This window comes from Raphanus sativus, chromosome 4 (assembly GCF_000801105.2).
Source record: "Raphanus sativus cultivar WK10039 chromosome 4, ASM80110v3, whole genome shotgun sequence".
In the NCBI taxonomy this organism is placed as follows: domain Eukaryota; kingdom Viridiplantae; phylum Streptophyta; class Magnoliopsida; order Brassicales; family Brassicaceae; genus Raphanus; species Raphanus sativus.
The window spans coordinates 26,465,445-26,537,533 of NC_079514.1; the positions used below are offsets into that span (position 1 = coordinate 26,465,445).

The window sequence follows — 72,089 nt, forward strand, 5'->3', positions numbered from 1 at the left end:
TAAGATTCTTTCGTTTTTCTCTATTTATTTTACGCATTTATTCTCGAATTAGACTTGTCTTAACTTTGTCGTGCGTGGCCCAGCAGATAGCCGGGATCCTCGGGGAAAACTAGGTCAACTTAGTTTTCCTACGTTTTAACTTAACTAAAATCGACAGTGCGAATTTCGGTTCCCACACTTGCCGACTTTATCATTGAACTAACATCCGAAATGGAATCTCCGAAGTGGAGCCTATATGTCGACGGAGCCTCATCAAAACAGGGCTCCGGTATCGGTCTAAGGCTAACTTCTTCAGCAGGAGAAACCATTGAGCAGTCATATAGGCTCGGATTCAGCCCCTCAAACAACGAAGCTGAATATGAAGCACTAATCGCAGGGTTGAAGCTCGCCCTAAGCCTCGGCATCCGAGAGCTAAATGCTTATAGTGATTCACAGCTAGTAGCTAACCAGTTTCACGGAGAATATGAAACGAGAGACGAAAGAATGGGGGCATATCTCGAAGTCGTCCAGAACCTCACTAGGCAGTTCGACAAATTCGAGCTAACGAGAATCCCACGAGGAGAGAACTCCTCAGCAGATGCGTTGGCTGCTTTAGCTTCCACGTCAGACCCCCTCGTAAAACGGATTATACCCGTAGAAGGAATCGAGAAACCAAGCATCGACATAGTTACTAAAGCTGAGAAAGAGAGCAAACTAACAGCGCAACTCGAAGGTACCTGCCCTGAAACGGTAGCTACCCAGGTTTTCACAACATTTTGGTTTCCAAAAACCAGAATATGCAGCTCTAAAAAGCATACCTCCGGGAACACAATCCAAATCATGGAAGATATTCCTCGAAATTCAGACTCCCTAGAGCCTGATCTCAAGAATACCCCCGGGGGCACCAACTCAGACCCAATCATCTGCAGAGTTAAAACCAGAAGCCGTACAGCTCTCCAAAATTCATCTGGAGGTATTCCTCGGAATTCAGACTCCCTGGAGCCCAATCCTACCAATACCTCCGGGGGCACCACGACACTAGGTCCCGAACAGGAACCTCCCTCGTCTCTTCATAACAAAGTTGTAGGAAGAGAGGATTGGAGAATTCCAATCACGCAATACATCCTGGAGGGAAAGACTCCACCCAATAAATGGGAGGCTCGAAAGCTCAAAGCATTAAGCGCGAGATATTGCGTAACTGAATCTGTCCTCCTCAAACGAAGCATTTCCGGACCTTACCTAAAATGCGTCCATGGCCTCGTTGCTATGAGACTCATGAAGGAAATGCACGACGGTTCCTGCGGGAACCACTCTGGAGGAAGAGCTCTAGCCATCAGAATCAAAAGACAAGGATATTTCTGGCCTACCATTATTACAGACTGTGAGGCCTATTCCTCTTCATGCGACAAATGCCAGAGGCATGCACCGATTATACACCAACCTGCGGAAAAGTTGTCTAACATATCCGCCCCTTATCCATTTATGAGATGGTCCATGGATATCGTGGGACCACTAATAGCATCAGGAAGTGGAAAGAAGAAGCTACGCTTCCTTTTAGTCCTAACAGACTACTTCACGAAATGGATAGAAGCTGAAGCTTTCCAACAGGTAACCAGGGTCGAGGTCGAGCAATTCGTATGGAAAGAAATCGTGTGTAGACACGGCGTCCCATACGAAATCGTAACTGACAATGGAGGACAATTCATATCCCACGATTTCAAAATATTTTGTGACAAGTGGAATATTCGCCTGACCTTCTCATCACCTCGCCGACCTCAAGGAAACGGACTGGCGGAGGCTGCTAATAAATCAGTATTAGCAAACCTCAAGAAACGCCTCGGAACCCAGAAGGAACTCTGGTCAGAGAAGTTACTTGAAGTACTTTGGGCATGTCGAACCACCCCAAGAAAGGCTACAGAGGAAACCCCTTTCTCTTTAGCTTACGGGATGAAAACTGTCGTTCCGGCGGAAACCTCCACTGGGAGACTCTGACGGGAGCTCTGTACGTTTGATCCCGAAGCTAATGACTAGCTCTTATCAGATAGCCTCGACTTAATCGAGGAACGACGAGATCGAGTCTTGCTTCGCATTTTAAAACTATCAGCAAGCAATGGCCCGACATTACAATTCCAAAGTCAGGTCCCGACAATTCGTTGTAGGTGACCTAGTACTTAGGAAGGTTTTCAAAGGAACCAAGAAACAAGATGCTGGGAAACTAGGGACCAATTGGGAAGGTCCTTACCGGATTATCCACGTGGTACGACCTGGCGTCTATAAGCTCCTGAAGGTACGAACCGGAGTACCCGAAATCAGATCGTGGGATGCCACAAATCAGAAGAAATACTATCATTAGGTACTTAAATTCCTCGAATTACGTTAGGCTTGACCCCTTGACTGGGTACGTAGGCAATTGTGTTATGAGTGCAACCCCAATCTCATTTTAACACTATTTACACCATGGCGAAAGGGGACATATGTTTGAGAACATATAGCCCAAACATCGATTGTATGATTATTGTGATACCATGTATCCTATTATCAATAAAGCAATTATCTTCGATACCTTGACTTTTTAACAAATTCAGGTCTCAACGAACCTGAACCTAAGGTCTTAAAACCCTTCGAACAAATTCAGGTCTCAATGAACCTGAACCTAAGGTCTTAAAACCCTTCAAACAAATTCAGGTCTCCGTGAACCTGAACCTAAGGTCTTAAAACCCTTCAAACAAATTCAGGTCTCTGTGAACCTGAACCTAAGGTCTTAAAACCCTTCGAATAAATTCAGGTCTTCGTGAACCTGAACCTATGGTCTTAAAACCCTTCGAACAAATTCAGGTCTCCATCAACCTGAACCTAAGGTCTTAAAGTCCTTAGTAATCTCGAAGGTCTTAAAATCCTTCCAACAAACTCAGGTCTCCACGAACCTGGACCTAAGGTCTTAAAATCCTTAGTAACCTCGAAGGTCTTAAAATCCTTCAAGCAATATCAGGTCTCAACGAACCTGGACCCAAGGTCTTAAAATCCTTATCAAATCTCCAAAGTCTTATAATCCTTATCAAATCTCCAAGGTCTTAAAATCCTTATCAAATCTCCAAGGTCTTAAAATCCTTATCAAATCTCCAAGGTCTTAAAATCCTCATCAAATTTCAAAGGGTCTTAAAATCTTTATCAAATCTCAATAGGTCTTAAAATCCTAAGCAAGTCTCAACGGGTCTTAAAATCCCACAAACGAATTCAGGTTCCCAAGAACCCCCACCTAAGGTGTCCGAGTTGAACTCAGGTTCCTAAAAACCTTAAGCTAACCTCGATACTCCAGGAACCCCTCTTAAGGGGCCAAAAACGATCCAAGTCTCCAAGAGTTACCGCTAAATCAGGGACCTAATTCGGAGGATTCACTAAACCTCTTAATTAGTAACCAAAGCATAGTCTCTATCGAAACTCTAAACCAAATTCGAGTTCATCCAAAAATGACTAAGTCAAATCGAAAAAAACTTAAAATAAAACTGAAAACCAAGTCTTGATAGATAAAAGGTTTAAAGGCCTCCTCAGGCCGACAAAGGTTCAATAGACCTTAACAGAAACAAAGGTTTAAAAGCCTCCTCAGGCTATAAGTCTTAAAACAAAAGAAATCAAAGCCCATTGGGCGGAAATCCTAAGAAAACATGAAAGAGCCTCAGCTCCTAAACTTCCTTGTCATCCGAGCTCTTCTCAGCTCCCTTACCAGCTGGATCTTCCTCCTCAGGAACCTCCTCCTCCATCTCCTTGTCGCTACCTCCAGAGGCGGCTTCGACTGGGGCTGAGTAAGAACCCACCAAACCTAAGTTAGAACCATACTCTCCGGAAAAAGATAGATTAAACATGTTAATCTCGAAAGTACCTGAACTCTCTGAGAATTGAGGAATGGGAAGCTTGCTGGCCGAGAAGTCGGATACTTGTGCCTTTTCATACGCAATCGTAGCCATCAGATTAAGCAAAGGAAATCTTCAATAAAGATAACTGTTGCTCGAGATCTCAACAAAAAGATTGATGCTCGGCGGCTAGGTCTAGCTTCCGAGATAAGGAATCTTATCTCGAAAGCTGGGGGCAACTGTTGGGCCCAAATATGACCCCCTAGCTAGTGATAGACAATGAGAAATGATAATGGGCCGAAAAAGGCCCATCATGAATTCAATCTTCAAAACAGCTAAGTCAGATCCGGAGGCTGTGAGCTGGAGATGTTCATCAGAGAGGTCAAGGAAAAGAGGCAGCTCGTTGACAAGTAAACAGGCGCAGGACCCGGTCAAAGAGGTAGCTCGTGGACAAATAAATAGGCGCAGGACCCGGTCAAAGGGAAGCTGTTACAAATCCCTCAAATCACGGAGGGGATCTCGGGAACCTGTTGGTAGCAACTGACGGAACCTGGGGCTATTTAAAGAGAAAATCAATCAAGAAAAAGGGATTGGAACCCATTTTACATACAAGCTCTCAAGCAGTTATTTCTTTCTTTGTAAACATTATAAACATCTCTTGTAAACATTTCTTACCAAAAATCATCAATAAAATCATCATTCATTCTACAAGTTCTTACGGGATTCAGCCCACGATTATCTTTCCCTAATCCTTTTCTAAACTATAAACCTGACCTAAAATCAGGAGGTGAGTTTAATCCCTCACAGGTCATCCTCAAATCCATATAGCTCAACGGCTCTAACGGATTTCATGAGCGATTCGTCATCAGCCTTATCCTTTTCACGACGTCTTCTTGCGTCTTCCTCACGGCTTCGAGACTGAGGTACCAGTTCGATAAAGTCGTCAGCCTCGTCTTCTCCAACCAGGGTTTCATGTGTCTGACCACCCGAAAAAAACTGAGGTCCCGGTTCGACAAAGTCATCAACCTCATCTTCACCATCCGGAGTTTCATGTCTCTGACCAACCGAAACACACTTAGGTACCGGGTAAGCAGTTCGACAAGTTCGAGCTAACAAGGATCCCAAGAGGAGAAAACTCCTCAGCAGATGCGTTGGCTGCTTTTGCCTCCACATCAGACCCCCTCGTAAAACGGATCATACCCGTAGAAGGAATCGAAAAGCTGAGTATCGACATAGCTACTAAAGCTGAGATAGACAGCAAGCCAAAAGAGCAAACCGAAGGTAACTACCCTGAAACGATAGTTACCCAAGTTCTCACAACATTCTGGTTCCCAAAAGCCAAAATACGTAGCTTTAAAAAGCATACCTTCGGGAACACAATCCAAAACACGGAGAACAACGATAAAAATGAAAGTATTCCCCGAAATTCAGACTCCCAGGAGCTAAATCCTACGAATACCTCCGGGGGGACCATCCAGACTTCGGACCCAATCGTCTGCAGAGTCAAAACTAGAAGTCGCTCAGCTCTCAAAAATTCATATGGGGGCACCGTCCAGACCCCGGAGAATAACGAGGAAAATTGAGATATTCTTCAGAATTCAGACTCCTTAGAGCCTAATCCTACGAATATCTCTGGGGGCACCACGACACTAGGTCCCGAACAGGAACCTCCCTCGTCTCTTCATAACAAAGTTGTAGGGAGAGAGGACTGGAGAACACCAATCATGCAATACATCCTGGAAGGAAAGACTCCTCCCAATAAATGGTAGGCTCGAAAACTCAAAGCATTGACCGCAAGATACTGTATAATCAATTCTGCCCTCCACAAACGAAGTGTTCCCGGACCTTACCTAAAATGCGTTCATGGCCTCGTTGCTATGAAACTCATGAAGGAAATGCACGACGGCTCCTGTGGAAACCACTCCGGTGGCAGAGCTCTAGCTATCCGAATCAAAAGACAAGGCTATTTCTGGCCTACCATTATTGCAGACTGTGAGGTCTACTCTTCCTCATGCGACAAATGCCAGAGGCATGCACCGATTATACACCAACCTGCGGAAACGCTATCCAACATATCCGCTCCTTACCCATTTATGAGGTGGTCCATGGACATCGTAGGACCACTAGTAACGTTAGGAAGTGGAAAGAAGAAGCTACGCTTCCTCTTAGTCCTAACAGACTACTTCACGAAATGAATTGAGGCTGAAGCTTTCCAACAGGTAACCAGATTCGAGGTCGAACGATTTGTGTGGAAAGACATCGTGTGTAGACACGGCATCCCATACGAAATCGTGACTGACAATGGAGGGCAATTCATATCTCACGACTTCAAAATATTTTGTGACAAATGGAATATCCGCCTGACCTTCTCAATACCTCGACGCCCTCAAGGAAACGGACAGGCGGAGGCTGCTAATAAATCAGTATTAGCAAACCTCAAAAAACGCCTCAGAACCCAGAAGGAATTCTGGTCAGAGAAGTTACCTGAAGTACTATGGGCATGTCGAACCATCCCACGAAAAGCTACAGAGGAAACCCCTTTCTCCTTAGCCTACGGGATGGAAGTTGTCGTCCCAGCCGAAACCATTGATGGTAGCCTCCGCCGGGAACTCTGTACGTCCGATCCTGCAGCTAATGACCAGCTCCTGACGGACAGCCTCGATATAATCGAGGAAATACGGGACCGAGCTCTGCTTCACATTCAAAACTATCAGCAAGCAATGGCACGACAGTTCTTTGTAGGTGACCTAGTAGTTAGGAAAGTTTTCGAAGGAACCAAGGAACCAGATGCTGGAAAGTTAGGAACCAACTGGGAGGGTCCCTACCGGATCATCCATGTGGTACGACCTGGTGTTTACAAGCTCCAAAAGGTGCGAACCGGGGTACCTGAAATCAGATCTCGGAACGCCACGAATCTCAAAAGATACTATCATTAGGTACCTAAATTTCTCGAACTACGTTAGGCTTGATCCCTTGACTGGGTACGTAGGCAACTCCGTCATGAGTGCAGCCCCAACCTCATTTCAACACTCTGTTCATCACGACCAAAAAGGGCATATGTCTGATTAAAATCACATAGCCCAAACAGGCGATTGTATGATTATTACGATTCCATGTATTCTATTATCAATAAGGCAATTATCTTCGATACCTCGACTCTTTAAAAATCCAGGTCCCTACAAACACGAGCCTAAGGTCTTAAAACCCTTCGGATCAACTTAGGTCTCCAAGAACCTGAACTAAGGTCTTAAAAACCTTAATAATCTCGAAGGTCTTAAGATCCTTCCAACGAAATCAAATTTTGATAAACTTAAACTTAAGGTCTTAAAATCCTTAGAAACCTCCAAGGTCTTAAACCACTCTCAGGTTCCTAAAAACCTTGAGCTAATCTTGATATTTCAAGAGCTCCTCTTAAGAAACCAAATACAATTCAAGTCTTCTCGACTTCTTACAAAGTCCGAGATCTAATTCTGAGGGTTCACTAAACCTCTTAGTTAGTAACCGCAACACATTTCTTATCGAAACCCTTAACAAGTTCGAATCCATCCAAAAAAAGACTAAGTTAAATCAAAAGACTTTGAACGAAAATAAAAAAACCAAGTTTAGATAGAAAGGGGTTTAAAAGCCTCCCCAGGCTACCAAGGATTCCGAAGACCCTAAAACAAGTCAAGGTTTAAAAGCCTCCTCAGGCTATAGATCTGATACATAAACGAAATAAAAGCCCATTGGGCAGAAATCCTAAAAACAAACAAAAGAGCCTCAGCTCTTAAACTTCCTTATCACCGGAGCTCTTCTTAGCTCCTTCATCGACTGGATCATCTTCCTTGTCAGGAACCTCTTCCTCCATTTCCTTGTCGTCATCTCCCGGGGTGGCTTCAACTGGGGCTGAGTAAGAACCCACCAAGCCTAAGTTAGAACCGTACTCTCCAGAAAATGAGAGATTAAACATATTGATCTCAAAAGTACCTGAGCTCTCAGAGAGTTGAGGAAGAGGGAGCTTGCTGATCGAGAAGTCTGAGACTTGAGCCTTTTCGTACGCAGCAAACGCCTCTGGCATCATAGTCACCAAGCGGTTGTACTCCTCTTCAGCACTCTTGATCTCGTTGTTCAGCATGTCCTTCAGGAGCTCAGTATTAGTCTGAAGTTCTTGAGCATAAATCAGAAGATCGACTTCATCCTTCTTCTTGGAGAACTTTTCCTTGACGGAAACCAAGACCTTGTTGTAAGCATCAGCTACCTCCTTTTTTCCTCTCCTAACGGCTAGCTTTACCTCAGCTTCCTTGTTCCTCTGGTTGTCTTGAGACGAAGCAATCAGTTCCTTGACCTGATACTCGGCTATCTTCCGAGCAGACTCCAACTCAGCGATCTTCCTACCCTTCACCTGGATGTCCATCATTTGACTCTCGATCTTCCCTTGCTGAATGTCGGCCTTAGAGCCAAGTCTCTTGACCTCGGCTTGAAGTTCAGAGACCTGAACCCGAGCCTGATCAAGCTCCATCTTAATAGCTCTGACTAGCTCAGTAACCTGAGCTAGCTCACCAGCATTGGGGCATTGTGTACAGTTTCCTCAAACTTGAACTGAGCCCTATTGATAGCTCCAGCCAGCTATAAAAACAAAAACAATAACTTAATAAACATCTTCCAAGGAGGATCAAGTTAAAAGACTAAAATAAAAACCATACATGACCCATGCAATGGGCAATCTCAACGTACTCCTCTTTGTTCGCAAGATTGGTGATCGAAGGGAGGGCGCACCCGGTTCTCTTCATGTGCCTCATCAGCGTAGACAAACCCCACGAGTCATCCAAGACTGATCCAGGCTTCGAGTGAGTGAAGTTTCAGCCGACGGTTCCTCCTCTAGAGGAAGAAGAGGAAGACCTGGAAGGTCTGTCAACCTGGTCGGTCCTGGACCTCTTGCTCCTCGGAGGCTCAAACTCATGAGTATCCTTCACTATTTGAGTATCAGCTTCCACCTCCGGGACCTCAGGGTGAGGGACAACTTCCTGAACCTTGGGCTCGGAACGACTGGCATCTTTGGCAGGAGCAGAGCCTCCATCATCAAGGACATCCTTCACCGTGCTGAGGAAGGATCCTCCTTGATTCTTGTCGCTTCCTCGAGAGGAGCTGGCAGCTTTAGTCGATCTACCCCTCGAACGGAACGAGGGCTGGATAGGCATCTTGTGCGACTGAGTCCTTTCTGAGGTACTAGCTCCCGACGAGACTGAGAATATCGATTCACCTTCAGAGACTGAATCATAAGGAGAATCCTTAGTCCCAAAAGACAAATTCGAACATTAAAAATTTGAAATCAATAAAGGAAGGCTACCCTCTAAACCAGCAACCGTAACTGAATCAGGAAAAGAAGCCTTGTATCGTTCAGGGAACCTAGCTGATCCAACTCTCGTGGTAGTATAAGCTCCCCAGGTATTAGGGATGTGCTGCAGCTTCCTATAGAGAGCTCTGGTGAGTTTACCGGATAACTTGACAGGGTCCTCAATCTCTGCAAGAAGAATCAAAGGGGTTAGCAAATTACGATAAGCAAAAATGAATACACAAACATATCCCTAAAATCCTAACCAGAAATGTCAGACCAAGAGGTCCTGAGGGCTCGGCCTACAGGAACCGTCGAAGGGTCGATCTTGACATAGAAATACTTCTTTCGCCAGTCATCATCACTGGCCGTAAACTTAAAAATGCCTAGCCCCGGACGACAGGGGAGGTAATAGGTCCAGCTTCCGCCATCCTTGGAAGAGCTCTCCTTTATCAAAAACAGACTCATCAGCTCACTCAACCTTACGATAACTCCTTCTTCCTTAGCCCTGGTGATGAATCCATTCACCACTCGGATAACCGAGGGGAAAAGTTGGGAAAGGGCCAATTGATAGTGATCTAGGAGATCTAGGAAGAGGGTTGGGAGAGGGAACTTAAGGTGACACTTGGATATGTATTTCTCGTGAATGCAGAACCAACCCTCCGGGACAGTTTCAGGGGTTTCGTCGTCGGTACAAGTCCTGGCTAGATTACTCTTGCCGTGAGCTTGGACGACGAGGTTAACGACATCCTGACTCTTCAACAGCGAGGGAGAGTGAGGTCCAGAGGAGGCGCTCTTGCCATCTTTCTTCTTCATCCCTCTCGCTCCAATTGAGTCTTTAGCCTTCTTCTTCTTGGCATCCTTCTTCATCTTCTCACCGGCTTCTTACTTAACCTTCATAATACGAGCACCGGAAGCAGAGATTTGAATCTCACCGGAGCCCTCCTTTTGACTCATGATAAGTAAAGGGTAAAGAGAAAAAAAATGAAAGGGGAAGGATCGAGCTATGTCGAGCAAGAACGGAATCTCTAAAGAAGTTAGGGGTGAAGAACAAGTTCGATAAAGAAGCAGAGATAAAAAAAACGCAGTAAAATAAAAAGAGAGAAGGGAAGTTACCTTGGAAACCATCGAGAGGCGTGGAGAAAGTGGAGAGAGAAGCAGTTAAAACCTGCAGCTTTATATCCCAGCACGTCTCGAAAATCGGAAACTACATTTCAAACTCCCTTTAATCTGAACCGTCGATCTCGTTAAACGTAACTACAGCCGTCCGATTAAGCAAAGAGTATTTGCGATTGAGATAACTGATAATCATTATCTCAACAAGAAAATCTACGTTGGGCGGCTAGGTTTAGCTCCCAAGAAAACAAATCGTCTCTCGAAAGCTAGGGGCAACTGTTGGCCCCAAATATGGCCCGCTAGCTAATGATAAATAACAAGAGATGATAACGGGCCGCGATAGGCCCATCACAAATTCAATCCTCAAAAGCAGCTAAGCTAGAGCCGGAGGCTGTGAGATAAAGATGTTCGTTGGAGAGGTCACGGAAAGGAGACAGCTCGTGGACGTACAAGTAGGCGCATGACCCGGTCAAAGGGGAGCTGTTACAAATCCCTCAAATCACGGAGGGGATCTCGGGAACCAGTTGGTGGCGATCAAATGGAGCCTGAGGCTATTTAAAGAAGAAGTCAATCAAGAAAAAGACATTCATTCAACCCTTATTCACTCCTACGATCATTCACATAATCTCTCAAACATTTTGTTACCTTTGTAATCATCAAGCGAAACATCTCTTTTTAACCATTCTTTTACCAAGTTATCAATACAAATCAAATTCATTCTACAAGTTATTACGGGATTCAGCCCACATTATCTTTCCCTAATATTTCCCTAAACCTTAACCTGATCTAAAATCTAAGAGGTGAGTTTAATCCCTCACACCATCCACCACAAGAACCTTCCGTAGATGTTTCCACCCGTCAATGCAAGCTTTCGGCGCCATGAATGCGTACTTAAACCTTGTATTTCCCTTATCATATATTTCAGTTTTGATATCAGTAATGGACCCAGGATTTGCATACTTTATAACATAGAAATATTTCGGCAGGAGCTTGTAAGAGCTCTCTTCTGTTCCTTGTGCAGCAACAGTAGCTAACTCTTTGGCTTTCCAACATTTCCAATATGTGGCCGTAAACAAGAACTCTGTCCGGAGCATCTCTGGTAATTCAGATGCGCGCGGTCCATCTTGGAGCCTTTCATATTTTGATCTCATTAGTGCAGCTATTACTTTCGACGTCGCATGTTTCTTATACTGCGCTTTAACATCAGATGTGCAGACATGCTTCAGTTGAGCCTTCCTCACCTGATATGTCGAAGATTCCCCCAATTGCTTAGCCATAACATAAAATTTGCAGTTTTTATCAATGCATTTCGCTGCGACGTAGTTAAACGCATGTTTGTGGAACTTGAACCTGAACACCTGCTTTAAGGCATAAATGTGCAAACTGATCTTGAATTCTTGCTTGGATATGAACAGCTTCCCAACGTACATATCAGCATCTCCTAGAGTGAAGTCAATATCATCGACCGTATAATCGCTAACTACTTCGTTGTTAGACGAAGGTTCTACATCCTCAAATCCATATAGCTCAACGGCTCTAACGGATTTCATGAGCGATTCGTCATCAGCCTTATCCTTTTCACGACGTCTTCTTGCGTCTTCCTCACGGCTTCGAGACTGAGGTACCAGTTCGATAAAGTCGTCAGCCTCGTCTTCTCCAACCAGGGTTTCATGTGTCTGACCACTCGAAAAAAACTGAGGTCCCGGTTCGACAAAGTCATCAACCTCATCTTCACCATCCGGAGTTTCATGTCTCTGACCAACCGAAACACACTTAGGTACCGGTTCCTCAAAATCGTCTTCCTCGTCTTCTCCATCAGATGTATCATGTGTCTGCCTTGACGCAACACAGTGAGGGACCTGCTCAACGAAATCATCACTGTCGTCAACTTCCCGGGTATGCATGTTGGATGGCTTTGGAGGAGTCACGATAACCAAATTTTGGGAGTTGTTGTCCACACTTGGGTCCTCTTCTTGATTTTCCATCGAATTCCTAGATGAGACTATGTAATCTCTACCCTCATCTACGTAATCTTCAAAACTTGATGGTGGGTTTGCGGTACGCTGTTTGTTTGTGGATGAACCACTGCCTTTGTTTGAAGAAGGATTAGTTCGTCCACTATTCGCTTTAGTCGCCACTTCACCATGTACACCTCCATATGTTACGTTCGTTCACTTGTCACATAAAAGAAATTAAAATCTGTCATATATCATAGCATGAGTGAACTCTTAACGATGTCAAAACTATGTATAGCACATATGAACTTGTTGTGCTCTCTCTCTTTTTGTCATCCACTTGTCGTATTCTCTCTAATGACCATAGTAAATCACCTAATAAATACATACAAACCAATTAATAACGAATCACCTTAAATATTTTATAGATACCTTGAAAATGAGTTATCCAAACCTAAACCGAACACGCAAAGATCCGAACCAAATCCGAACCAAAATTTATAAATATATATCCAAATGAGAATGAAAATTTCAATCCCGAAAATCCAAAATTAGAATAACTTGAATTGAACCCGAATGAATACTCAAACGTCCATCCCCGAGTGAAATAATATGATATTCCTAGAAAATATTGATTAACCAATAAAAAATCATTATATTAAAATATCATAAAATCTTCATTTTGTTTCCATACTTTTAATTAAAAACTCCTAATACACGAAATCAAGTTATATTTTCCATTCAATAACAACTCCAAACTATTAATTATCAATACTAATTGATATAGATTTAATTTAACAATTTCCGGAAGATCTAAAATAGTGAAATATTTATTCATCAAACGATGTACTTGAATATTGAAAAAATGTCATAAATGAAAATAAATTAGTAAATTCATAAATTATTTTTATCACTTATACTTTTAGATAATATTTTAATAGTATGTGAGTTAAATACAAAATAAATACCAGATCAGTTAAGTTTACATGTATAAGAAAAAATATATATGAAGTTGTCTTATAATTAAACTCAAATCCAATAAACAAATAATAAGAATCTACATATACATGTGATGGTGAAACAATTAATTATATGACAAACATGTAAAATATAATATTATCGTGTTTTAAAAAGTCATATAACATTTAAAATATGATTAATACTAAAAAATATTTGCTATTAAAGATGTAAAAAAAATTTTAGCGTTTATAAAACTAAAGTTAAACATCCGCGCAGTTACGCGGATTAAAATTGCCCGTTTATCTAATTGTCCCATTGAACGGTCTCGAAAATGTTTTTATTGCGGTCAGTAAACGTATTGACTCGCAAAAACTTGGAAACACACCAAATACAAATTTAACACGTGCCTGCAATGGGTAATCATGATAGGAGACTAAATAGGCAAACAAACAGAAACTGAGACTATAAGACAATAACGCCCAGGATACATCACCCACTATTATCGTAAATGATATAGAACATACTAACTCCCGTGAAAATACACAGTAGTACAAATAAAACTTTTGTTTACTATAAAGAGTCATAGAGAGGTCTTTTCTCCCATATACATTATTTCTCAAACAACAAGTTACAAATAACACAAGAGTCGATGGCACTTCTCTCACCAACAAGACATGCTTTTACTTATACATGTAGTGAGAGAGAGGTCCTATAGCTTCTGGATGAAGGAAAGAACAAGATCTGTATGTACAGAGAAGAGTTGTGTATCCAAGAATAGCTGTTCCCATCACAACATCAATTAGCAAAGTCCAGACATCATCAAACTATTTGTACAAAAAAAAAAAGAATGTAAAAATGGGGGATCTTACCTTCATGAACGGGCGATGACGACTAGGAAACGAGTCGATGAAACTTTCCTTTAGGAGAAGTGAAACCTGACAAGATAGCAAAACATATTGTTGTCCCAAAACGCTTCTAGGATGGAAATTTTTTGAGAGAAAAAACAAACCTTATCATTGTTGGACTGCACATTCGTTATAGTGTGTGACTGCAGATTAGAGCAAAGAGAATCCAGGTACAACCTTAGGACATCCAGGAAGCCTTTTGCAGCTTCCACCTTTTGATTATAAAAACAGACAATTGATGACAAGTGGTTAAAAATAGTACGCCGAATATCTAGGGCAAAGAGAGAAAAAGAGAGAGAGACGTCAGAGACCTGCACATCAGTACATTCATATACAGGTCTTTTCTTTGCAAGATAGCTTTCTCCAACGAGCTTTGAGTGATAAGGACTCAGTGCATTATATAAGTCTCGATACTGAGGCAGCTGAGGAATACTTGGTGACTTAACCTGAAACATAATTAGAAACATAGATCACGAATCCTAGCTATAGGTTCATAGGCAAATGAAAATAAAAGTTGCTCTATAAACAAATCATATGTAGTAAGGGACTCGAAATATGTGGAGCTTTTTGCTACCAAAAGCGGTAACATGATGAGGGCAAAGGCAGAAACTGACCTGGTTTTTAATAACATCCACGACGATAACATTTGTTAGTTTCGACTGAACTTCGCTTGTTTTGTTCTTTACCCCAACCTAGAATGAGAATAGCTTGTTAATATGATACGGATGTTACAACCAAGGAATCATGTTCACAGACTCACTATGTAAGGAACTGGGGCATCCAAAAACTCCAGCATATCATCTGGCAAAACCTGGAACACAAGACTAGCTATTAGTTACACCGACATTATTGTAAGTGGAGATGCCAGACATAAACAGGATAATACCGGCATTAAAAGGCTCTGCCACCGAAAAGGACGGATTATAGGGACAATAGATAGAACTGATGCAGCTAAGATTCCCTATGTGTTTCCCCAGACAACACACACAAGTTAAATAGTAAAGAGGAAGATGCAATATTCGAAGGAAAAAAAAAAGTAGATATGCTTTACCAAGTTGGAGCAAATGAATACAATCTGTTTCTCAAGCAGTGCTCCTGCTAAAATCATCAAAACCTGCAAAGAAAATACAAATATCAGAATTTGAGGCACAAAATCAAAATAGAAAGAAGGCATTATCATCATTACTGATTAACACTGCAACTCGGAAACCATATGAGAATGAGATCACCAGAAAAAAAACAGGAATGTTATATACTTATATCTTTGGTATATCGACAGAAACTCACGTTGTCAAGCCGCAGTGATCCACATAGAGAAGCGACAGCCCATGTTGATAGTGCAGCTGCTTCTTCCTCAGCCATGAGCGCAGTGTGTGCCTATAGAACAAGGAATATAAGAGTTTGTAGAAAGTCATATAATGCAGCAAAAACTAGATACAATTGGGTTTTGGTACCTCTGCGAATTCTAGACTAGTGCTGCATGATCTTAGGTCAATTGCTGATCCGGGAGTATGCAACGCTGCTTCATCAGGTCTATGATATTTGACTGGATGAAGATGCTCCAAAGGATGAAATGTAATAGTTGAACCTCTTTCCGGGCATTCTGATTGGTAATACTCACTTAGTATCTGCAACGACCCATTCTTTTTGGACTGAAAGAGGTTTGTTAACTTCTTAGTGTTAGGAGCATGAAAACACACACACGAAACTTTCAAGATACCAAAGTCGACAAACCTTTGCCCACTCAAGGATATCAAGATTACTGCTTCCATCTTCTTGACCAGAAAAGGATGCTTCTTCATTTGTCTCCGTGTCATCGGCATTGGTCCTAAAATGCCTCCTCTCGCAAGGCGCAGCCTGAAAGCTGCAAAAAACAAGTTACTAGTGCTGCTGGTAAAAGGGGTTGCTTTTTATGTGACTTGACAGATGAAAGAATATATATATTGACAATGTACCTAGAGCTAGAATCAGAGACTTCATCCAAATAAGGGCATCGAAGAAGAGGCTCTGGATTTGGTATGCAGCTTTCTCCGTCTTGATTGATAATTGGCGAGGAATCATCAGTTTCGACCACACGGTTGTTAGATTCGGGAAAATACATCCCAATCCTCTCAAGTTTCTGAGTCTCATCACAGGTCTCATTATCTGAAATTACTTCAGTTTCAGGGAGTTCTGAAACTGCTTCACCAGATTGTTTTTTTGTGTCACCAGAGTTTCTTTGTTTGAGTGTTGAGTCGTTTAAGATTTCTTCTGTTGGGGGTTCTAAAGATGCACAACTAATGCCACTCATCAAATGCTCCAGTCTTTCTTCCAAGAAGATGCTACATCAAAAACAAGTATCAAATGTGAGGCACAACTTCAGAGAGCGAGATTTGCAACAAGGAAGATTTAGCCACAAGATATTTCGTCCCAGCATTTCTTGAAATAAATATGCAAGTAATAAGTTTCTTTTTTTTTATTTTTTTTTTTTAATTTTTTGAGATGGATGATTGAAAGGCAAACATTTGTTTCCGTAACACTGGATAGAGTCCAAACGCACCTATTTAATACACCGAAATGCAATTCAAAAAATGGCAGCCTGGTAAGGATGCAATAGCATCTGCGAGTTGTCATAACATAGCGACTTAGTGATGAGCAAGCAGGTTGTTTGTCCAAAACCGTGGAAAGCAATCTGGACGGTTTGTTCACTATTTCTTCCACTAGTATGCAACATCCATAGAGAGTGGAATTATCAGCAACCTGAAGCGGAAATAAATGACTTATCAAATAGAAAAGGTATTAATGTAACAAAAGGAGAGACCGTCTGGGCGTAGGCGTGATGATTCTTACCTGTAACCTAAATACAAATGAAAGGTCACTAGGTCTAAGATGTTCCTGCAAATTTAGCATCGCCGTTTCTAAAATTAGTGTATAATTTCGTGAATAAAGCTTAGCCTTGCAAACTGAAGTTAACAAAATGATAAAAAATCCACAGAAAATACCTGACTGAGAATGATCTCATTCAACTCGCTCATGGAAGGGGTTCTCTCAACAGCATGGACCTGAAACCATTGGTCCCCAGCATGAATTCATAGACACAGCAACCAAGGAAATGAGGAAACTGAATAAAATACCTCAATGCCTCCAGGGAAGCAAAACGAATGAAGATCCTTGTATTTAATTGGAGGTTCCTTGTCCGGAGGGTACACAAGTAAGACCTGAAAATAAAGATATATACTTAACAACAGCTTGCAGATGAGAAAAAGAAAAAAAAAAAAAATGATATCTCACCTGAGGTTCGAGAGAGGGTTCTACACGGGAATGATTTTGAGAGACTTGAAGTGCACTTCGCAATCTCCCGGTAGAGCCTTCGGATTTACGTGCAATGTACTGGCGTTCAAGTGCTTGAATATCACAATTAGGATGAAGTCCAACCACAACAACACTTTCAAAAAGCCTTGAGGGATCCTTTAATGGTCTATGATCCTGTTTGAGACAAAAAAAAAACTGTTTAAAGATCCATCCATCTAAGTGAAATATAATAGTCATTCAAGGGATTGGTCAAAACGTACCAAATATTGGACCTGATATTTCGCCCACTGACGCTTCTGGCTGGTCAAAACCTCGGGGTTATACACCGTACTCTTCGTTTTAGGGGTTTCATAGAAGTTTCTAACTGCTTTGGAGACCTGCCTCTGTAGTCTCTCCAGAGGGCTATCGCCGCCTTCATCTTTGGATGAAAAGACAACGGAAGGCCTTGGCGGGTTTATGGCAGAGGCAGCAGCAGCAAAAGCGGTGGCAACATCTTCTGAAGTTGGCATGAAAAAAGAAGCTCCCCAGCTCGGACTACTACTTCCTTCTTCCTTCTTGGCCATAACTAAACTTCACTGCAAGATATCAGTGACAGCAGCTGGTACCTGAGCATACAAAACCAAGTATGTTGAATCAGCTTACGCATCTTAGAGCGCTAACAGTGGAAGCTTTATAACACCAAAGAGAGACACGATTACTTTAACTCATAAAAGAAACATGCTTTTTTTTTTCTTTACATGGTAGTCCATTTTGAGTCAAACAAGATAGTTTCTGACAAGAGAAGATAACTCGAGTTTGAGGAAAGATAGTGATAGGTATCCCTTTCCCTTCCGTTGCAATTAAATCAGAAGCAATTTTAAATTTTTGATAACCTTTTCAAGAGTTTTCATTAGGACAGAAGAAAAACAAAGGACAGAAACTTAGATCCGTACATATACTCAGTTCTAAAACCCTTCTGAAATCCCTAAAATAAGAGATCGGGAGGTGAAATTAGAATAAAACCAAAGAGGGCCATGAAATATTAATTCGTGGTCAAACGGTATAAGATAAGTACAAAGGTAAAGAAAATCGCTCACCTACACACAAAGCAATTAGAAGGGAAAAAAAGAAACGGATAGCATCAAATGGAGGAAACGCTGAGAGAAAGGCGAAAAGGGATTGGGAACTAAAGAAATAACAATAATTTAGTTAATTGAGAAGAAAAGGATGATGATGAAGAAGAAGAAGAAAAAGAAGATGATCCTCGTGGTGGTGGTGGTCTCAGAGAGAGAAAAGGGGAAAAGGCTGCGTAGGACCATGAAATGAAGAAGAAGCGCCGGTCAGTTTCTTTCTTCTCTCTGACTAAAGTTACCTTGTCGTTTTGTCTCGTGCATAATAATGTCTCAGTGTGGAACTATTATCTTTTTGACAAGCCTAATATTTTTTTGTATTTTTAAAGAAACTAATATCCGTTTTAATTTGTTACAATTTTGTTTGTTATATTGAAACAAAATTAAATAAAATGACCAATCTTATTTTTTATTTTTTTATTTTCAGCAATTACATATATAATTGAAACGAAATAAAACTACCAATGTAATACAAAACATTTTTTGATATATTAACTATAAATCTAAAAACCCATTTTTTAAACGGGAAAAATAAATAATAGAGAAATAATTAAATATAGCCTTCAATCTTGACATTTCTATTAATTTTGCAGAACAAAAACAAACAAAACTGAACACAAACTAAACCAAACTAGTTTTTGTTGATTTCAGTTAAAATTTTCTTAAATTCAAACAAATAAACTAAACCGAACCCAAATTCAAACCGAAATTCACACCCCTAATTATTCGTATGAATGTGTTTCTATCAATATGCCTTAGATGCTATGAAATGTAGAGTTCATCATAAAACAAGTTACACTTCGACTATCACAAAAAAAAACATATACATATCCTTCTATCTTCAACGAATTTCTTAATCCACAACATTCTTTTCAACCTTCATTTGCGGCTATGTGTTCGGTTTCAGGGATAGATATCACAATACACTGTTGCAACTTTGACTGCTAATGTATTGTGTTTTTGACACTTAAAACTTGTTTTGGAACAAATAGTGTTTGTTTTAAAGGTATTTTGGTCTTCTAAGCGCATTTCATTGTTCTTCATGTATTTTACATTTTACATGTTAATTTGTTGGTAAATAATGCATTTAGAAAGGAATTTGGAGCAAAAAAAAGTATAAGATCCTATTGAGCTGGAAACATGAACAGATTGATTGATCCATGGCGTAATATATTGAATCTGCCAAAAAGAACAGATCGGTTGATCCAGAAATTCAATAGCTTTCAGTTTATTGGCGACCCACCAATCCTTGGTGTTGAGATCGATCGATCCATGGAAAGGATCGGCTGATCCATGTTGTAGGGATCGATCGATCTATGTCAAGGATCGACTGATCCATGTTGTAGGTCTCGAACGATTCTTATCATCCGAGACCAAATTTTTATATTTGTGAAAAGACGTGTTCTAAAGACCTAAAACCTAAAAATCTGAGTTTATTCTGTTTTATATATTCTTGTTCTTGACAGCCAGAGAGAGAGATAAAGGGTGATTTGTGAGATTTTTGTGATACACTTGGATGATTTTGTAGATTTTTGGAAGATGAATCTTCTTGTACTCATTCAGAGAAGCTCTCCTTAACAGTTATCTCATTTTTCAAAATAATAATATGATGTTTACATCTCTGATTTTGTTTTATTGTCTGATTATGGGTAAGTAGTTTCCTAGTTGGGTTAAGGATTTCTCATAGGAGATTCTCTGATTTCGTTTTGTTATTGTCTCGGTGTATTGATCAAAAAAACTGTTAGAACCCCTATTTATGATTATACGTCTTTGTCTACTAATGGTCTTAAAGCTGAGACTTGTCTGTCACCTAGCCTCTGATTTTAGGAATTTTAGCGAACCGGAAAATGTGTTTAAATTCCCGAAATATCAGTAGATGAGCAAGATTTATGTAACCAACAAAAATTGATGTTACTGCGTCTTGTGAACTGATCAAACCTGAACATAAAACTTGTTTAAAATCTGAGATACAATAGAAGCTAATATTTAGGATTCTCAGCATAAGATGTTAGCGCTACAAAAGTAGGTTAACTATAATATTTTGATTTGGATTTCAGACGTTGTTGCACTTTTTTTCATGTGTGCTTGTTGCGTAATCGTTACTGAATAGAGATCCCTAAAAATTCACATTGCCAGCGCTTGTTTTAATTGTTTACAAACTAGTTTTAATTGCCTATTATTCTTTTGTTCTTGCTTATTTGAATTAAGAACATGAAAACCAAACAAACAATATTTTTATCACTTTATTTAGTAACTTGTATGCTACTATATGTGTAGTTATCGATACTTGTTTTAATTGCTTACAAACTAGTTTTAATTGTCTATTGTTCTTTTGTTCTTGCTTATTTGAATTAAGAAAATGAAAACCAAACAAACAATCTTTTTATCACTTTAGTTAGTAACTTGTATGCTACTATATGTGGAGTTATCGATACTTGTGAATTCGATCCCGTATTATTACTGTGTACTTCACTGTGCATTTGCAGTTAGATAATCGGGTTCAAACCTAACCTACCAACTGCCATGCAACATCTCCACCCGCAAACGTTACTTTATAATTCGAAGTGGACTTCAAGGAATTAACATCTCCATCCATATCAACAGTATAACAATTCATGACTTCTTACCTCCAACAGTAAAACTGCAAACTAGACATCTCTTAGAGATGCCTCAAAATCCACTTCACCACATTTCAATGTTCTCTTCCTAATTAATTGGAGAGATACCGACTAATTGTTGTAACGTGTAAACTAAATGTGGTCTTATAGAGACTATGACATACATCAAACTACCAACTAAGAAGCATAGGGAACATGTGCCATATCTTCGGTCTATATATATGTCTTCGGAATTTATTGACTGCTCAATCTAAGGTGTGTATCAATAAGAGTTCTTAACACTTTAGATTTGTCCATGTCACTACAAGAAATATGAGTATTGGTAGCAGTTCACAGTAGCACGAATTCACTAACTGCTACCAAAAATGCCAAAATCTGATCATAACTATACAGTAGCACTAAATCCGCGCTAAGATAGAATTTTATTAAGCGGGAAAGCAAAAATAACTACTATAGGTGAACATTTGTTTTGGAGCCAATACTTAGCCAATTTTTTGGGTTTACCTTAGCTTCTTACCAGGAAAAATAACTCTTCTCTTTAAAAAAAAAAAAAAAAAAAAAGAGAGAGTTCATCTCTCGTCGTCTCTGGCCCGTTTCCCCTCTCGAGCTCCGACCACTACTCTGTGGTCTCCACTCACCGGCAATCGAACACGGTGGCGCATCTTGTCCACTCTCGAGCCTCGCCGCCGTGTCTATGCTCCTCAATCCGCCGCTCTCTGCTTCACACCGCAACAGTGTCACCGTCGTTTGTCACGTCGGAGCTCTCATCCATCGCTGAGTCGGTGACAAAACCACAACACGATAGCACCTGCTCCAAATCAAGCTTCTCTGGCGCGTTCTTGCTTCACAACCGGCATCTCCGTCTTGTTCCGTTCTCGTCGTCACCGGAATCAAAACTGTAGAAGAGCAACCATGGCATTTCGACAAAAGGTTTGGGTTCAAAGCTTGAGATGACTCGTTTTCGAAAATCGATTCATGGTTCGTGTTGTATTTGTCTCTTTTTGTGAAGCTTAGAGCAGCACTGCCTCTGTTTTGTTGATTTATCTCTCTCTCTTTCATATTGTTTGGTACTGACTTTGTTTTCCTCCATGAACTCCAGTGGTGAAGCTTTTTAATGCTGTAATTCATTTGTTTAGTCTCTGAGAGAGTGATTCATCTTATTCAAGACTTTTGTTTCAAACAGGTAAACAAGTTTCAACATGCTCAGAAGGGATTGAATGCTTCAAGGTCAAAAGACTCTCAAGGTAGAGGTTTTAGATATTGATCTTTAGCTTGAATATTTCGGTGTCCACTCTCTTGTTTTTGGCTTCTAAATCTGTTTTTTTTTTGGTTCTATTGGAACATCCATCAGTGTTAAAGAAGCTAAGAAAAGAAGCATTCTTCTCGGAGTTGAGAAAAACGAAAAGAGACTCCAAGGTTTGTCTCTTACTCTCTCTTTTAATGTTCTTTATCTTGACAGTTGTGTGTGTTATTAAACCATCACCTTTAGATGAACTTATAAGCAAGCTAGTGTTCTGTCTTGATCTTGTTTCTATTGAGATATTAAGGGAACGAATCACTTTCATTAGTGAGAGCTGTTAGCTTCAAGTGTGTTCTTGGCAATTTACTGATGAGATTTTGTGGGATGGTACAGGCTCAAAAAGCTTCAAATTCCACTGAAGACGAAGCTCCTGCTTGAGCTGCAGTATCGTTTGCTTTGAGAGATCGCAAGCTTGCAATCTTCTTTGCATAGTCTGTATCAGATGTTGTTGCAGTCTTAATTGGGGGATCTGGAACTTCATCTTTCACCACCTCCCATAGCTCTCTGTTCATCAGTGTGGTGTGCATCGTTACTGCCCAGAACTCGTGGTTTGATATCTTGTTCATCGATTCATTGATGTTTTTATGCCCAAGTTGTGTTCAACAATTATATGATAAAATTCTGAGTATGAGATTTTCTGTTATATTAGTTTGGTTTTTATAGAAAAGGAATTGTAATTGATTATATCTGAGCTCAATTCATGGACTTGGATAAAACTAATGTTAAAAGTGAATGATTCTCTTGTGTTCATAAAAATAAAATGAAGAAGTAAACGAATGTTCTTTTTTTAACAAAAGTAAACGAATTTTATTACTTTAAATCTTTAAAAAATCGATTTATAAGAATATTTTTTGTTTATTTATATTTTGTCTTTATTCTAAGCAAAACCTAAAACATATTTTAAAACTCTAAACATAAATTTAAAAACTTCAATATTTTCACAATAAAACTTTAATATTATATTTAAATTTAAAATTTAATATGTTTAAAAATCTAATCTTAAATTTTAATTCAAAACCTCAAACACTAAATTTTAAATCTACACCCTATACAATATCCTTAACCCCAAACTTAAACCCTATATACAAAATCATAAATCTAATGTTTACAACATTATAATAGAAAGATTAAATTTAAGCTCCAAATATATAAAAACTCAAATCATATATTCAATCTTTTCAATCTTAAACTTATGCTTAAAGTTTAAATCTATTATCAAATTTAAAATCTAAACCTCAAAACCAAATCTTAATTTACACCCTAAATCTAATACCCTAAACCCCAAACTTAAGCCTTGCATACAAAGTTATAAATCTTAACTTTTTCAAAGTTATAATATAAATTTTAAAATTAAACTCCATTATATTCTAAAACTCAAATTTATAATTAATTCTAAATCTAAACCCTAAACCACACACCTCATATTTACATATATCATAAAACATCAAATCTTAAGTTGTAATAAATTATAATTTCTATAAGATGAAACTCTAACATTTTAAAAAATTTAATCACAGATCTTAAATATAAAATTCTAAGTTTAATAATTTTTGAAAATTTAATCTCAAACCATATATTTGATTCCAAATTTAAAAACTATAATTTTATACCCTAAACTCTATATTTAAACTTCAAACCCCAAACTTAATCTCTACATACAAAGTCATTAATTTAATATAATATTTTAACATCAGTCTTAAATTTAAATATGCTAATTTTATTATAAATGTTTCAATTATACTTTTGAAATTATAAACTTAATTTAATGTAAAAAACAGTATAACAAAGAAGAAGAAAAAAAAAGAAAAAAAGAAAAAAAAGCCTTGACCAATAAGGGAGAATGGCGAGGATAACCAATAGATCAATCTTCACCGTTAATTTATGTCAATCTAATGGATATAACTAATCGATTTTTTTATTATTTTAACCACAAATCGACCAATAATACACAAGGACGAAGATCAGTCTTTCTTTTAACTACAACCGTTGATTATCCTAAATCTAACGGACAAGAATTCATAAGGTGTAAAGATGTGTTTGTCTCTCTCTCTCCTCTTACCCCGTAATTCTCCCCTTTCACATTTCTCTACTCTGTGTCTTCCTCTCATCTTTTTTTTTCTTATCGAATCTGGAATGATGAGTCTGCTTGCCAGATCTTGTTTCCGATCTGTTTCCTCTTTGCGTATCTGTAACTGTTTGGTTTATATTGAAGAACGATGGATTGGCTACAGAGAAGAGTAAGTAAAAGTCTCCCCATTTTTTATTATAAAAATTTGGATTGTCTCCCTGTCTGAAATTGTTGATGAAAGTTTGAATCTTTTTCTGCTTTTGTTTTGAAAACTGTATTCAAAGAAAAAACAGATGAAGAAGATGAAGAACAGCCGGATATGGAGAGAAGAGGCGGAGGCAGAGGCATAACAAACGACAGATGTGGTGGAGCCGAGCAAGAAGAAGAAGAAGAAAGGCGGAGAAGGAGAGCAGACAGAGACGCAAGGAGGAGGAGGATGGAGTAGGAAGATGACGGGCAGATCGAACGGTGGTGTTCGTGGCTGGTGGTCTCGGCGTCAACGAGGAGTGCGGCGGAGATCGAAAAAGAACGTGGTTTAGTTAGGTTTAGTTAGGGTCAGTTAGGTTTGGTTAGGGTTAGTTAATAAACCGGGTTTGTATGTAAACCGGTTTTTTGTAATAAACCAATACATTTGTAAACCAAAAATTAAATAATAAATAATTTTATTCACAAAACCAGTTATATTAGAATTTAATTTTAATTTTTAAAACGTGAATTAAAATATATTAATTTATAATTTTAATTAATAATTATGAATTTAAAAATATAAATGAGAAATAATAACATAGCATTATATCTATGTAATTATAATATATTTTACAGCGTTATAAAAACGTCATAAAAAAAACACATTATAACAGTAGACCAATGCTATAAAAAAACTAATCAAGAGCACACGTTCAATGCTACAATATGTATATTTATTATAGCACATGAAAATACGCTACAATAAGTGGAGGGTCTATTATAGCTGCGGCTGTCACGGCGTTCTTCGAAACGCTATGAAAACCTTATGATAGCGTTTTTCGGGTGCTACTAATACCGATTTTTCTTGTAGTGTGTGAAACCTTTTGAATACTTTATCAATGTATTTCTCCTAAAACAAGTGAATTAACTTCTCAATGTTCTCTTCCAAACAATTCTCATACCAAGAACCAGTGTTGTTGAGCTCAAATCTTTCATGGCAAATAACTTTCTAAGTTGCTTCTTTGTTTTTTTTTGATTTTGTGCAAGTTCCTGCTCATAATCTAACATATTTTAAACATACAACAACAAGATAGTTCAATCATTACCTAACACATGCACAAAAACAATGTGATATGAAGAAGTTTCTGCGTAATCATATTCTCTTATAACTGACTTAGACATTAAGTACCACTGTTTTGGTGTCGACTTCAATTTCTAAAAACTTTCTTAAAGCTGCAAAATAAATTTCATATGTCTTTTTCATAAAATATTCTGGTTGTATCATATAAATGTTTTTCTTCAAAATTACCATGAACGAAAATAAAGTTAAGAAATACATTATTTTTTTAAGAATATGGACTTTTCTTATAATTATTTTCTGGAAATATAAATTAAATGATGAATATGGACTTTTCTTATTATTATTTCTCGAAATATAAATTAAACTATGTATATATTTAAAATCATGTATTATTTAAAATAAATAAATTTTGGTCAACTATAAATAAAATTTCAAGACTATATTCTTAAATATCCTGTGTTTTTCTAATTCTTTTCAAATGTACAACTAGTTTGTAAAAACTAGTTTCCTTTGGAAAACATTTAAATCTAGTTTTTTTTTACAACAATAACTAAACTAAGAGTTCCCTATCGGATCAGCAAGCCAAGCCGGTGGGGAAGAGTCGACATAAACCATAGCTGAAGGAGAACTCCTCACACCCCGTGCAAGTTTTTCCGCCATAGTATTTTGTGCCCTTGGAATATGTACGATCGAGAACGTAGGGAAGAAAGTCTTACTGCGGTGAAATTCCTCCAAATGTGTAGTAAAAGTTGGCCAGTCTCAAGGTGTAGACACCATCTTCACCAATTGAGAGCAGTCTGTTGCAAAAACTACATCCGAGAACTGCAAGGTCTTCATGCACTCCATAGCCCAAATCAACGCTTCAGATTCAGCATGTAAAGGTGACAAGATTCTTCGAAGATTCATCGCACCCAGCATCTTCTCAGTTGAATCAAAAGTTCGACAGAACCATCCTTGACCCGTCCATTTATCTTTCTCTCGCCACGCACCATCAACATAACAGATTCTAGCGCGTCCGAGAATACGTAAATCCAGAGACGTTGTAATAGCCCCTGGCTGCTGGGTAATCGGTTCCTGTGACAATTGTTTTAAATCTAGTTACATCTCAAAAATCATTCAAATTCTATTAAATTTAGTATGTCCCAATAAATAAAAATTATTGATCCAGGTCTCTTTAAATCATCCCAAAGACCAAATGTTCAAAACCAAGAACCAACATACCAAATTTTTGAGATTTTTCGCTACTAGTAATAAAAATATTTAAGGGAAATTTGCCAAAATATAATGAAAAAATTCATAATATCTTTCCTTATAGTATAAAACCAAGATTGTTTTGTCCCTCATAATATATATATAATTTTCCGTCGATATTTTACAATCTATTATTTTTTAGAATATATTAATAAAATAATATTTTCAACGTTTATTTTATATTAATATAAATTATTTGATTTAAACAACTGAATTCCAAATAATTATATAAATATATATAAAATAAAAATATAATGAAAATATAATTAAGATAAAGAGCACATAAAAATATTGATATTTAATTTTTTTTTCATAAATCGTACATTGAAATTTACAAACATATATTTCCAAAATATCGAATAAAACTTTTTAGTCGATATTCAACAATTGTTGGTGTATTTTAAGTATTTTATAAATTATTTAGATATCTTAATTTTTTTTTAAATATTTTAAATGTTTAATCATATTTGATAAATAATTTTAAACTTTAAATAATTATAATAAGTAACAATTATATTAATATATGTATGATAATTATATATTTAAATCGAATTATTACTTTTAAGAAATTTGCCAAACATGACTCAAAACTTGAGTTCAAATGCAAAACTATACCCAAACTTAAATAAAATGCAAAATTAACCTAAAAGTCTTTTGAATTTACAGTCAGTTTTTTGTGACCAAACAAAAAACCAGAACTTATTTTTACGAATATAGTCTGGGTAGTCTTCTGAGTCTTCTGAGATACTGTAAGTCGTCCAGACGACCTCCAGGGAAGTCGTCTGGTGTAATTGATCTTAAAAATAATTTATAAATTTTGTAAAAAATATTTTGATAAGCAAAAAATCAAAATCATGTAATTATAAACAATTTTAAGTGATATAAATTAAGATGTAATAAAATTGAATTGTTTTCAACATAGATGAGTGAAACTAGTGAATAATGATATTCTTTGGTTTAGGGTTTGGCAACATGTTGTGGTATTGTATGTATTCTTAGGGTTAGATTTTGGAAAACTTGAATGTTTTTTTGAAAAATAATTTTTTACATATATGTATTTATTTTTGTGTATAGTAAACACTTTTAAAATTTAACGTGATTTTATGAAGTGTTTAGTTAGTTAAGTTAATTTAAGGGTTATGTTTAGGGTCTAGACGACTTACAGAAAAGTCGTTAAGAAGACTTCTCTAAAAGTCTTATAACTCTTGCTAAAAATATTTTAGTTTCCCGCTAAAATATTTTAGTTTTTCGCTAAAATATTTTAGTTTCCCGCTAAAAATACTGAAGTCTCCAGGACAACTTACAAGTAAGTCGTCTAGGAAGTCTTCTATTAGAAGACTTATTTGAAAGTCTTCTGAATCAAAAATATTTAACCTAAGTGGATTTTTTGTCTCCCTATATAAAGAAATATTTACACATTCTCTTTCTTCCTTTCAAATGGCTGCAAAAAAAAAATGTAATGTTCCTCATTCTAAAACTCTCCAACCTTTTTTTAATCTCTTTGAACTTATAAATACCAAATTTTATATCAATTTTTTTTTGTCTCATGTTTTTCTCACTAATTTATCTTATTTTTGCAGGTTTTTGTCACATGGTTCTCATCTTCCACTCATTTAAAGGTATATCTATTAATTTTAGATATGTATTTTTGTGTGTTCTATAAAGGTAAATATATATAATCTTCCACTCATTTTCTCTTTTTTTTAAAAGTCATTTGAACATTTTTGGATATGCAGGTTTTTCAGAGCTGGATTTGGATATGCAGTTTTTTTCAGATCTGAAAGACTTCCGAGAAGTGTTCTCGGAAGTCTTCTGGACTACTTCCAGAAAGTCTTGTGGAAGTCTTTTGACGGAGTCTTCTTCCATATCTCCCTTTCATAATAGATCTGAGCATTTTGATAAGCTTTTATGTCTGATTTTTTTTATTTGGTAATTTCTTGTTGCATAAAGTTTTTTCCCAAACCAAACCCACTCTGATCTCTTTGACTCAAAAATACCAAACTTTATATGAATTTTTCATCTTTTTCTCATGCCTTTCTCGTTAATCTATCTTTTTGTTGCATGTTTTTAATTAGATGGTTCTCATCTTCCACTTGGTTAAACATTGACGCAAAAGACTTGCTCAAACAAAAGTGACCCATCAAGAATCGTAAGTTTAAAGGGCTCCACAAAAATTTTAGAATCAAAATTTTGGGTTTTTTGGATGAATATAGAGAGAAAGTGGAAGAGATGTTGTTTTTAGATCATAAAAAAATGAGAAAGAAGAGCGTAATTTGATTTTATGTGCATTTAGAGCTTCAAATTGGTTGCTCATGGTGGTTGTGTATTGATGAAAATGAAAATCTTGTAAATACTTGAAAAAATATGAGGTGGAAAGAGTAAAAATGTCATTTTCAAAAGAAAAAAAAATTAATGGCATTTTCGTGAATAATCTGAACTTGTAAAGTGTGTAGGGCAAATAAAATTTTCCGGAAAAAATTCTTAGGTTAATTTTGTGTTTGACTTTAAGTTTTAAGATACCCCCTTAATCATAAGTAAAATATTCTCATGCATAGCATGAGCTATAATATTTATACATTCTCCGTGATATACACAATTGAATTCAAAATAATTATATAATAAATATATTAATCAAAATATACATATACAATTTTTAGTCGATATATGATTCTAAATATATCAAAAAACCTTGAATATATATATATATATATATATATATTTATATATATCAGAAAATCAGAAACATATGTTTGTAACATTTTGAGCAAGTACATAGATTACAACTATTTTTGTGACCAAATATATACGTTTTAGGAAATTAGAATATTACAAATATTTTCCTAACTGAAATTTTCTAAATTTTTTGCAAAAATCAGATTTTGTTATCCGTAGAAGGCAATTTCTACACTGCGTAGAACCAAGACAAAGATTTCATACGCAGATTCTACTTCATGTAGCCGTTTGAGTAGTGTCTATATTTTGCATTCCGGAAATTTTATAATACTTCACAAAAGTGAAACTGCATTTGCTAGAAAAATAGCTATATTTACAATTAGTAGAATTCACATTTTCCATATTTATAATTTTAATTAAAAATAAATTGTTCATTCTAAATAAAGTAGATGAACTTGTTTAATCTGGAATTTGATTTTTACTAATCCATTTTTTGGAATAAAACGAAATATATTTTAAGTAGAACGTCACTGAATTTTTTTATTTATCAGCTATTTCAACAAAAAAAAATCAGTTTGTGTATATGGATGTTTTATCAGTTGCTTTTTTATAATTTTTTTGATTTATAAAACTATTTAGTTCATTAGTTTTAAGAAATGGAAAAAGTAAAAAGTGAGGAAAAGGACAAAAATAATTTTATACCAAATTGAAATATATGGTGAATTTTTGTTCCGTTTTGACAAATTTTCCTAATATTTAATTTGTTGCAATTTAAAACAGTATTAAACGTTACATGTTAATACACACTATTTCCGGTCAACTATTAAAACTGTTCAACTGTAAACTTTTCTAAGCCACCAACTTTTTTAGTTGCTATTTGGTGGACACTAAAAGTTTAGACTTATAGAAATGTGGCAGTTGCCGTTGCTAAAGTTTGTGAATGTGAATAGTTGTGGTTTATATCGTTATTAGATAATTTTTATGATTAATTCATTGGTTAAAAATTAGTGTATTTGTGAATATTTGTGAATAGTTTAATAATAAATTGTTAGTATTAACATATTATAACATTATAAATATTAAAGAATAATATTAGAATAAACTATAACAATTCATAATATAATATAATTATTAATAATATTACGTGTATTTATTTATCTTTTAGTTTAGATAAAATTATAATTTCAATAAAATATTTTTATAAGATTTACATTAGAACTTTTAAAATAATAATTTATTTCTTTTATATATGAAATATATTATATATATTATTTTTTTAAAAGTATAAAGAATATTTTTGGTTTTTAAAAGAATTATGATAATGTTAGTAAATTAAAATTAAAATATAGAATATATATATATATATATATATATATATTTCAGTTTTAAAATTTAAACATATAATTTCAAAATACTTATAGAAATTTAAACTATTTGTAGCGTTTCTTTGATTATTAGAAAATGCCGAGAATGACTATCACTGTAAAAACTGCATTTACATTTGGTAGCGGAAAAATGATTCAAAACTTAAGAGCCTTGGGGTCCAATTCGTGCGACAAAACCATGTATTTAGAACCAAATTTCGTTGATTGTTAGCTACGATTGGCCAACATAACTTATTGTCACTGTAAGACTCGAATGAAACTTCTTGTCGTGGTGGGACATAGGCTGCTTGGTGCATATCATATCTACAACTTAGAAGAGTTTGATGATTATCTTCAGACATTACAAGATCAATTAATTGATAGTGTATTTCTTAGTACTTGCTTTGTATCATTAAAGTACCAAGAAACAATTTAACAGTCTTGGGATCAGTCTTGCATCTGATCGTTGTTATTGAACCGTGTGACCTTCTAAATTACGCCGTTAAGTAGGAGGGAGAAGTATGTAGCAATAAATCTTCTATGTTATTAATGCGTGTGAAAGAACAAAAGTTTATTTGGAGTTAAAAACAAAAAAAATATATATAATGAAAATTGTATTGTTACAAACAATGAATCTTTGTTTATCCACTTTAACAAATCTCCATGGCATGGCTCAATGCCAACTTTGTCGATAGCATTGTTGACTTGGGGATGGACATACCTTCCGAGTCTACGTAGTTTTGTCTTCCAAACCCATTTTCTCAATCTTGAGCTTTTGGTAATCATCACTTCTTTGGCTTAAGGAGACAACAAAATCACAATCCCTTTCTTTTTGTTAACAGTAAACTAAAAACAATTACCAGAAGCATATGCTCATGTTTATGTCCGTCGCATCACACTCTCTTCTTCGTCATCTGTAGTCTGGCAAATACACCCGGGAAGAGGATTTGCATAGAAACTCTCTTCTAGCTTCGGAAACTCCCCTGATTCTCTGTTATATGGAGCTCCATTTCGATCTTTGTGTAGCTTTTTAACTTTGGAACTGAATTTTTTCCAAGATATTCTCCCTTCATCCAATGCATCAACAAGTTTCACAAAGCTCATCCTGCATCCAACAACAGATAAGAGATGTGACAAGAAATTATATAAAACTTTATCCTACAAACTAGTGGGTGTATTCAGGCGCATTTACTTGTCTGGGTTTATCGTCTTTTTGAAGTTCTCGAATCTCCTGTGGCCTTGAACAGCTTTTGCCATGTTCCCATCATAAGTGTAGAGAAACACCTCGCTCTGCAGTGCAACAATATAGTCTAAACCAGCCAACATGTTCTGGTGATTATTAAAAGGACTCAGCTCTTCTTTGGTGGCTAGTGTTGAATGTGAGAAAATGTTGGGGTAGTCTGTGTTGAGGGGATCCATGCTTCCGTTTCCATAAGCTTCACCAGCTACGAGGTAAATCCGGGAGCTTGATGGGAATTCCAAAGCCCTCAGCAGAAGCGAGGTTTCTCTTGGAGTCAATGGACAACCACCTTGCAGTCTTCTCTCTGTTCCATTTATCTCTTTTTCTTTCCAGTGAGCAACCTCATACCGCATCTGCCGTAATTCTTCGTCTTCTTCAGCTGTTAAACTGTGACTGCACCCTGTGAAAGCCAACATATCCTTCTCATACCTGTAGAGGATGGATATATGTCATGAGCTAATCCACCAAACCAAGTCAAACTTGTCTTCCGTATAGATTTATCTAAATAAACTTGCATATGGTACAGTGTCATATCAGTTACAAATTTGACAGAATAAATAAAGCAACTTGCCTTAAATGAAGAGCAAGGTATGGACCTCTGTTCTGCCTCATCCTAGAAACTAGAACATTTCCCAGTTCCTCTATTGGAGCTGAATATTTCAGCGCCCTGTAGTTTACTCGGCAACGAAGCTTTTGAACAGAATCAGGCAGGTCATTGTTGGCGAGCCGGGAGTCAGTGTGAGTTAAGTACATTACGATATGCTGTTTCAACAACGGAAGGACCTCTTTCTTGTAGTAACCAACCTGTAATAAGTGATTAAATTATTGACCGAGGGTCTTCTTTGGAAACAATTCTGTATAGTAACTCGTGAATCGAGGGGCATAGTAATAACCAAACATCAAGAAAGCAATATTTACCTTAGACCACGATATGGGTGTCTTCACAAAAGGCTCGACTCCGGCTAATTCTGATGGCAGCGTCTCAACTATGTGAATATCATCCTTCAACTCCTCAATGAAGTGTTGCCAATCAAATAGATCCTTAAAGCCACTGCAGACATGGTGGAATAAGAAAATAGCTTAAAGCATAAAACAAAACGAACAGAAAGTTCATTTATCATGAATGCGGTAGTGTTTTAACCAACTTTTCTATCGTATGATAAGAAGAAATATACAATCTGTGTGATTAACAAAAAATTCTATAACTAGACGAATTATACAGAATGGATACCAGGAGGAAAGAAAAACAAAACGCTATAAGAAAGTTAAGAAGTAACCTGTCATCTGCCCAATACGAACTGTGGTCAAGTGAAGGAAGAACTAAAGTTGCTTTCATGATTTTGGCCACTGCAACCATATCACATATCTGCATTCTAAAATGGTTAAACACATCAGCCTAGAACAAATGAAACAAAAAAAAATGACAATAAACATTGAAAAAAACACAAAAGCCTGACCCCAAATCTCATTTGGTTCAGCCCTCCATTAGCATTTATGAGAAGGTATCCATTGGTATTAGCAGCTAACTCTGCACACAACATACACATGTATAAAAAACTCAAGGCAGAGAAGAAGAACTGCAAAGGAAAAAAAGAAAAGAAAAAAAGCTATTAATAGTATGTATAATTTTTTCACTTTTGCGTCTCCTTAAACTGTCAATGCACTGCGAGTAATTTCCACTCTCAGGTTTTGCCCAGACGCCTGAAAACTGAAGAAAGAATAGAGAGAAAGATTTAAAGATTGTGGGGGAATGAAGAAGCAGTAGAAGAAAGAAGGATACTTACTTCAACCACACTGTTTCCGTCGCCAAGCAAAGTTGAATCAACATCATCGCCTCCAGATTTATACATGTAATCATGATCTAGCAGATTTACTCGAGGAATTGATGAGTCAGATAAATCCTACAAAGAAGTTACGTCAGTTGTTTAATCCCAAGTTTTCTATTAGCATAATACAATCTTAAACCAAAAGGAACCTGATCAGAAGCAGCAGCAGCATCAATGGCAGATCCAAACCAACCAGTAGCACAAATCTTGAAAACGCCCATAAACAAACAGACACCGCAGAAAGCGAAGAACATCCAGTGCCCAAGCTTCTTCCTCTCTCTCAAGCTAAACTCGGAAACCATCGGCTTCCTCAACAAACCTTTCACGACTCTCTCCCTCAGCTGACCATACGTCTGGTGCTTCCTATTCATCGCAGATTCGAATCCTCCTGAGCTCGGATCTGAAGAGATCTCCGATCTAGGCGAGTTAAGCGGTAGATCGATCTCGTGGTGAACTCTCAAGGTGGATGATGAGTTGTTATTATTGTCGCCGCCGATGTGAGTGTTGCTCGTGCTGTTTCCTCCGGAGCCGCCGCGTTTGAATGATTGAGCACGGCGAGTCATGGGACCGGAGAAGCGCGGGCTGTTGACATGTTGAGGGACGCCATCGCCACCGTCGTGATGGTGGTGCCCCATCTCTAGCTCTTCTTCGATTGTTGCTATCTTTTTTTTTGTGAGGAAATGGAAGATTAATCAAAAGCTTTGTTTTATCTTTTATCTTCTTCCTCAAAAAATCAATTATTGTCTGTCTTTCGTGAGTTATTCAAGTGGGAACTGAGATTTGAGTTGCGACTACAATTTCTGCGTTTCGTTTATTAGTATCATCATGCGATTTTTCTATTTTCTCTTTTCTTTTTTTTTTTTAATTACATTACAGAAGCTTTTGATTGGAATTGGATGATGAATAAACAAAAGATGGGGAGAAAGCAAAATACTACTAGTTGCCAAGCTGTGAGTTTGCTGCGACCAAGGAAAAAAAAAAAGAATCAGCTGCTGCCAAGCTGTTTAAATATTTACATGTTCCTAATTTCTATTTTAATTTGAGAATTCGTCCAAAATAATACTGAACATGGCAAGAATGGCCAAAAGAAACATGGACATATTGGGTGGCCAAAAAAAACCTAAACTTTTGTAGTTTATTAAGAACGTTGCGATTGACTAACTAAATAATCCCACCGTTAACAGAGTTAACAGATAATTTAGATGACGTTAATTTTGGGTGTTAACAAATACGACGTCGTTTCATCTCTCTGTCTGATTAAAGACAAATGAATGAAACGACGTAGTTTCATTTATTTTAGAAATTAAAAATATGTGCTCTATCAGGATCGAACCCGTGCTCTCATGTTTAATTGTACAAGTTTTTTGCCACTGAGCTAATGGACTTTACAATAGATTGACGAACAGAGTTTATTATATTACCTTCGAAGCCCAGTTAAATGAATCAAAATGAAACGACGACATCTTCTTCTAACCCTAAATTCCCAAATCGACGAGGACGACGAACAGAGCTCCATTCTCTTCAATTTCTTCCTTAAGAAGCTCGATTCTCCTTCTTCGATTGTCAGATGATGAGTTCGGGTTGTGAGGATTCGTCTGTGAATACGATGGGTATTCGTGGTATCCCGGAGCAATGCGGCTGTGGTCGAAAAACTGGGATTTACACATCAAAAACGAAGGAAAATCCAGGAAGAACTTTCTTTAGATGCCCAACGTTTCGAAATGTAAGTGTTTTTCCGTGTTTATATTGATTATGGGTCTTGTTGATTGTGTTTATGTAACCTTAGAACATAAAGCTTCAATTGCTAGGTAGTGTGAAATTGTTTGAACATAGATTTTGTTCATGATTTGTATCCAGGATCACTTGTATAAATGGGTAGATGAAGCTGTCTACGAAGAGGTTCAAGATGCATTGCCTAAAGTTGATTGCTTTGCATAGGATTTGAGGAAGCTCAAAATGGAGATAGACAGCCTCAAAAATGTGGAGGAAGAGTTGAAAGAAGATCTCAGGAAGGCTAGCAATGAAGTTAAGAAGCTGAATGTGATCATGAAAGTGGGTTTTCTGGTGGCATCAGTTTCTTGTATTGTGTTTTTCATGAGAAAGAGGCAGTAGGAATGGGTTGTCTTTGAATTGTGATGTCTTGTGTTGATTCTCTAATGGTTATTTTCATCTAGGAGACTATGTTTGTGTAATTCTGTAATGGTTTAAGACTCATGTTGTAAGACTCTTTTATGTTATGGATGATGATGGTAGACTTTGTTTACTTCTTCTTCTTCATTTTAATCGATTATACCAACAAGAAAGAACAAAACAGAAACCAAAAGAACAAAACAGAAACCATTTTCATTGTTTAACACAACATCATCAGCATCTTAAAAGAAGTACATAAGATAGCATCATCCTAAAAGAAAACAAGAGCATCCAAGAGAAACAACAGCATCATCCAAAAAGAAAAACAAGAGCATCCGAGAGAAACAATATCATCATTACACAACAAAACAAAAGAGACAACATCATCATCTAAGAGAACCATCTTCCCCACGTTCCTGTCTGTGATGCTTGTGAAGATTGGGGAACTTCCCATCGTGATGGTTGACCTTGTGAAGATTGGGGAGCTTCCCATGGTGATGCTTGTGATGCTTGTGATGCTTGAGCTTGTGAGGATTGAGCTTGAGACGCTTCAATATGTAGTCCCTGTATAAATGAATGGTCAATAACCTCAACAAACTCATACACATTACCAATAGCTATAAAACTAAGACCCTTACCTGATACTTCCTTGGTCTTCCTCTTGGTTTCTTAGGTGGACTCGGAACAGAACCTTTATTACATTTGTTCTTGTAGTGGCCTTCTTCTTTGCAGTTAGAGCATGTCATCACTCTGTTCGCACGGCTCATCTTGGTAGTAGACTTTGTCTCATTGGCTCCCTTCTTTCTGTCATGGTTTCTAGGCCTACCAGGATTACCAGTTCGATTAGGTGGTGGAATCACACCTAATCTATTGGTCTGAGGCCACTCTATCATCCCATTTACAGGACTGATCCCATAACTGTACGTCTCACGCCACTTAGTTGTCGTGTAGCACTCAGCAACAAATTCAGAAAGCTTTCTCTTTGCACGAAGGATGACCTTACCAGCATGGATACACGGAATACCATTCATTTGCCAGCCTCGACATGCACAAGTCTCCTTCTCTAAACTCACAACATAGCACTGGTCTTGATACTCCACCTCAGTCTCTGGCCCAATTGCCCAACGCAATATACACTCGTGGCACTTCTTCTCAACCCTGTCTAACTCTTGTTGTGTCTTCATGGTAAACCTACTCTTCCTGTCTGTAGCAATCTTGGACCGGGTGAAGTTCCTAGTCATACATTGGCGCCTTATCTCCTCTAACAAGTCGAGCAGAGGCTTCTTCCTAGCCTCCCTGATGGTCTTGTTGAAGGACTCACACAAGTTGTTCAGATTGTCATTGCAATTGGAGCCTATCTTGAAGTAAGCTCTAGACCAAGTCTCTGGCTTTGTCTTGATCAGAGATGCATGAGCGAGTGGATCATAGCTCTTAAGCTCATCCATGTTGTACCTGAACATGCCCGGAGTGTAGGACCTTGCAATGCACCAGAAGAACCTCTGTAACCTTAGATCTTTTCCACCTTTCCTCCAGTTCTCATAAATATGGCGACAACACTGCCTATGCTCAGTTTCTGGAAGGAGGTTATGAACTGCCTTCACTAACCCCTACACAAACAAATAAATCAGAAAAAACTCAGAAAAAACAAATAAAAGCAAAGTTTTTACCTTTTGTTTGTCAGACATGATAACGAAGCCTTTCCCATCTTCCAATCCCAAATCCAAGGCCAAACGTTTCACAAACCAATCCCAGTTTGTATCATTCTCTATCTCCACTACAGCCCAAGCAATAGGGACAATCCTATTGTCTCCATCTCTTCCAACTGCAGCCAACAACTGTCCCTTGATGTCCCACTTCAAAAAGGCTCCGTCTAAGCCAATAACTGGCCTACAAGTCTTCTTCCATGATTCCTTTTGTGCTTGGAAACACATGTAGAGCCTGTAGAACCTCTGCTTGCTTCGAATTGTGGCTCCTGGTATGGTCTCAATATCCATGGTGGATCCAGGATTGCTCCTCAAGATCTCTGCTTGGTAATCCCAGATTTTATCAAAATGCTCCTCATGGGTCTTCCTCCTTTCTCTCATCACCTTCGTCTTCGCCTTAATGCATGAGTTTTCTTTGACGTCCATCTTATACTCCCGCAAGATCTCCGCCTGTATCTCCTTTGCTGTGATCTTTGGATTCAGCCTCAACCTCTCCGCAAATAAACTTGCAATTGCTGACCTCTTAAGTATCCTCGGCTGCCCTGTCTTCTCACACCTATGGTCATTGACGTATGTCTTTACCATCAACTTCTGTTTCCTCCTATCGTACGAACAGTAGACCATCCACGGACATGGATCCTCATCATCTCTCATCTCAGCAGCACATTTTGCACCCATCTTCAAGCTACTGGATATGTAGAACCTGATGTTGTATCTGGTTTTGAGGGTATACCTGAGACAAGTATGTTTGAAGTCCTCAGCATCTGAGAAAGTCTTGCCAAGCTGAAGGAGCTCCTCTGGATCAGTGTCTGCTCTGTAAGCTTGCGCAGGTATCATCTCCTCTTCATTCTCATCATCTGATGACACAGGATCAGGGATTTTACTTTCATCCCAAGCATAATCATCCCCTTCGTCTTCATCAATCTCACACTCATCATTGATTGCTTCATCACCAAAATGAAGACCCAAATCTCTACAGTTTTCTTCCTCGATGCCACCAATACCATCCTCATCTTCTAATGCGAGCCTACCATCATCGCCAACATCCCCAAATTCCTCTGCTTCAACCAAACCAACTTCATTTGTCGGAGAACCACCATATTCCTCTGCTTCAACCGAACCTTCTCTGTCATCATCACCGTATGTCACAGACTCCTTCGTCACCGTAACCGTCTTCGTCGTCACCGTCTGCTTCTTCTTCGAGTTTCCAGGACGAGCCACAGTCTCTGTCGTCACCGTCTGCTTCTTCTTCGAGTTAGGAGGAGAACCACCATATGAAGTTCCACGCCTTGTGGTCTTCTCCGGTGATGACAGAGACCCATCACCACCTTTCTTCGCCGGCGACCCATATGTAGTTCCCCGCCTTGTCTTCGACGGTGGAGTAGATGCCAACATCTCTATCCCTTCAACTCTTTTACTCTTCCTCGATCTCTCCGGCGACAAACTCACAGAAGCACCGCGTTTTCCACTCTTCTTCGCCGGCGCTTCTCCACTCTTCTTCGCCGGCGCTTCTCCACTCTTCTTTGCCGGCGCTTCTCCACTCTTCTTTGCCGGCGCTTCTCCACTCTTCTTCGCCGGTGCTTCTCCACTCTTCTTCGCCGGTGCTTCTCCACTCTTCTTCGCCGGTTGAACCGCTTCTTCACTCCCACCACCATTTCCATCCTTGTTCGATTGTTGAACAGCTTCTTCGTAATCGAAATTCCTCATCCCTCCAAAGATTATTACCTCCCTTCCGTTCCTCGTAAACTTCGTTTTCACCATCTCATAATCATCCCCAAATCGATTTTGAGTTTATGAGAATTAGGGTTACGATTTTGGGGATTTTTGGTTTATTTCAATTACACATATTTTACTCAATAAAAGTAAATATGTATGGTAATATATCGAAAAGTCCACTAGCTCAGTGGCAAAACTCCCATTCATACAAAGAGCACACGGGTTCGAGTCCAACCCATAACAATTTTAATTAAACAAAACGACGTCGCCTTGGATTTTGTTTTAATCACACGTTTTCTACTCAATAAAAAGAAATTTGTTTCATAATAAATCGAAATGTCCACTACTTCAGTGGCAAAACCCCTCCCTAAAGACCACGAGTGCACGAGTTCGAATCCACCCATCTACAATTTTAATTAAACAAAACGACGACGTCTTGACATTTTGTCTTAAACCAAAAAAATGAATAAAACGACGTAGTTTTGCTAAACGGCTGTATTTAACGTCGATTAACCACCGTCTTAACGTTCAGTTAACGGTGTTTTAATCTGGTCGGTCAATCAAAATTTCTTAATAAACTGATAAAAGTCAACAAAAGTTCAGGTTTTTATTGGCCAGCCTCGAGTCCATGTTTCTTTTGGCCATTCTTGCCATGTTCAGTATTATTTTGGACGAATTCTCATTTTAATTTGGGTGGTTTCATGTTCTTTTAGGGAGTGTAGTGGGTATTATATTTATAATAACTGTTAGAACTGAAAGAGTCTAAATATTTTGGTTCGTAGATTTTCGTATTCTCGTTAAAATCTAGTGTTATTAGATGATGATTTTATAATTTTATATAAATAATTTTTGTTATTAAAAAAGTTTATTTATATAAGTTTATTTATCAAATTTAGTGTTATTAAAAGTTGTATTACCTATTCTATTAAAACAACATTATAACCTAACCTATTGATATAAGTGTGGTTCAACTATTCCAATAGAATGGATTAAAACTTCTTACTAATCATTTAAGAACAATATTATACAAAGAAAAACGTAAACATGACTAAAAACACAAATATAAATCATCTGTCTTTTTAAGAGATTAACCATTTAACTTAACATAACAAAATTTTGAGATATTTGCTTATTGAATTCTCTTGTACTTCTTTTGTTGTTGTATATGATTCCTTTCTTATGAGATTCTAGTGTTTGTGTGTTTCAAATACCTTCCACTGCTAGCAACACACGTTTTGGCAGATATTACTTTGACAAGGTTAGTCAAATGCACATAGTAACATTGAAGTTCTTACTCATTGCGCTTTTAGCCTATTTATTCTCCTTTATGTACTAATTTGTCTGAGAGATTTGAGTTCTGTAATGCAGAGAGTTGTAGAAGTATTAGGGCATTGATATTTTGAAAGAATATCGGGCTCTACAGAGATTAACAAAGACAGCAAAAAAACTAAAATTGAAAATTTGTGTTCATTTTTATGTGACATGTAATTTATGTACAGCTTTTATGACAAGTGACAAGTCAACATGTTTCTGTGTGAAAAAAAAATGTTGTGTATTCGTATATATAACTCCCACTGAGAATTTACTGAGACCAGAATACAAATTTCAGTTTCAATGATATTGGCGAAATGATCCTTATTGGTAGATCCACAAATATTACTACTATTCACGTTTGAGGAAGTTAGATGGGAAAGAACCTAGTGTGTCATGATGAGGTTGGAACTGTACGTTGTGTGGTTCAGGTCTGTTATCGAAAACAGAAAATATACTGTGTTGTTTATAAGTTAAAAAAAAAACAATAATGCAAATCCAAGTAAAATATCGAGGTTCACCTATGTATTTGTTTCTTTGTATTCTGATCTTGAAAACATTTACAAATCCATTGAAATGTTGTTTCAAATCAAATATGTTGGAAATGTCCTAAAGTCATTTGTATTTACTTTTGTTAGAGTCGTAACGTCGAGGCAGCATCGAGGCTCGACAGTCGTATAATATTAGGTGGTTACAATAGATGTGATTGGTAGTTGATGTGGGTGCTCTCCACAGCTCCATTTATTTCTAAAGTACCAAAATAAAAACAATCAAGCTTTAGTTTATTTTTTAAAACCACAGTTCTTGAAATAATCTACAACTGTATAAGTGCTCTGCAAAGCCAAATATCCAAAGTAATTTTTAGTGCTTTCCATAAATTTTTAGAGCAATAAAATCTAAAGGTACAACAAAAAGTCTACAGATTTTTTTCTAGAGCAATAATTTTGAAACTACAACCATTACCAATCGGATCCAATATTTTGTTAGAAACCGCTTATAATTTATGAATTGAGAATTCATTACTAATATTATACGATGCTCTAGGGTCACACACACACCTTAGCAAACTGCACCATAAATATTTGAGGTTTTACATATTTGTTTATATTATATATGATATATAATATGTACGTGATTAATCACATATATGCATGTGATGTGCGTGAGTTAAGAAGTGATAATTATCACTTGGGCTTAGCCCATTAACTTCCTAAATGTGTTTAGGTAAATTATAAAAGTGACGTAAGTGACTTGATCAATAAAAAAAACGGCCGCTAATCTAATACGAACAATACTTAGGTTCACTCCTGAGGTGAACTTATAAATTCACCTTTTTCCTTATTTCAATCATATTACCATAAATATTAATGTCATATAAATAAATAAATTATAAATTACAAATAAAATAAACTTTAAATCATAAACTCTAAATTCGAACCCTAAAACCAAATCTTAGATCTTAAATTTTAAACCCTAAACCCTAAAACCAAACCTATACCCTAAACCCAAACTATATACCCTAAATCCTAAATCTAAATTTAAATCTTAGACCTTAAACTCAAACCATAAACTCTAAACCCAAACTCCAAACTCTAAACCCTAAACCCAAACTCTAAACCCTAAATCCTAAACCTTCAACCCAAACTGTAAACCATAAACCCGAAATCTATACCCTAAAATGTATTTTCAAATACATTTGATGATCATTAACCCAAAAGTATTTGAAAATTTCGGGTTTATAGTTTACAGTTTGGGTTTAAGGTTTAGGATTTAGGGTCTAGAGTTTGGGTTTAGGGTTTGGGTTTAGGGTTTAGAGTTTGGATTTAGGATTTATGGTTTGAGTTTAGATCTAGAATTTAAATTTAGATTTAAGATTTATGGTATATAGTTTGGGTTTAGGGTATAGGTTTGGGTTTAGGGTTTAGGGTTTGGTTTAAAATTTAAAATCTAAGATTTGGGTTTAGGGTTCGAATTTAGAATTTATGATTTAAAGTTTATTCTTTTGTAATTTATAATTTATTTATTTATGTGACATTAATATTTATGGCAATATGATTGAAATAAGGAAAGAGGTGAATTCATAAGTTCACCTCAGGGGTGAACCTAAGTATTGTTCATCGAATACTATAAAGTAGAAGGCCACTCTCTTCTAAGAAGGCCACGTCATCAAATAATGCAAGGAGGTGGCGACACGTGTCCTATTTTTTTAAAACAACGCACTTCATTTATTAAACATCACATCCATTTGTACGGGTTTAGCGTTTTGTTGGGCCAATTCGCCTCTCCATCGAGTCCACTACCTTCTCTTTAATGAAACGTCACGTTTTCCATTAGGTATATCGTGTTCGTCTCTTTCCCGTATTCAGAGCAATGGCGATTAGAGTTTTGAATACGATCTTTCATCTTCTTCTTTACTGTTTCGGTGTATTCCTCTTTAAACCCACCATTAATCGATCATCCAGGATCTACATTCAATGCGAGTTTTTGTTATGCAAAGGCTGGGGCCCGACTATAAAAAGTATGCTTTCTTCCTCTGAGAATCATCCTCTATTCGCCAACTTTAATCCAGTTTATAATTTTCACTTTGTTTTTTTAAGTTTCTGTTCCAAATTTTGATGATTGTTGTGTACAATTTTGTTTTTCATAATTTCACGGTTTAGATGCTTTACACGTCTCCTCCGCCTTGAATTTAGATTACGAGATTTGTTTTTGGAATTTTTTTGAATCAGTTAAATAATTTCACTTTGCCAATTTGCACGTTTGATGATTGTTGTGAGTAATAGTTCATGTTTATACATTTCCACCATTCAATATTCTTTTCAGATTTTGCTAATCATTTTCCCCAGAGAATTTTAGAACATTTTGATGATTTAATTGCTAATCATTTCTGTGTTTATATCTTGATGTTTAGGTGACCATGATGCCGGCAACCGCAAATGTCAACCGGCTTGCGACACACCGACCTAAAGCGGGTTCAGTCTATTCTCTTGCCTCTGCTTTTCTTTATGGATAAGCCGTATGTATAAGAGAGTATGAGTTTTAGTTTAGTGCAAGATATGTCCTTGAGATGTTGATTTGGGGTTTGTGATCAGGTTTCAGGAGAAATTGTCATCCAAGAGAAGCAAGCATGATAAAGCTGGAAGCAATAAAAACCTAATAGAGAAGTGTGATGGTAAAAGCCTCCAGATATCAATTGTTTACAGATTCATCCTTTCATCTTCTCCGCCATAATGAAATGCTTGCTCAAGCAAGCACCAGCAGTCAACTCCCGGTAATCCTCCTTTCATTTGTCATCATACTAACCGGAAATTAAATTTAATTATTCATTCTTCCATAGACATCATACACCTCACCAGAACCAACCGCTTGAATGGAATTGTATTCTCTCTTTTTCTCTACTCAATTGTTTTCTTCAGTTCTTTTTCAGTTCTGTTATGGTTTTGTTTGCAGGGATTTCTATGAGTGCCAACATCCAGATGAGAAACATATGATGCAACTTAGCAGATAGTTATATTTAGCTCCAAGATAAGTTTTGGTTTCAGAATTGAAGAACAGTAGAACACCAAAAAAGGTTTTCAACTTTTTACTTTCTCTTTTCCTCGCTTTATCTCCTTCTCCAAAAAAAAAGAAAGAAACAGAAGTCCTTATTTTTGCTTCTCCATCGTTTCTTCTTGCAGGCACAACCCGAGAGAACTGATAATTGTACACTCAAGTAAGAGAATGATATGATGGATTCATTGCGAAAACATTGCTACTAGATAAGTTATCAAACACACCATTTACCATATTGTTTTCACTAATGCAGTGACACTTGTGGAGATGCTCATAGACTCTATGAGTAACCAACTTGAACTTTATATTCTACACATATGGTTCGTTGTTTGCCTCATAGTTCTTTTTCATTAATTTACAGGTCAAAGCTGCATAGCTTTTTCCTTCAGTCGTTGCAGCATCTAAAACTCCTGCAATGGTTTAACTTATATTGCGTGGAAACCAAGAGATGCCTTACATTTGACAACAACATGATCTGAAGGCGGTGGAGTGATTCCGGAAGATCAGAGACCTGATTGTTTCTGTTCTGTATTTTGGAGCAACACTCTGTTTTTTGTCCCTATGATATGTCTAAGAAAACTTTTCGTTATATAATTTGTGTGCATTGTGAATATATATGAATATTGATGGAAATGTGAAATACAAAACATTTTAATAAGACGTGCTAAATTTTCTTCGTTCTAATATATATATATGTCTAATAAAAAGAGTAATGTAAGATGTAGAAGTCGATGCTTAATTCTTTGTTTCCTTATGAAAGAATCATTTAGGTACATGCTTTAACGTTTCTAGAACACAGTGTTTGCACTTTGCATATTTTCTTTAGATTTTGCGAGAGGTATCTTTTTCAAGTAAATGAAGAACACAATACTATATCCATCTAAACGTTTTCTTTGTTTTCAAGGGCACTGACCATGCTATAGTTATTCTGGTCCTCATGATTTGTGACTTTCCGATTAGGATTACCCATTATGAGAACACAGTGTTTGTTTTTAACATTTTGTAAAAGATTTTGCGGGAAAAGAATCTTAAAGAAAATACATGAGACCATGTTAACATTTCAAAGTTTTTCTTTGTTCTTTAAGGTCTGCCCATGTTTTATTTACTTCACTTTCGTGCTTAAAAATCTGCAAAGGGAGCAAAAAGGTTGACAATGATCGTTTGCGTCTCCGTCAGTCCCTAGGTCAAAGTAAACCTTTAATCTCTCATTTTTACCTTCACTCTCCCATTTTTTATTTGATTTATTGTTTCATGGATGCATATTTCAAAAGTATGACGAATTTCAAATGAAACTGTCTACTGCCAAATAGTATAAGAAACGTAAGAATTATATTCGTTTTTGTCTCTGTTATAAGGTCTATTTTTTTTTTTTTTTGTCAACTTTTGGCTTTTATAAAAGCCCACAGGCAACATGAGTACAGATAAATTTCCTCTATACATACGTGTCAGCTTAAAAAAGGAGATACAACACGTGTCAATAATTAAACATGCAAATCTGAAAATTGAAGCTCCGCCGTCGACAAGTTCATGAATCATCCCTGCTGAAGCTTCATCTTCACCTTCTCCACCGTACTGCATCCTCCTTGATCTGTACTTCATGAACTCCATCTTTCACTCCATCCTTTGCTTGTGCTTGAAAAACTCAAACTCCAACAGATGATAACTCGGGGAAAGCTCGGATGACTTACGAGAGATTATTGTCGGACCATCTTTAGAAAGATGCCGGCTCATCTAAATCTCCATAATAATCAGCCAAGATCAAATCCAATACCACAGCTTCCTTTCCTCAGGGATACTCTATTAAAAGCCTATCATTGGCTTCACAAAGGAGAATAGAGATTGACTCTCATCAGAAAGGATTAAGTGAATATCCATGAAGAAAGAGAAATCAAACACAAAAACAAAGGGATTTAAAATATGCTGTGAAAGAGGAGAGAATAACTTTATTTTATTTCAAAACAAATCAGGGAAAGATAGAACTTGAAGAACAACTCCTATTTGTTTTGAAAATACACAACAAAATCGCCCAAAGCGAAAACTACTTCCTCAACAGGAAAAGAAAGATCGCCAAAGCGAAGCAAAAGATTCAATCTTTCGATTGAAAGTTATTTTACATCAAAAACAGGGCAAATCTCGTCCTCCCTCTGAAAAATAGAAGTCTGATAAGAGGGATAGGACTAGAGAATTTTCTCTCTCTAGAAAGGAGAGAGAGAGAGCCCCACTTTGCTTATCTCTGTTATAAGGTCTATATTCATTGATTTTGAAGTATATTGGATCACTTATGTTATTTTGTAAAAATATGTTCTTTCAAATGGAATAAGTAAAATATATTTGATAACTTATGGTCTCGAACTCTCGATTATAAGGCGTCTCTCTTGAGAATATATTAGATCTACGTAACTATATTTTCGTTGGTCTGTACTAGAAATTTTGTGTAATAAAATAAACTAGATTTTGACCCGCGCTTCGAAAGCGCGGGTATTATTTTTTATTTTTATGAAATATATTATTTGTTTGTAATTATTGAACATATTTATTTTAGTAAAATTTTCTTTATAATAAATTTGACACACATAGTGTCTCTGGTAAACTATGTGTTTCTCTGACTTTGTTTTATTCCCTCTCCAATCAACATATCGAAGCGCGGATATTATTTTTTACTTTTATGAAATATATTATTTGTTTGTAATTATTGAATGTATTTATCTTAGTAAAAATTTCTTTATAATAAATTTGACATATAGAGTGTCTCTGGTAAACTATGTATTTATCTGGCTTTATTTTATTCCTTCTCCAATCAACATATTTATTTGGCTTGTTGTTAAAATAAATGATTTTAGAACGCAACTGTTTACTTTGATATTTTGTTTAAACAATGTGACATATTTCTGTATTAATTGTGTTCAATTAAATATTTACATTGTAATTTAAATTTGTATACAAATCAACATATTTGTGTAGTTTGTTATTAAAAAAATGATTTGAATCCAAATGTAAGTACTCTTATAGTGATTTTTTCAGTTCATATAATTTTTTAAAATATATTTATTTCAACTGAACCAATTAATATTTTGTTAAATTGGCCCGTGAAATATATTTTTATACATCGATATTCAAAAGATCTGGTAACTAACGATACTCAAAAGATCTGGACCGAATCAGGTTATATGGTTATTTTTGTTACAAATATCCGAACCCGTTTTAGATACATTGGTTATTTAGATATTTTTAGGTTCCTATACATCAGAACCGAATTCATCCAGATCTAGAATGATCCAACTCAAAATCCACACATAAGTTTATAATATTCAAGCGGGACTTGGTTACCAAAAAAAAAAAGATACCCGAAAAGAACAACATGTACCTAAATAGACAGATAATGTTCATGTCTAAATGATTATATAAATTAATAAAAAACTGTTTTATGTGTTTTGCTAAATTAAGTGAAATAGAAAGAGTGTTTTTTTATCAAGTAAAATAATTATATGGAGTGGAAAATTAAGTGACAATAAATGTAGGACATTTTAAGTATTTTGATTTAAGTTATTATTTTATTCACAAAACATATTTTTGAACTATGTTTTTGGGTACGTAATTTTCCACCGATTGTAACTAAAATAAAAATATTTTAGTAAAATAAAATAAACCAAATGTTTAATCATATGTAAAACCTAATTATTTAGCATTTTTTATTTTATATTGGCACAAAGTTAATATTGATTAACTAATAAATAAAAATATGTACTATTATTATTATGGTAATATAATTAATGATGTAATTTATTATTAAGGTAATATAATTAATTAAATTGTTAAACTAAGTGAAATATGGAAACACAATTAATAGATACTACTATTCAAGTTTCCAAACACTCCATTTTTTATAGCTATAACCAAACACACCAAAATTTTTTATTAATCTTATCCAAGTATCCAAACGCACCGAATTTGTACTTCACCTTTAATAAGATAGATGCACATTTAAATTTTCAAAAGATAATAAATGTAACTATAGAATATCTATGTATATCTTCCTCCAAAATGTAAAACCTGATATTCTATTATGGGCTTCTTTCAAAACCAACCTACAAATTCAATTCAACCCCAAAACCAACCTCTTTTTTGACAGCTAACAAAAATTAATAATATCATACAAGTGAAACACAACTAAAAAATGAATACAATATTTATAAATTATGCATCAAACAATTATTTACAAATGAATATTTTGTTATGAAAAATTATTACATATCATTTTATTAAATATTTGTTTTTAGTGTGTTTGATTTTTCATAATCTTGATGCTTCAAATAAAATCTTGGAAAAAGTACCTGCAAAATAAGATAAAATTATGAGAAAACATAAGAATAAATATAAATCATAATTTAGTAGACTTTTTATTAAGTCTACTTAAAGTTTATGGTTTAGTAGACTTTAGTTGAAGTCTACACTAGCGGAAAATTTTTAGATCTATTAGTGTACATTTAGAAATTTAGAAATTCTTTTTTGTTCTTTAAGTATGAAAAATATATACATTAAAATATGAAATGAGTTTAAATCTAAAAAACTTTAGAAAATATATTTTAAAAGAAAAGATAGTAATAAATTAAAGACATAGTTTTAATATGTAATTTTATTTAAATATAAGTATAAAACATATTTAAAATCTATAGATGTAAATCTTACATTTTTGGGAGGAGGAGATAACAACCATGGAAAAAAATATCTGCAAAATTAGATAAAATTATTTAAAGAACATAGGAAAAATTATTCATATTTTTGTAGACTTTCAATGAAATCTACTTAAAATCTTGTGGTTTAATATGAAATCTACTAGCCTTAGCTTATAAGCAAACTTCATTAGAAGTCTACACTATCTGATATTTTTCAGATCTGGAAAATATGTGTACATTTTTAAATGTAAATCTAGTTTTAAATCTGGAAATACTTCAAAATAGAATTTATAAGATAAAATAGTAGCAAATTAAATCCACAGAGATTGATCTATAATTTTATTTGAATATAACATATAAATACACATTTAAAATCTACAGATCTAAAACTTACATTTATAGAGGAGAATATGAAAATCATGAATGATAATACCTACAAAAAAGACAATATTGTGAGAAATAAATAACATAAAATTACACATTTAAAATCTATAGATCTAACACTTACATTTTTAGAGGAAAAGATGAAAACCATATATAATAATACCTACAAAAAAAGATAATATTGTGAGAAATAAATAACATAAAAGTACATATTTAAAATCTACAGATCTAAAACTTACATTTGTAAAAGAGATGATGAAAACCATGAATCATAATACCTAATATAACAAGATAATATTATGAGAAAGATATGAGAGAAATGAGAGAATTTTAGAGAGAAGGGAGAGAGTTTTAGAGAGAAGTGAGATATGCAGCCATTTTGGAGAGAGGTTGTGTAAATTTCATTTATATAGGGAGACAAAAATGAAACTAGGTTAAATTTACGACACTGTAGACTTCTTTTGAAGTCTACTAAAATTAAAATTCTTAGAGTATATTTTATTGTAACTTAGTAGACCTTTTAGAAAGTTTACTATGATAATTTCATTATTTATTTTTTCTTTATTTTTGATAATTTTTATATATGATTTATTAATTTTTTTTCTTTATTTTTAATAGTTATAGTATATGATTTTACATTTTTATTCTTAAGGAACTCACTTAATTTTAAAATAATGATATTTTGTAAAAAAATTTAAAAATGCAAACTGTTCTAAGAAACCCTAAACCACAAAATTCAAACCCTAAATGTTAAGGCTTGGTTTAAATTGAATTAGGTTATAATTTACTTGGTTAAATCCGGTTAGGTTAAATTTGATGAGAATAGACCTTAAAAAACAGTTTACACTCACCAAAGTAGACTGATTTGTAAATCTACGAAACCCTAAACCACAAAACTCAAACCCTAAATGTTTATTTGATAATCAAAAGAGTCTCAATTTTATTGTATCAAATATCAAATTACAAAATATAAACTACTTAGTAATTATATATTAATTTAAACAAAAAAAAAATCAATCTAAATCTAACCCTGAAGATCTAACCATTAAAGATATAACATGTTATGTGACATTTTGTTACTAAATCATAAACATTGTCTCACATGGTTACCAAATCAACATATATTCTTTTTAGTTGTTCACTTATATACAAATTTAGTTTATAAACTTTATATTAGCCTTTAAATTGATGATTAATTAATAATTTCACAAAAAATAATTTTATATATTTTTAAACGTAATTAACTAGATCAAATTAAAATGTAGACTACAAATTAAGTCAACAGTGTAGACTGTGTACGACGTCTACAGATATGTAGACTACGTTTGTTATGTGTAGACTTACGAAGGACAGAACAGTAAAATAACTTTATGTTTTTTTGTTTGGTCACAAGGGCTAAATAGTAGTTTTAACACCCATTTAGGTTGGGTTTGCAATTGATTGAATATAGGGTTTACTTTTAGGGTTGCAATCAATATTTGAGTTGGTTTTAGCAATTTTCCCTTCTATTATTGCAAAGTCTTTCTAAAGAAAAGATAATAATACAAGGTTATGCGATACTTCAATGTAAAAAAACTAATATATTTTCATGTATATATTCAAATTTTACTTATTTTTGTTAATCTCGAAAGAAATGATGCGCGAATGAAATAAAATTATTATATTTATAAATCTACTCTTCAAAAATGTCATAGAACATATCCTAAAATTTACAAAACTCGCTTAAGAAACATAATAGCAGTAAAATCATATATTTAAATTACTATTTCAAATAATAAAAGATCGGTATATATCGATGGAAAACCCCAAACGAAAAACTTACACAAAAATTATAAAAACAGATACACGACATTCCGCGCGAAGCGCGGACCGGTCCTAGTATCACATAAAACCCTAGGACGAATTGTTCAATAAGTTTGATAGAGATTTGATTTCGACGGAATTAACATCCAGTATCGATCCAGTTTGTGTGCGTGTGGATACCGGTAGATGCACGACGTTTAGAATACTTGAAATCTCGATTTGGTTTATTCATCTTTCCGCTGCAAAACATCCAGGTATATTCGAGACTATAAGATCTAGATTTATATCAATATTGACATGAGATTCTAGACAAAACAAATTCATAAGTTGATTTATAAATAATTATAAACCGGCGTGAAATTCCATCAGTGGTATCAGAGCCTACTTGTTGAATACTGATATACCATGGATTTTACCCGTTTTTAATCATGGTATACTAGTATTTTATTATATATTTAATCTGTTTTCTAGCCTGTTAGGTATGTTTTCAGGTTCAGAAGCATTTTGTAAGAAAGTGATGTTTTTGGAGCATTTTGGAGTGCAAGAGATGATACACCCGAGTTGACCATTCAAGACCAAGTCGGAAGTCAACATTGCGATTATAATCGATCGATACTCATCAGAGTTGTCGATCGATGTAGCTGAGAAGATCCGCGTACTAGAGGATTATAATCGATCGATACACATCAGTGTTGTCGATCGATATCGAGGACGAAATGGTTTAGCCGACTACTTCACCAAGACTTCACCAAATTACGAGATTGCCCCTGACGAGTTTTTAACATAATGGAAATGCTTAAATATTCCTGCTAAGTGTCTTTTGACGGCAACCTTCGAGAGAAGCAAGCTTTTGACAGCTCAAGAGAAAAAGCAGAGAGTGTGAGAGAGAGACTAGAGTTTTATTTTGTTTTGAGAGATTGGAGAGATTTCTCATCTCCTTTTGTATTTCTACTTATTTCTATCTATGCAATTCTTTTTGAGAGATTGGAGAGATTAGAGAGATTTCTCATCTCATTGTCATGAATTGCTTAGCTATGTCTGAGTAGTCTACTTGTTAGATCTAGGGTTTAAATAGGTTTGTGGGATTAGCCCCAAACTATAATTGCTAAGTTGTGTTACTCATCAAATGGATTGCACCCTATGCTTGTTTTAGATTAGCTAACTAGAACATAGATCACTAGGATCTTTGATTATCTTGAATTATCCATTTGAACTAGCTTGTCTCCCGTTGAGAAGAGCGACAACTCCTCCTTGAGACCTAGTGTTCATTATCGGTCACGCCTAGGCATATCTAGAAGCCGTTGATCAATATTCCGACAGGTGAATCGATCGGCGCTGCGAAAGGTGTATCGATCGATATCCCGAAAGGATGTCGATCGACTCTTTTTCTGTGCCAACATTACGACAGTTGAGGCCAGAGATCTAGATTATTTAACCAGTGATACATGACTAGAGTTAAGCGGCTGAGATCTATAGTATCATGCAACCAACTTATTAAAGCATTTATAGAAATTATAATCTCCATTCCTGAATAGAATCCCTATGTCTAGCACTCTTTATCACATTTAAACAACCCATCATATTGTTAGTTAGAGCAACTACCTTGCTCATTTTAGGAATTACTATTTTTATTTCCATCATTAAAACCAACTTCACCTAGGATTGATTAGTAGATTTTATTTAATTGGTTCCCTAGCTCCTCGTGATTCGATCCCTAAGTACTACAGCTGCATCTCTTATTTGAGAGAGTAAGCTCTACTGGGTAATTTGAGCACTATCAAATTTGGCGCCGTTGCCGGGGACCTTTGATCGCCATAAGATTTAATCTTATTAATCTTAGGTTTTTCTTTTTACCCCCCTTTCTGATTAAATTTTTTCTTGTCTTTTCAGGTACATGCCCAGCAGTACCAGAAGCAACAGGGGAAATCAACTATTATTCTCAGAGGATCCTGCACACTTGGAACGCTCAATCTGCAAAGACCTACGCTCCGCAACAATCGACAGAACCGCAGTACCGTCGACTGATACTCACGTTCAACCGTCGACTGACACTCGACCGATACCGTTCGCCGATCCACATCGTTCGATAATACTCACCGTACATCGATCGACACTACTCCGCGAAGCATGGTCGCGATTGTTATCCTCACGCAGGGCGAGAATGGAAACCTGTATGACCAAGATGGTCATCTGCGTAATGCAACAGGTCAGAAGCTAGATGCACAGGGAAACATAATCCCTGAGCCTGAAGCTGAGGCTACAGGAGAAGCTCAAACACGATCGTTGGCAGACTACAATCATCCAGACGAGTACTACACCAACAGATCAGCTATTCGACTTCCAGAGATTTAGAAGCCGAACTTCGAACTCAAGCCTCAGTATTACTCTCTCGTGTCTCAGATACCTTATTCTGGGCTATCACACGAGCATCCTATGGACCATCTGGAGAGGTTCGAGGATCTTATTGCTGCTATTCGTATGGATGTAGTCCCTGAGGACTACCTACTCTGCAAGCTCTTCAAATACTCACTGATTTTCGCACTGGCTCAAGCAGCTACCTACAGGATCACTGACATCCTGGGCCGACATCAAAAACGCCTTCCTGCGTAATTTCTTTGATGAGGCGCGCACTGAAGACTTAAGGAGAAAAATCGCCACTTTCGCGCAAAAGCCTAGTGAGACTTTTAAAGACGCGTGGATCAGATTTAAGTTCTTCCAGCGAGACTGTCCACACCATGGATTCAATGAAGTGCAGTTGCTAAGCACTTTCTACAGAGGTATCGCCTTGAGGTATCAGATGGCTCTTGATACTGCTAGTGAGGGGAACTTCAACACTAGGAATCCAATAGAGGCTGTGAGACTTATTGAGAACCTAGCCAACAGCAGCAGCACCAAGAACACTGACTCTGACAAGAAGAAATCAGTTGCAGCCATCGGTGAAGACCAAATGAATGAAGTCAGAGCCAAGATAGATGCTTTACATGCATTTCTGGGGCAGCCAGTCTGCTCAGCTGAAGAAGGAGAGGCTAGAGAAGATGATACAGAGGAAGATGTGAACTACATTGGAGGTACTGGATTTCAGAGATATGGAAACCAGAATGGAAACATAAACTTTTTTGGCACTGGTCAGAAGATTAACTACAACCAGAGTTCACAGTATCAGATACCCTTCACCAACACAAGAAACTACGACAACTCAGCTTACCAAAACCCACCACCACCCACCCAAGAGAGTAAGTTTGATGCCATGATTGATAGAGTTCTGGAAGGTCAGCTGAAGCTTACAGTAAACTTCAATGGGAAGATTGATTCTGTCTTCAACAATCTGACCACAAGGATAGACACCATTTGCACTCAAGTTAAGAAACTTGAGACACAAATTGTGCAGACTGAAGACTCTATCAGGAGGATTGGAACTTCTAAGGAAGTAGGGGAAGGGAATAGGAAACACCACGTGAATGCCATTATAGATGATGATTTCTGGCAAGTGGTGAAACAGGAGAAGCTACAAGAAGGAGAAAGTGGAAAGTTCACTAAGTTTCGGTGGATCACAATGGTGTCGATCGACACCAACTAGTCCACATCGATCGACATCAATGATGTTATTTTCGGATACGACTGCAGATTGCAACGCGGTTTGGATATTGACACATGCTGAATTCACGGCTTCTCATCCATACCCACCCACCCACACCTACGAAGATATCGACCGACGAGACGAGCCATTCATCGATCGACACAAAGATGAGAAACGTATCGATCGACCCGCACCTCTCACATACCGAGTGCAACTACCATCGATAGACAGCAACCGAATCAATGCCCTTAGACCCACACCGAAACCACAAGCTAACCCTACAGAGACTACTGGAAACCCTTTAGACACTACACCTACATCAGAGGGAACTGAAGGAAGAAGGTTAAGGAGTAGGAAGGAGAAGAATCCTAAGAACCATAAGAGGGAAGCTAATGGAAAAGAGATTGATGGTGTCACTAAGAGAGTTATCAGAATCCCACCAGAGAAACCTTTTGAGGAGGTTTACTTCACAAGCAGATTGTGGATGTTCTTCAGAGAAACAAAGGAGACTGAAAATGACATTAGAAAAAGGTTTGACAATGTTAGAGAAGATATGAGGAAAATGATTACTTTGCAGAAGAAGAGTGATCCTGGGAAGTTTGCAATACTCTGTGTAGTACAAGGGATTGAATTTCCTCATGCACTATGTGACACTGGTTCATCAGTCAGCATCTTACCAAAGGTCATGGCAGACCATCTGGGCCTGCACGTAGAGCCTTCACCAGAGATCTTTACATTCGTGGATTACACTTAGAAAAACTCTGGAGGCTTCATCAGAGACCTGGAAGTACATATTGGTAATGCTATCGTCCCTGTGGATTTTCATGTCCTAGACATCAAGCTAAATTGGAACTCTTCCCTCTTACTTGGAAGAGCATTTAAGGCTACAGTAAGGGCCATATGTGACATGAACACCAACATGATGTGCTTGACTATGATAGATCCAGAAATCCACTACGACCCTGTCAAGCTTAGCAAACCACCAGCCAAATCAGTGGTAAAAGAAGATGATACTGGTATCATTGCAGTTTGTCATTGTGAAGTCGAGTACGAGATAAAGTACTCGGGATCGATTAACAGCACCTTAACTTCATCGATCGACACCCGCAAGTCAGAGGAGATCGACAACAAACATAGATCATCGATCGACAGAGTCGATCTACCAGATCATTGCTACCCGAATTTCGCCATCCCACCCAGCCGAAAGGAAGATGATTACTCAGTAAGGAGTTGGGCAGATAGCGGATTTCATGAGAGTTTTGCAGTAGATATAGCCACCTCTTCCTACAATGGAGACCACAGTGAAGAACATGATGCAGACTACTGGGACGAGAGAGCTTGGGAAAATTACTTGGAGAATGATAGATTTGCAAATCGATTCCAGAAATCGATCGACATTAAGCGCCCACCATCGATCGATTATCTATTTCATCCAGCCAAACGACATCGTCCATCGATCGACATAGCCAGTATCACATCGATCGATATTAACCCGGACGACTTAAAGGACAAAATCGGAATTTCACCGATTAGGGCAACACATGGGTATAAAAGGTTGACAAATCCAGCCACAAAAATTCAAACCTCTAAACCTTCTACCCAGCAGCTTCCAGCACTCAGAAACTTATCAATGGAGGACTGCAACACCATGAACAATCGATCCAACCGTGCAGCTAGACGTGCACCATCGATCGCCACCACCACATCACCATCGATCGACACCTTCAACAGAGCTCAATCTTGATTTCATGAACCTTATGATATCAGGAACGTTTCACTAACACCCGATGAATTTGGAATTTTCAGGGACACAAATGGCTATGCAAGAGCAATGGATGGAAGAGTTCTGCACATAACCAGAGAAGACATAGCAGACATCCTCCAAGTAGCTAATGGACCAGAAAACCTGTTCACACAGCAACGTGGCCATCCAGACATCCTAGCTCACGTCCAGGACAACCACCACGTCAACACAAGGGAGGATACAGTTCTTCAACACTTTGGTCAACCCAGGAGTTCACCATCGATCGACATCGTTTCATCACCATCAATCGACGGCGGATATCCCGGCTCGATCGACAGACCAAGAGTCAGATCGCCCGAGAGACGATTGGAGTTTGGACGACGTGCCTTCAATACTGATGGATCCAGGAGATTCAAATGGGAAGCGAAAGATGAATATGGTGTCTACAGAGATGAGTGTGGCTATGCTAGAGGAGTTGATGGTGAAATCATCCATATTACCAAGGAGCAAGTAAAGAGAATTCTGGATAGAGCATCCCTTTTTCACAGAGGTTGCTTACGCCTTCCAGTACACACACGCCCTTACCATGCATACATACCACTACCAATACCCTATAGTAGAGAGGAGATAGATGATATGGTGACTGATGTATGGAGAGCTCAGGCACACCTTGAGGCAAACATGCATACATTGGTGGAAGACACTTTCCAGCCTTTGGATGACAGCTACAAGGATTTCCAGAATGATATTGCTGAGGTAAGAGTGGAGCTTGGAAATATATTAACCATGCTTGAGAAAGAAGCTATGCCACCAATATCAACCGACAGAGTACCTGCACCATCGATCGACATCGACAAGACTACATCCAAGGACCGACCAAAATGTTCATCACCTAAGAAAGATGAATGGGAGGTTGCTTACATCAATACACGGATTGGAGACGTCTACAGCCCTCTCAACAACAATGTCGAATGGTTAAGCAAGAGGATCGATCTTCTACAGAAAGAGCTAGCATCAATTCGCAAGAAAGAACAAGCTAAGAATGCTACTTTTCCATCGATCGACACACAATCTTCACCGTCGATCGACACAAGGTTCGCAGAACTGGAAGATAGGATGAAAGCATACGTGAAGAAGCATGAAAATTTCCCAGGACACACTGTCACAGCAGCTGAACGAGCTACAACAAGACATGAGCATAGTTCAAGATCATCTTGGTCTTCGTGACAGAAACGCAACATCGATCGACAGGCCTAGACCAATATCGATCGACATCGAGCCACCACCAGCGAGAAGAGCACGCACTACAGCAAAAGTTGATGGGATCAAACATGAGTTGTACGAGGCTATGGATGCTATGGAGAGGAGACTCAACAGGACCTGTGATACCATTGACTACACTGTTAACGAACGAGTAAACAACCTATGTAGAACTACTCGCCAAATGAAGGGCAATATACGTGTTCTGCAGTACCAAGGACAATGCTCACAATCGATCGACACAGTAGATTCTGAGTCGACCGACAGAACTCTCAACGAAACGACCGACGCGCATCTAATAGCATCGATCGACACCGAGTCCTTAGCAAACCGAGATCAGTTTATTCTTGACAGGATCGATGCATTACAGAGTGAGCTGAATGAATTATCCGTATATACCTACCAGACCATCGATAGGAAGGTTGGCAACATCGAGTACATTGAAAATTCTGTGAGGAAGCTTCAGGATACAGTCCTCAAGATAGATAAGAAACAACTACGATCAGATGATGCCACAAGAAGCTTCGCTGCCACATGGTTCAACAATAGGAGACACAAGATTGATGATTGCTGTCCAGTAATCAGCAGTTTCTGCACCCCCTGAGTCACACACTTACCACAGTCAAGCTAAATGACTATAACAAAGCGCTGAGTGGGAGGCAACCCACTATTAGGTTTTCTTTTTTTTTTCTTTATTTTACTTATTTTTCATTTTTTCTTTTATTTTTCGGATTTATTTTGCTGTTTTTATAAGATCCGAGTAGAATGATGACTATGTCGACCGACATTTACCATTTATATCGCTCGTTACCACACGACCATTACTAACGATCGACGTACATCACTACGAATCGATCGACACCTTGTCGATCAGGTTTAATCATTCTCACTTGTTATATTTATTAATTATGCTTTATTTTATTTACCTCGCCACCGGCTGTGTTACACTGGGACAGTGTAATTTAAGTCTGTGGGGAGTTTACTAATATGTGTTTTTATTTTGGTTTTTATTCAAATTGCTTTTCCAAAATTATTTTTCGCATAAGTATTAAATAGGAACATTGATATAGATTTATATTTGATTGTCTGACCACTCTTTAGCACCATTCTAGATTACTGATTGCAGATAGTACTAAAGATGCTAAAGTGGATCAACCTGTCATCTATATTCACTAGCTAAGATCGTTTGAAGGAACCAAAGCTGACCTCCAACACTAATACTGACTTATTTGCTTGTCTTGGGGCTTGGAAATCACTGGATCGGAATCCTCTTACAAGTCTGGAAGGTAAAAAGTCTGTGTGTTTCTGGTTCCCTTCCTTCTCTCTCTTCAGCGTCTCGAGATCTAAGTTTATGTTATAAAAGATTGAAATGATTTCTTGAGAGGCAGAGGGGTAGGAGTGTCTCCTGCGACCACAGTATTCTAAATCTCAAGGATGATCACACATTGTGGAAACGAGGGATATGTTGAGTACCAAACCCCATTATTCGCTACACTTTGCCAAAAATGTATGAGTTACAATGCAAATGTCAATGAGATGAACTAGATGACCTATGTGGCATCGAAACCTGTTGAAATTGAAACTAATAAGAGATTCAGAGAAGAGAGATGAGGGGAGAAAGGGATCAGAGAAGACTACCTGTGTGTTCAGATACTTGTTTGAGTTGAATCCATGTGTCTTTTGATCGATACTCCCACGGTAAAGCCTGCACTTTTATTTTATGTTAAGAAATGAGGTTAGTAGAGGGGAATGTCAGATGAGATTTGCTAAGTTGTTGACTAGATGAGTTTGGTTGCTAATCTAGGATAAGGCATAATGAATTTCTGTGATTAGGATGTTTAGACATGAATTGCAAACCCGTAGAGTGATGACTTCAATATTTTGAATCTTTGAGTTCCTGCTGTTTTCAAACCTTTTCCAAAGACTACTGTTTTTGCTTGAGGACAAGCAAAGGAGTAAGTCTGGGAGAGTTGATATACCATGGATTTTACCCGTTTTTAACCATGGTATACTAGTATTTTATTATATATTTAATCTGTTTTCTAGCATGCTAGGTATGTTTTCAGGTTCAGGAGCATTTTGTAAGAAAGTGATGTTTTTGGAGCATTTTAGAGTGCAAGAGATGATACACCCGAGTTGACCATTCAAGACCAAGTCGGAAGTCAACATTGCGATTATAATCGATCGATACTCATCAGAGTTGTCGATCGATGTAGCTGAGAAGATCCGCATACTAGAAGATTATAATCGATCGATACACATCAGTGTTGTCGATCGATATCGAGGACGAAATGGTTTAGCCGACTACTTCACCAAGACTTCACCAAATTACGAAATTGCCCCTGACGAGTTTTTAACCTAATGTAAATGCTTAAATATTCCTGCTAAGTGTCTTTTGACGGCAACCTTCGAGAGAAGCAAGCTTTTGACAGCTCAAGAGAAAAAGCATAGAGTGAGAGAGAGAGACTAGAGTTTTATTTTGTTTTGAGAGATTGGAGAGATTTCTCATCTCCTTTTGTATTTCTACTTATTTCTATCTATGCAATTCTTTCATCTATCCATTGTCATGAATTGCTTAGCTATGTCCGAGTAGTATACTTGTTAGATCTAGGGTTTAAATAGGTTTGTGGGATTAGTCCCAAACTATAATTGCTAAGTTGTGGTACTCATCAAATGGATTGCACCCTATGCTTGTTTTAGATTAGCTAACTAGAACATAGATCACTAGGATCTTTGATTATCTTGAATTATCCATTTGAACTAGTTTGTCTCCCGTTGAGAAGAGCGACAGCTCCTCCTTGAGACCTAGTGTTCATTATCGGCTCGCGCCTAGGCATATCTAGAAGCCGTCGATCGATATCTCGATAGGTGAATCGATCGGCGCTGCGAAAGGTGTATCGATCGATATCTCGAAAGGATGTCGATCGACTCTTTTTCGTGCCAACATTACGACAGTTGAGGCCAGAGATCTGGATTATTTAACCAGTGATACATCACTAGAGTTAAGCGGCTGAGATCTATAGTATCATGCAAGCAACTTATTAAAGCATTTATAGAAATTATAATCTTCATTCCTGAATAAAAGCCCTATGTCTAGCACTCTTTATCACATTTAAACAACCCATCATATTGTTAGTTAGAGCAACTACCTTGCTCATTTTAGGAATTGCTAGTTGCTATTTTTATTTCCATCATTAAAACCAACTTCACCTAGGATTGATTAGTAGATTTTATTTAATTGGTTTCATAACTCCTCGTGATTTGATCCCTAAGTACTACAGATGTATCTCTTATTTGAGAGAGTAAGCTCTACTGTGTGATTTGAGCACTATCAAATACTGAAATTAGTTTTTGTTAAATCTATAATTTGGTATAGATAAATGATCTAGTAGTATTGATATACTGAAATTGATATGCTTGAATGTTATGAAAAACCCTAATTTGATTACGGTGCAAATACGTTGTTCTATTTGTTAGATGTATAGCGGCATGTTAAGTTACGACATATAAGAACAACCGAACGCGTACATTGAGATATATGATTTTGTTTGTGGCGTTCAGGAAAACCAATTCGTCTTTGTTATGAACATTGTGATTATTATAATCGATTAGTTTCCACTGTCGTTTTATTTTGAAGTGAACTTGGGTGTCGCGTAGTTGTGTCTATATAAATATACTATTTACATTTTAACGCATGCATTATAGTAATGTCTCAATCGTTTATGTAAAGTATTTATTTAGACTATATCGATCATATCAAAGTGTTGATATTGATTTAGACATATTGATTTGGTTAAATCGATTTTTATCGTTCTAATTGGATTAGAACTAAGATTATTCAATAAATAATATGTTATTTTAATTAGATTAAAATTAATTTAATAATTTATAATTCAATTAAAATACATATAAGGTATGTATTAGTTATATTTATATTATATATTAGATATAAATTTTAAATATAAATTAAAATTGAATTAAAATTAGTTCCTCATTAATTTCATTGTAAGATAGGCTTGTCAAAGTAAGGTGTATGCAATTACATGAGTGAGGTGGATGGTAACGGTTACCATGTGAAACAAGATTGATTTACTTGACTAGACTATCAAAACGGTTTTGGGCTTAGAGACATAGGTTGGATAAGACGACGACAACCAAGAATTATATTGTATATAATTAACAAAGTGTTGTTTACCTAAATATCTATACATTCGGGGGATGAGCCAAAGCTCACTCGGATTTTAGTAAAATATGGATCTTGGATTATTATATTCAATTTGAAAAAATGTTTTAAACATAATATGAGTTTTCTTAATTGTTAAGATCTCTATAACTCCAGAACATCATATTAATATTCGTTATTCTTCTATTCGAGCAATGTTAATTCCCCAAAACCCATTTTCATTGCAATATGTCCTTAAGAAGGACAAATCGAACGAATCGAATTTCCTCCAATGGTATCGAAACCAGAGAATTGTTCTCAACCAAGAGTATAAAACTTTAACGGAAAGGATAAGCCAAGCTGGATTGCGAATCATATCCAGTTTTATCCTTCTCCTAAGTTTAAACCCTACTTGGAAGATCTGAAAAGGAAAAAAACCTTTGAAACATCGTCTAGAGGTATTTATGATATAGAAGTAAATGTTACTACTTCTGGTTCTACTTCTTGGGTATTAGATACCGGTTGTGGTGCTCATATTTGTACGAATATAAATGGTCTAAGCAACAGTAGAATTTTGGAGAAAGGACAAGTGGACCTACGTGTGGGAAATGGAGCAAGAGTTGCTGCATTAGCCGTGGGAAAATTTCATTTGTCTTTACCTTCATGCTTGGTTTTAGAACTTAAGAATTGCTACTATGTACCTGCTATAAGTAGGAATATTATTTCCATTCCTTGTTTGGATTTGGAAGGATTTCAGTTTTCGATCAAAAAACAAGTGTTGTTCTTTTGATCGTAATGATATCTTTTATGGTAGCGGTCCATTAGAGAATGGACTTTATACTCTAGACCAAAGCGTGCATGTCTATAATATCAGTACCAAAAGATTTAAGTCTAACGACACGAATCAGACTTTTCTTTGGCATTGTCGTTTGGGCCACATAAATGAGAAACACATTCAAAATCTTCATAGTGATGGACTTTTGAGCTCATTTGATTATGAATCATATGGAAAATGTGAATATTGTTTTTGGGTAAAATGGCAAAGACTTCTTTTACTGGACATTGTGAAAGAGCAATAGACTTATTGGAACTCATACATACTGATGTATGTAGACCAATGAGTATAAATGCTCGAGGAAACTATCAGTACTTCATTACGTTTACTGACGAATTCAGTAGATATGGTTATGTTTATCTAATGAAACATAAGTCTGAATCTTTTGAAAAGTTCAAAGAATTTCAGAATGAAGTACAAAATCAGCTTGACAAGAAAATAAAAGCTCTTCGATCTGATCGAGGTGGAGAATATTTGAGTCAAGCGTTTAATGATCATTTGAGAGAATGTGGAATTGTTTCACATCTCAATCCTCCAGGAACACCACAATGGAATGGTGTGTCCGAAAGGAGAAATCGAACTTTATTAGATATGGTTCGGTCTATGATGAGTCATTCAGATCTTCCACCATCCTTTTGGGGTTACGCTCTAGAAACTTATGCGTTCACGCTAAACATATGTCCATCAAAATCAGTTGAGAAGACACCATATGAGATGTGGACTGGAAAGGTTCCAAATTTGTCTTTTCTGAAAATTTGGGGTTCTTATGCTTATGTTAAATGTATGTTTACAGATAAGCTTGGACCAAAATCTGATAAATGCTCCTTCGTTGGTTATCCCAAAGAAACCAAAGGTTATTACTTTACAACTCCACTGAGAACAAAATGTTTGTTGCTCGTATCGGCGTTTTTCTTGAGGGAGAATTTCTTTCTAAGAAGAATAGTGGGAGTAAAGTACAACTCGAAGAAGTTCGAGAAACACAGAAGATTATTTTATCCTCTCAAGAAGATGAACAATTAGATTTACGAAAAGTCATAGAATCTACACCTGTGGAACCTAAGGTACGTAGGTCTGAAAGGACGAGTCACGAACCTGATAGATATGGGGTTTGGGTGACGGATCATCATAGAGAGTGATGAACCTACGTCCTTTGAGGAAGCTATGATGGGCCATGACTCTGATATATGGCTTGAAGTAAACATCTTGGAGTTGGAATCTTTGTTTTAATGATGCGATCAAAGAGTATGATTCCATTAGAAATGAAGAAGAACCTTGCGTTTACAAGAACACTAGTGGGAGCGCAATTGTTTTCTTGGTGTTGTATGTAGATGACATTTTTTTATTGAGGTTGTTTCTCAATGAAAGACATGGGAGAAGCTGCATACATTCTTGGAATAAGAATATATAGAGATAGATTAAATAAGACTTTTGTATTATGTCAAGATGCTTATATTGATAAGGTTTTGCATAGATTCAAGATGCATGATTCCAAGAAAAGGATTCTTGCTGATGTCTCATGGCATAACTCTCAGCAAGACTCAGTGTCCATCATCACATGATGAGCGAGAGTGCATGAGTAGAATCACATATGCTTCAGCTATAGAATCTATCATGCATGCCATGATCTTCACTCGTCAAGAGCATGACGACTAAAATACCAATCTGATCTGGGTGAAAGTCACTGGACAGCAGTCAAGACTATCCTCAAGTATTTGAGAAATACTAAAGATATGTTCTTGGTCTATGGAGGAAATGATGAGCTTGTTGTAAATGGTTACACCAATGCCAGCTTTCAGACAGACAAAAATGATTTCCGATGACAATCTGGTGTCATTTCTGTCTTAATAGAGAAGCGATGAGTTGGAAGAGTTCCAAGCAAAGCACCATAGGAGAGTCTCAATGGATGCAAATGTTGTTGATCCATTGACCAAGTCTCTTCCACGGCCTAAGCATGAGAGTCATACTCCAGCCGTGGGCATTATTAAGATGTGATCTTGATTTTAGTGGGAGCTTTGCGTTTATGATATGATGTTCATATTAACATAAATTTGGTTATGTTTTAAAATTAATGAAATTGTTCCATATTTATTTGATTATTAGATAATTAAATAAATGTCCCAAAATAATTTATACCATTCTTATAGGTCATCAAGTACGTGACTTGATCATGAAACCCTATAAGTGAAAGATGATATAAGTTATTGATGTCCCTAGTCAAGGTTGTTAACGTGAGACATTAATAACCATGAATGGCTAGTATGTGAGGTGATTGATGACTAAGTTTCATGGAGTCATTCAATGTGTGGTATTGAATTCAATCACATGGATATGTGTTAGGAACACATGATTGGACTGACCCGCTATGGGAATTCTACAAGCTTGTTATATGAGTGTCATGAGAGTTTCTCATTACGACTATAGAGTATAGTCCTTAAATCTGAGTTCATCATGATTCTTTACTTTTGGATTAGTTCGATTTGACCTTGTCAAACGTCAGCCGTAACTGGTGATTATAAAGGCATTGATTAGGTGTTCTATGAAGTTTGTAAGGAAAATGGATGGAACAAGATGGAATTTGTCCCTCCCATATAAAGGGAGATAAATATCTTTGGGCCTATCGGAGATAATTCATGGCCATGCTCAAACAAGATGAATGTCAATCGTTTGTTTTTATCAGTATAAATCAGAGTTCGATAAACGTGATCTAGCTTAATAAGGATGACACTTGTTCTTGCCTTATGCTGAGATCGAGATATAGAGAAAAAAAGATTATGAGAATAGATGATTCTAGTACAAGTGGGAGATTGTTGGGAATGTTCTAAAATTATTTGTACTTACTCTTGTTAGAGTCGTAACGTCGAGACAGCGTCGAAGTTCGACAATCGTATAATATTAGGTGGTTATAATATTTTACTAGAAACCACTTATAATTTATGAAATGAGAATTCATTACTAATATTATATGATCCTAGAGGTTCACACACCTTAGCAAACTGGACCATAAATATTTGGGGTTTTACATATTTGTTTATATGATATATAATATGTACATGATTAATCACATATATGCATGTGATGTACGTGAGTTAAGAAGTGATAATTATCACTTGGGCTTAGCCCATTAACTTCCTAAATGTGTTTAGGTCATGTGATTATAAAAGTCACGTAAGTGACTTGATCAATAAAAAAAAACAGCCGCTAATATCACATAAAACCCTAGGACAAACTGTTCGTTGTTATAAATATTGTAGTGATGTCTATATGGAAAGTTCTAGATATACTTGTTCCCCACTCCAAGTTAAGCTTTGTCTCCAAACTATTGTATCCTATATAAGGAGATCATTATTCATGGAATAAGACACACCAATTCATCTATTCTATTCTCTTCTCTTCTTTACTTACAACACGTTATCAGCACGAAGTTCTAACGATCTTAAGCTAATAGGTATAGATTCTAATTCTGTTATTTTTTCTTTCAATTCTTCTTCAAATCATGTTTATTATCAATTCATGATTTGTAAGAATGAATTCATACACAGTATGAGTTTAGGAGCTTTAGTCGACAATATTGATCTACCCTTTTTTCAAGGAAAGAAAATCGTTTGATTTAAAAGAGATCTTGTCGATGATCATAAGCTAATGCTCAACCTTGTTATGGTTAATACTCGTATATCTTCTTATATGTAATGCTTATATTTTTTTGATGTCATCACGTTAGAATACCCAACCTTATTATGGTTAATATTTTTTTTTTCATACGGCTGCATATGATCTTATATGGCTGCGCATTTATTGTTATTGATTACTTACATACGTATAGCTTTGCAGTTAATAAATTACATATGTGTATGCATATAGTCTCAAGTTCTAGGATAAAGCGAACTATTAAATAAATATTTTATGAAGGGTTTATTGATGTTGCTGGGTAATTAACATCTATGTATTGTTTAACTCTAGCATTCATCTTTCATATAAGTTAATAATTCATAGATTTTGTTTCACGGTTGAATATTATTACTTGGAAAAAACGTTAATGCATTAATAATGGAATATTGATATTACCTTAAAAGTGATATACATTTACTTTTTTCCTTATAAGTTTTATACATAAATCTATGCATATATAGTTATATTTTTTTATTACCAGTTATATATGAGAGTTTCAAATTTAAAGTTTGACCTTAAAAAATCTCTTAAGTTTTGGAGAACAATCCAAAGAAAAGTATGATCACTAGAATGTGATTATCTAAAGCTCATTATGTATTTGCATCTAAAATTATCAGATCTGAATGTCTGTTAATGAGTACTCTATTGAGAGTTAAAAGGTTATTTTCCTGAAGAAAATATCAATGATGCAAATATACTAAAGAATACATATTTTCAAACAAGTAATGTTGTCCAACAGACACATGATTGAGAAAAGAGACTAAAGGAGTTCATACTTGTATCTTGTCTCTTTGAAACTCAGAAAAACAATGAGCTATGATATAAGGTCAAGATCCATAGAGTTTCTTTTTAGAACTCATAAAGATGGTAATAAAAAAGAGATATGATTCAATCATCTAAAGATGAAATAAAATTATTGTGAGTACAATAAAAAACAATGAAAAGTTCAGGAAGAGGATATATATGAATGCTCCAGAAGAGTACATAAATATTGATGCACATAATAATGTGATTTAAAGCCTTTAATGGTTATATTTTTTTTTTGTCTCAAAAGAATCTAACAAAAAAATATGTGACCCATGTAGAATATGTTGTTGATTCTAATATGAGATTCAATCGAGATTGATAAACTTGTAATATTATCATCTCGAGGGGAAGAGTTAAAGAATCTCACATTTTATGATAAGTGAAACATCCAGAAGATTATGTTTGCACTAAATTAAGAAGTTATGTGTGCTTGGATAAGCTAAACATGAACCTTACCAAAACTAAGAATGATCTTTGAATTTTTCAGATCTGTTTGTAAAATAGATTTCTCTAGAAGTCTTTTCCATCGAGAATACTTCTTTTTTTTTAATCAACGCATAGTTAGTTTTGCAATTGAATTTTGTGTGTGTTTTTATAGAAAACTTCTCTAGAAGTCGTCTAACTTTTTTTCTTAACAGAAAAAGTCGAAAAGACTTTTCGCTCGAAAAAACTTCTCTCTCGAGAAGTCTTCTCAGAAAACATATTAGTTTTTTCAACCTATCAAAACTTTTCTGAAATTTACCTTTTCATATAAGTCTTTTTAGTGAAAACTTTGAGAGAAGTATTCTTGGAGAAGACTTCTAGAGAAGTCTTATTTACTATTACATTAAGTTTTCTCACTGTCCCAAGAAGTTTGGATAGGTTAGTTTTATAACTGAAAATTAATAGTAAAACATTTGATATTGATTAAAATACTTCCAGAGATCTCAATTTTTATTCTGTGTTCTTGGTCCCAAAAGAAGAATTATATAGAAGACTTCCATTTAAGTCTTCTCTGAAAAAAGTCAAATATGGTCAATTGAAAAAGTAATCTATGCAGACTTCTTGCGACGGTGAGAATACTTCATGTCAGTGTAAGAAAACTTCTCTGTAAGTATTCGCCAGGAAGTCTTTTAAGGAAGTATTCTCCAAGAAGTTTTTTAGGGAAGTATTCTCCAGGAAGCCTTCTATGAAAAAGTGAAATATCTACCGAATTTTGGTCAATTAGAAAACTAACATGTTTATCAGAGAAAACTTCTTAAGAAGTCTTATGTAGAGTAAATTTTTCTAAAGTTTTCCTTTGTAAATTTTCAGTTGCAAAAATGACTTAAATGGAAGACTTTTATTGGTCTTATATGTCAATATTTATTAAACTTTCATTTCACCAGATTTTAAAAATAAAATGGAAGAATTTTGTTGAAGTCTTATATGTCAATATTTATTAAACTTTCATTTCACCAGATTTTTAAAATAAAAATTTAAAGACTTTTTTTGTTAATTCATGTGAATTTGTCAATATTGGGACTATTGAATGAAATTCATAACTTAATTGGTAATAATTATGAAGTTACCAACATTCATGTTTGTTAATGTTTCTAATTAATGAGAAAAATACTCTTTAAGAATTCTTATGAGAGAAGACTTCGGGAGACTTCTATATTAGTTTTTGTAAACTTATATTTTCAAGAGTGTTCTTTAACTTCAAGATATGCTTAATTTTTGTTTTACTTTTAAAAGTGTTAAGTAACTTCAAGAATACAAGGTCATGTGGTTTAAAATATCTTCTTAGATCATAAGATATGCTTTTTATCATGAGATTTAAAATATCTTCCACTTAAATTTTAATTTTCCGTTTAATTCGCGTGAATTCTTCCGATAAGTCTTCTCAGGACTTTCCGAAAAACTTCCCAAAGACTTCTAGTTTAATGTTATATATTTGAACTTATGTAATATTTGATCTTTTGTGAATTTGACTAAGTATTTTTGAGAAGTTTTCTCCCTTAGTTATAGTAAATTTGAATAAATTTTTGTGTTGTTGTATTTTGGTATGTTGGATCAATAAATTTAATAATTTCAAGTACTTTTTGCAAGATAATATTGTAGACACTGAACATTTCTACTAATTTATTTTCCGAAAAATTTCTTCAAATTTACAAAAGAATCCACTACAAAAAGAGTACACGTACACACCACAAAACATACCATTAAAAAAACTAGTACACATGTGTAGAACCTAAAATCTACACTCAGTATTTTGTAGTGTTTGTAAGTAAACTAGGGAAGTGAAAAAAGATGTAGGCAACGATATCCTTAGAACACAACGATGTAATCGGAATTCAGTTGACAAAAATGGACTTTTATTGATTAAGAGGTCTATTACAAGGAACAACAAAGAGATCGATAATAACAAGGAGGTCGATCAACAATGAGATCTAAAATGAAGTGAGAAAGGTGAAAATGTGTGGTGTGCTCTCTCTCTAGGGTTTTCGCTGTGTCTTTAACATTGATCTCTCCTCCCTTTTATAAGCTCGACTCCGCTATCCTTGCAACTGCTTCCGCGACCTTTTCAACTTCGGCGACCTCCTTTTCTACTTCGTTGACGTCGCTATAGGTCTTTTTCCTTTATGACCCATTTTAAATATAACCCATTTAGCCTATGTCCAAAATTGGGTCCAACATTTGTCCCCCAGTCTCTTTCCGTTTGATCGAAATGGAAAGAGACGGTTCAGTTTACTTGGTTCAGGATTTGATTGGATTTTCTCCCCGGCTTTCGATGTTATCGTTGATCCGTTTCTTATACTCTTTTGTTTTATAACGGTCATATGCATGGATTTCTAGGGCGAAGCCGGAATGATTATGGCGGCTGCAGCGTAACCTAGGTAATTATTGTGTTTCTCGGGTTGCGGTATTGCCGTTAGAGGCTTTCCTTTAAATAGCGATGGAGTTCAGATTTTTCTTTTTCACTTCCGATCACTTTTCTTTCTCTTGATCTTGCGATTTTCTTTTTCTGTTATCTTTACGAGATGTCTTCCTTTTCATTCCCTCGTCCGACGACTAAGCAAGAGCATCTTGAGACTGTACTATTCGTTCGGCGTTGATCGCGCTGTGGTATGCGAGCTTGCTTCCGATCAGGAGACTCCAGAAACTGTCAGAGATGGCTACTGCAGAGCGTATCTCCGTTTCTTCGAGTCCTGCGGGCTTTCTTTCCCGATTCCGAAACAGGTGCTGGAAATTCTTTCCGAGCTCGGAATCTCTCTTACCCAGCTATGCCCGAATCTTCTTAGGCATCTCCTGGCGATCCTCGTCAGAGCCAGGGAGGAGAAACTCTTGTTTGAGCTCGAAGAGTTACACAATTTGTACTTCATAAAACGTAATCAGAAAAATCTGGGGACTTTCCTGGTATCTCCTCGTCCTGGTCACCACATGATTGGCGGGACTCCCTATCGGGACGATCTGTGGCGAGAGCAGTTCTTCGTCTTCAAAGTCGACTCATCCACCATAGGAGATTTCGACTTTTCTCTGCTCCCTCGTCGTTGGGCTAAAAATATCGGTGAGGTTTTGAGTATTATTTTTTTACTTGCGTGTTATTTGATATTGCTCAAATTACCCTATAGAGCTTACTCTCTCAAATAAGCTGTACTACTTAGGGATCGAATCACGAGGAGCTAGGGAACCAATTAAATCTAATCAATTAATCAATCCTAGGTGAAGTTGGTTTTTATGATGAAATGTAAATGACAATCCTAAATGAGCAAGATAGTTCCTCTAACTAACAATATGATGGTTGTTTAAATGATAAAGAAGAGTGTTAGACTTAGGGCTTTTATTCAGGAATGAAGATTATAATATCTATAAATGCCTAATAAGTTGCTTGCATGATATTAAAGAACTCAGCCGCTTAACACTGAGTGATGTCTCACTGGTTAAATAACTAGATCTCTGATGTCAACTGTCGTCGGTTGACCAGAAAAAGAGTCGATCGATATCCTTTAGGGATATCGAGCGATACAACTTTCGCAGCGCCGATCGATTTTTCAGTTGGAATATCGATCGACGGCTTCTAGAAATGCCTAGGCGCGAGCCGATAATGAACACTAGGTCTCAAGGAGGCTGTTAGCTCTTCTCCAAAGAGACAACTAGTTCAAACAGATAATTCAAGATATAAGGATCCTAGTGATCTATGTTCTAGTTAGCTACTCTAGAACAAGCATAGGGTGCAATCTATTTGATGAATATCACAACTTAGCAAATATAGTTTGGGGCTAATCCCACGAACCTATTTAAACCCTAGATCTAACAAGTAGACTACTCAGACATAGCTAAGCAATTTATAACACAAGATAGGTAAAAGAATTGCATTAGATAGAGAATAGAAAACAAATGGAGTTCAATCACAAATCTCTCAATGATCTCTCCAATCTCTCAAAACATATAAAACTCTAGCTTTCTCTCACACTCTCTTCTTTTCTCTCTGGTTGCAAAAGCTTCTCTTCTCTTCTCTCTGGTTGCAAAAGCTTGCCGTCAAAAACACTTAGCAGGGTATTTAAGCATTTCCACTAGGTTAAAAACTCGTCAGGGGCAATCTCGTAATTTGGTGAAGTCTTGGTGAAGTAGTCGGCTAAACCATTTCGTCCTCGATATCGAGTGACACCACTAGATGTGTATCGATCGATTATAATCTTCTAATTTGCGGATCTTCTCAGCTA

The 72,089-nt window shown here is 36.3% G+C and overlaps 3 protein-coding genes, 2 long non-coding RNA genes and 1 pseudogene across 7 annotated transcripts in view; 4 read left to right on the forward strand and 2 right to left on the reverse strand.

Annotated features, from left to right (window-relative positions):
- Positions 1 to 13,715: 13,715 nt before the first annotated feature.
- LOC108829557 (uncharacterized) lies at positions 13,716 to 18,742 on the reverse strand. The gene is made up of 19 exons (XM_018603187.2): positions 18,442 to 18,742; positions 17,626 to 17,970; positions 17,345 to 17,539; positions 17,188 to 17,271; positions 17,056 to 17,115; positions 16,904 to 16,948; positions 16,614 to 16,813; positions 16,030 to 16,395; positions 15,809 to 15,938; positions 15,529 to 15,726; positions 15,362 to 15,451; positions 15,126 to 15,188; positions 14,961 to 15,035; positions 14,835 to 14,885; positions 14,689 to 14,766; positions 14,386 to 14,520; positions 14,179 to 14,286; positions 14,039 to 14,104; positions 13,716 to 13,947 (listed from the first exon to the last, which is right to left on the reverse strand). Exons 2-19 carry the CDS (start codon positions 17,926 to 17,928, stop codon positions 13,879 to 13,881), a joined length of 2,316 nt encoding a protein of 771 aa, XP_018458689.2. The 5' UTR covers positions 17,929 to 17,970; positions 18,442 to 18,742; the 3' UTR covers positions 13,716 to 13,878.
- Positions 18,743 to 21,846: 3,104 nt separating this feature from the next.
- LOC130511505 (uncharacterized) lies at positions 21,847 to 22,926 on the forward strand. The gene is made up of 4 exons (XR_008944989.1): positions 21,847 to 22,022; positions 22,276 to 22,336; positions 22,444 to 22,508; positions 22,726 to 22,926. It is a non-coding gene; the product is annotated as an uncharacterized LOC130511505 (long non-coding RNA).
- An 8,613-nt stretch (positions 22,927 to 31,539) lies between these two features.
- On the reverse strand, positions 31,540 to 34,938 carry LOC108829558 (O-fucosyltransferase 35). The gene is made up of 9 exons (XM_018603188.2): positions 34,231 to 34,938; positions 34,040 to 34,156; positions 33,891 to 33,963; positions 33,713 to 33,783; positions 33,533 to 33,621; positions 33,174 to 33,306; positions 32,827 to 33,059; positions 32,208 to 32,684; positions 31,540 to 32,120 (listed from the first exon to the last, which is right to left on the reverse strand). Exons 1-9 carry the CDS (start codon positions 34,714 to 34,716, stop codon positions 31,895 to 31,897), a joined length of 1,905 nt encoding a protein of 634 aa, XP_018458690.2. The 5' UTR covers positions 34,717 to 34,938; the 3' UTR covers positions 31,540 to 31,894.
- A 591-nt stretch (positions 34,939 to 35,529) lies between these two features.
- LOC130511244 (uncharacterized) lies at positions 35,530 to 39,544 on the forward strand (annotated as a pseudogene).
- A 3,671-nt stretch (positions 39,545 to 43,215) lies between these two features.
- LOC108829548 (uncharacterized) lies at positions 43,216 to 45,162 on the forward strand. Of its 3 annotated transcripts, XR_001946004.2 has the most exons (6): positions 43,216 to 43,459; positions 43,853 to 43,957; positions 44,034 to 44,212; positions 44,392 to 44,512; positions 44,619 to 44,779; positions 44,855 to 45,162. It is a non-coding gene; the product is annotated as an uncharacterized LOC108829548 (long non-coding RNA). The 3 variants fall into 3 exon arrangements; XR_001946002.2 differs by having other exon boundaries at positions 43,218 to 43,459; positions 43,853 to 43,913; positions 44,619 to 45,162; XR_001946001.2 differs by having other exon boundaries at positions 43,219 to 43,459; positions 44,619 to 45,162.
- A 21,139-nt stretch (positions 45,163 to 66,301) lies between these two features.
- Positions 66,302 to 72,089, forward strand: part of LOC130510484 (uncharacterized) — a 6,995-nt gene continuing 1,207 nt past the window's right edge. Inside the window, exon 1 of the mRNA XM_057006839.1 lies at positions 66,302 to 66,376. The gene's annotated coding sequence lies outside the window, so the exon portion shown is untranslated. The remainder of the gene's footprint in view (positions 66,377 to 72,089) is intronic.

Coding starts and splice junctions, on each gene's coding strand:
- LOC108829557 (XM_018603187.2), bottom strand. CDS start 17,928: ATGGCCAAGAAGGAAGAAGGAAGTAGTAGTCCGAGCTGGGGAGCTTCT. Junction 17,540..17,625: donor AATATCAGGTCCAATATTTG/GTACGTTTTGAC, acceptor TGTCTCAAACAG/GATCATAGACCATTAAAGGA. Junction 16,949..17,055: donor ATGAGATCATTCTCAGTCAG/GTATTTTCTGTG, acceptor CTAAATTTGCAG/GAACATCTTAGACCTAGTGA.
- LOC108829558 (XM_018603188.2), bottom strand. CDS start 34,716: ATGGGGCACCACCATCACGACGGTGGCGATGGCGTCCCTCAACATGTC. Junction 33,622..33,712: donor TGAACCAAATGAGATTTGGG/GTCAGGCTTTTG, acceptor TTTAGAATGCAG/ATATGTGATATGGTTGCAGT. Junction 32,685..32,826: donor TACCTTGCTCTTCATTTAAG/GCAAGTTGCTTT, acceptor CATCCTCTACAG/GTATGAGAAGGATATGTTGG.